Genomic DNA, 72,089 nt, shown 5'->3' with positions numbered 1-72,089 from the left:
TCATGTGCATCTACTCTTTCATTTATTTTTGCATTGGACCCAATAACCTGCTGCATCATTGCTTCAAGTCTAGTGAACCCATCTTCTTGCCTTCCACCATCTGTTGCTGAGGTGGGGGATACCCTTACTGTTGATTGTTGTACCCCTGTGGCCTTGGATAAGGTGCCATATTGTTGGGAGGTCTCATACCTCCCATGTTTCCAGCATTGTACTGTGGCTGAGGTGGTCTGTATGGTTGCTGAGTTTGCTGACCCCAGTTCTGATTGCCCCGTCTCTGGCCTCCATAGTTTGACACATAGTTCATGTCTTCAGGGTGCTGATGATGATGATCATGTTCTGCATTCTAAGGATTACCAACTGGTTGACTAATGCAAGATGTGCACAAGCCCCCATTGGTAGTATCTACAATGTGCACTTGTTGTTTCTGGCCTGATTCCTCCACCTTTTTGGTGAGTATGCTCATCTGTGTCAAGAGGGTCGCCACATTTTCAGCCATGGAATTTGATGGGTCAAAAGGCACTGAGTGCACCACTGGAGTGATAGGTGCATTCCTCACCGTCCACCCCGAATTCTGAGCCATTTTGTCAAGCAGACTCTGACCTTCTCTCCAAGTTTTGCTCAAAAATGCCCCACCAGCTGAGGCATCTACAATGTTCTTCATGCTATCTGACAGTCCCATGTAAAATCGTTGTCCCAACATCTGATCTGGAATACCATGGTGTGGACATATAACCAACATTCCTTTAAACCGGTTCCATGTCTCATGCAGTGTCTCCATTGGTTTCTGTTTAAAGCTCACGATCTCATCAATTTGTTGAGCTGTTTTGTTGGGCGGGTGGAACCTGATGTGAAATTGCTTGACTAACTCATCCCAAGTTTCTATAGAGTTTATGGGGAGTGAGTTTAGCCAGACCTGAGCAGCTCTTGTCACCGAGAATAGAAATAATAACAGCCTGATTGCTTCCGGAGTTACATTGGGTTGCCTTTGTGTTTTGCAAATCGACAGAAAGTTCTTCAAGTGCTACTGAGGATCTTCGGATGGTGTCCCAGAAAATAGTCCCTTGTTTTGTAGCAAGTGCAACATGTTGTTCGTGATCTGGAACGATTCAGCTTGTATTGCAGGCACAACAATGGCAGTGTCCAGATTGTCAGCTGTGGGTTGTGCCCAGTCATATAGTGCAGCCTCAGGCACAGGAGGTGCCATATCTCTGACGTTTCCGTTGACGTTGTCTACGTTACCCATGTCAATTTCGAGTTTGTGTGTTGATGAGGTTGTTGAAGTCTTTTGTTGGCACGGTTCAATACCCGGAATGTTTTCTCGGGGTCTGAGAGTCCTTCAAGTAGTTCTCCAGTCCTCGTAGAGTTTCTAGGCATACACCTGTGCAACCACATCAACAACCTTCAAAATTTTCAATCAAAAATTTGGTGTAGAGAAAACTGACTGCAGTAAGAATTTTTGTATTTCTATCAATGGTAATTGATAATTCCGTTAATTCCCCAGCAACGGCGCCAATATTTGATCACGCCCAACTATGCCTTATAAAAAGGACAATGCGGACGTTGCAAATATAACCTGAGTATTCTGCCTAGAGTCGAATCCACAGAGAGTTAACCTATCAATCACTATCTTTAGACCCACTAAACTCTTGAGAACCAATTTCCCCAAATGTTTGAATCACAGTTGATGGTGTCTTCAATAACTAAAATTGCAAGTAAATAAACAGCTGTAAACTAAGGATGCTAAGATTGTAAACAATAATGAGAAAACACTAACGTAATGACTTCCCCTATTGATGGAATCCCTTCTGTTTATGCTTCATACAAATTGACCAACACTTCTCTATCAATCATGAACGCTCATCTTACCGTAAATCTCCCCCGGGTAATCATAGTAATATACTCAATGCACTCTCCCGAGATACACTAGCTAGCTCTAATTAACACGGTTCACTTTAGATTGCACTCAAGGCTTCGTTATCCCTAATCCCGTCTTTAAACCCGCAGTTATAGATCCCTCTTATACTTTGGGAGTGGTGTTGTTCAATAATAACCTAAATATGTACTCTCTCCCGAGTTATGCACACTAAATAGGCACAGCTAATTGAGGATCCTGTCAATTAACTACAACATACACAAAGTTGAACAAATAAAGATTGAGACTAGCAATTTGTATTCACATAAACAAGAAGTTCATCCCCCAATAGGTTCCATCAAAACCTTAGACAAAGGATTTAGCTACTCATAACTATGGGTAAATAAACTAAAATAATATTCATCATAAAACTTGCAAGAAAAATAAAGAGAAGAAGAAACCAAGATGTTTTGGGTGATCTCTCACACTTGTTCTTCTTGCCAAAGTACTCTCCAAAAACATTACCTGCCTCTCTTGGGCGAAGTCTAGTGTTAAAAATAGGGTTTTGGGCTAAAAATCCCGTGTTTTGCACTTTAGTCCCTGAAGTTCTCCGCCTCCGCCACGGTTCTGCCGCGGTCTCGGCCAAACATGCTCTCTGATTCTCACTTTGTCTGCAGCCCACTTCTACCGCGGTTCTGCCGCGGTGGAACCGCGGCAGTCCTCTTTTAGTTCTAACTTGAGCTGTTTCGCGTGGTTTACTTGACGGAATTTTACGATCGGCCTCTTTTTCTCCATATTTGATCCCAAAAGTACTCCATAGTCTTCTCTGGTCATATATAACCTGCAAAGCATGAAAAACACTAATAAGAGCATTTTGTTATCACTTTTATCATCCAAACTATACAAGAAGGTGGTTATTTAATGCCTAATTATAGTTAAATTCACCTATTATCAGGCTCTTTGAACATTCTTAATTGTATTGGGTTTATGGAACCTATGAACTGAGTAGCATGAGGATATTGTTGTGCAATGTGAGGCAGAAATATGTGGACACGTGGTGCCGGGGAAAATATTATGTTTTTATTTAATGGCACGTGAGTTATCCGTATGATTGTGATATAAATATGGGCACGAGGTGTCGTGAAAATATGAAAGTGGGCGGAGACCTATATTATTTATGATTATGAAATGAGGCGTCACAAGGTGACCTTTACTCGAAAGAATTATATTCGAAAGATGCTTATTTGAAAGATATTTATTTAAAGGAAATATATTCATTGAAAAGCATATTATCTTAGAGATTTATATTTGAAGGACTTGATTAATTGATTGCACTTGTATCTTTTATTTGTTGAGAAACATTTACGGTGTTTTTGTTGCATGCTATCTATATCACTGGTTGATCATTGTTGTCATCATTGTTATCTGCTACGTATTATATTTGTACGCCATAACCCACAGGTTTATTTGGTAGTCTTGTTCTAGCCTCGTCACTACTTTGCCGAGGTTAGGCTAGACACTTACCTGCACATGGGTCGGTTGTGCTGATACTACACTCTGCACTGTGTGCAGATACTGATACCGGAGTACCTGGACCGCAGTGAGGGTGTTGTCTTCAGCCCACACATGCGACATGAGGTAGTCCTGCAGATGTCCGCGGGCCTTGGCGTCACCTCCTATCTTTTCCTTTATCCAGTTTCCTTTACTCATTTCAGAAACATTGTATATTTTATCTTTCAGACTTTGTATGTAGTATTCTTAGACCGTCGGTGAAACTGTGACACCAAATTCTGGGTAGAGTTGTATTTAGACTTCCACAATTTTGTATTAAGATAAATTGTTAGATTTTGTCTTCCGCTTAATTATTTTTCGCTATTTGCAGGATATCTACTCATCACTGACAATGGTTTAAAACTGGGAAAGATTAAGTAATTAGGACAATTTGGCTTGCCTAGCTTTCACCAGTAGGCACCATCACGGCTCTTGAGGGTGTGAAATTTGAGTCGTGACACTTTGTCTGAAATCTTCATTTATATATAAGAATAGATCGATCTCAACAATTGAAATAAATCAACTCATGGTCAAAAAGTAACCCAATAAAAAATCGAGCCAACGAACACAACACACATTTATTGATAGCCCAATAGAAGATCGACTTTTTGTCTGAAATCTTCATTTATAGGTGTGTTTGAAAACTAACAACAATGGGATTTCAATATGTTGTATATGCATAAAAGAAAAGAAGGATCTGACAACCTTACCTGACCTAATAATCGACAAGCCGACAACCATCTTCAAGGTCAGGAGTTACTTTTGGGACTATAGCCAATTGTCTACCTAAAAAACAAAGAAAATTTCGAGATTTTGAAAATTTTCTACGTTTTTTCATTCTTTAGCTTTTCTAGACTAAAGGAACCAAAAATACAATGACTATCATTAAAAAAATTATCACTCTACCATGCACGTTAAAATTGACATTAGGTTTGATAGCGACATTTCAATATGAATCAAGGTGTGACCGCCTATATACGCCTTTCCATAAGACTAAATTATTATGCTAACTGGATGGAGTTTTTCATTGTTTACATTCTCCAATAAGTCATCAGAAATAACATAAGAACTTTTTTGAATCATTTAAGAGCTATTTATATTATTAATGGTTGTTTAGGTCGTGTTAATCCTAATCACTCTTCAGTGCATAGAGAAGCCGAAATGACTTTTACCAACAATACCCTTATAAGAAAATTTGACAATGCCATTCACATTTAAAAAAAATAAATCAAATGGCTTATCCTTGGAAGAGGCGAAAAATTTAGTAACCACACTATTTGGTGGTAATTCTTTATAAAAATTTATGAATTGTTTTGTAGCACAATTACTTTATATTTATCACTAAATTAATTTCATAATTTTTATGTTAGTAACAACGAAATTACTTATCGGAGAAGGATGAAGTAGGAGAAGAGAGAGAATAGTTACAATTAAAGGTAAGTTAGAATTATATAAATTTTCATGAAAAATATTTCGTTTTTTGTACTATATAAATAAGATAATATAATTTATGCAATTTCAAATTTGAAGGGGAGTCTTGGTGTAACTGGTAAAGTTGTTGTCATGTGACCAGGAGGTCACGAGTTCAAGTCATGAAAATAGCCTCTTGCAGAAATACAGGATAAGGCTGCGTACAATAGACCCTTGTGGTTCGGCCCTTCCCCGGACCCCGCGCATAGTGGAAGCTTAGTGCACCATAATGCCCTTTTTTTTAGTAAATTTTAAAATTACGTTATAGGGAGATTTTGCTAAAAATCTCATGTATCTAATTGAATATTGATTGTTTATCTTAGTAGGATCACATGATCCAATCATTTTGACCTAGACAAACAAACTATTGTACGATAATTTACATTGATCATTAACATATATTCTTTATTTTGTCATGTATAATTATTTACTCGAATATTTTCTTTAATAATATTGATATTATTTTACAAAATTGTGTATTATATGACTCGGACATGCACGTGCAACGCAGAGATACTAGTTACTATAAAAGTGAAAACCCAAAAGTTAAAAGTTAAATTACCCAAATGCCCTTCTGAATAACCTAAATTTTTTAATTTTAAATAAGTACTATTATTTATTAATAATTTTTAAATGATATTAATATTGAAATTTGATTTGTCTTTCCAGAAAAGTTGTGACTTGTGACCCTCCAAGTCATTTCTTTTGGTTTCATGTTTCAAATAAGATCACTTCTGAAATATTTACGGTGTTTGGTTTCAAAACCAAATAAATTGGTATCATATTTGTTCTTATTTCCTTTTGTTATCATCTGTATTTCAATTAATTTACCTTGCTCTTTTTTTTTTTTCCTATTCTATTCTATTTTTATTATAATGACATTTTAATTTTGGTTCCAAGTTTCAAACAAAGATTAATTAAATTCCAAAACTATATTTTGTGGTGCTTGGTTTCAGAACCAACAAAACTATTATTGCATTTGATTTTTTTCCTTTTGTCATCCTTTGTATTTCAACTTATTTCTTGCTCTTTTTCTCATTCTATTCCATTGATATGGTGAAATTACCGATTCTTATACATTTACTTAGTTAATTTAATCATTCAATGATATTTTTTTATAGTCATCATTTCCAAATTTATAACTCAAGAACTCAATCACGAAAATAATATTATGTTTATAAAATATCTTCACTTTAAATGAGTAACGATATAAAAAGTGTGAACTCCTAAATTAAAAAATACATTAATTAAATGAAATCTAACTATCCTGCAAATAAGAGATATTAAATAATAAAAATATCAAATTTATTTGAAGTGATGTTGCCCCTCAGATAACTCACCAATGTCAAGAATATGTCCTATCTACCATTGCTATTTTTTAAGGGACATGAAGCGAAATTTGTAAACAAAAGAAAATAAGGGGGTTTGAGATAAGCATATACTAGAGCTTAGTTTCATAGTGTAACGATCTGACCGGTCGTTTTGCACTTTTGCACTTTGATCGTCAGTTCCCGGGCATGACTTGCCTCGTGTAACGTATTATGACTGATGTAGATCGTTGGTTTTGGTTTTCAGGAAAAATCATAATGAATTTGAAAGAACAGTCTCAGTTGAAAGCTTTGAATTTGAAAGGTTTGACTAAGAATTGACTTATTTGTATATGAGCTCGGATCGAAAATTTTATGATTTGGATAGCTTCGTTGGGTGATTTATGACTTAGGAGCACGATCGGAATGCATTTTGGAAGTCCGTGGAAGGATTTGGCTTGAATTGGCAAAGTTAATATTTTGGCGGATTCCGGTTGATAGGTGAGATTTTGATCCGAGGGTCGGAATGGAATTCCGAGAGTTGATGTAGCTTCGTTATGTTATTTGTGATGCGTGTGCAAAATTTCAGGTCATTTGGACGTCGTTTGGTCGACTTTTTGATCGAATTCGGATTTCGGAAGTTTTGGAATTCTTAGGCTTGAATCCGAGAGTAATTCGATGTTTTAATGTTGTTTTCATCGTTCCGAAGGTTGGAACAAGTTTGAGTAATGTCATGGGGTGTGTTAGCATGTTTGGTCGGGGTCCCATGAGGCTCGGATATGTTTTGGAAGAGTTTTTGAAATATTTTGCCGTTTTGAGCATAAGCATGTAATGATCCAAATGTCCATTTTTAGTTCTAGAGATTGAAATTTGATTTCTAGACTTCCGGAATTTTTATAGGACTGATCTGGAAAGTTTGGTCTAATTTCATTAAGTCGCGATTGGGTTTCTGACACGAAACATGAGTTAATTGTTTAACGAGCGAAATCGGTATTGAACTGAGCAAATGAGCTCCGAATTGAGTTTTGACTGAAGGTCTATGTTCGTATTATTATTTGTGACTCATAGGAATAAGAATCATTGAATTCCGAGTTCGTATGATGGAGTTAGAGCCTTTTTAGTGAAAAGAAAAGTTGCTGCAATTTTCTTGGCAGTTTCTGCTTTTTTCGCATGTGTGAACAGTAATCGCACCTGCGTGAACAGTATCTGTGTACAGTACCATGTACAGTAAACATAAACAGTATCCGTGTACAGTACATATAGATAGTACCCCGTATACAGTGCCGTGAACAGTACCCATGAACAGTAAAATGCGTGAACAGTAACCACGGAAATTCTGGATAAAATGTTGAGTTCTGAAAATGGTACTTCGCCCCGATTTCCATTTTTACCAAATTGGAGCTCGGGGAGAGGCGATTTTCGGGAGATTTTCAGAGAAAACAATGGGGTAAGTGTTCTTAACTTAATTTTGGTTATATTACCCGAATCTATTACTGTTTTGGCATTTAATTGGTGATTTTAGTTGGGAAAATCTTGAAAACCCTCTTGGTTTAATTTGAAGATTTGAGGGTCGGGTTGATGTCGGATTTTAGTAAAATTGGTATGGTTGGACTCGTGGTTGGATGAGGTTTCATATTCCGTAATTTTTGTCGGGTTCTGAGATGTGGGCCCCACTGGCGAATTTTGAGTGCAATTTTGGATTTTTAATGGAAAATGTAGAATTTCATATGGAATTAATTCCTATAATTTTTATTAGCTGAATCGAATTATTGTGGCTAGATTCGAGACATTCGGAGGTCGATTTGAGAGACAAAGAAATTTCTGGTGTGTTGAGTCCTCGGGTGAGTTTTGGATAGGCCACGGAGTGAAATTTGGACTTAGAAATTTCTGGTGTGTTGAAGGCTTCGCAATTGCGAAGCCTGTCTCGCAAATGCGAGTAATGTGTCGCAAATGCAAATAGTAGCTTGGGCTGCCTTGGTCGCAAATGCGATGTAATTGTCGCAAATACGACATCGCAAATGCGAAGGCAATATCGCAAATGCGAAGAGGACTGGTTTCCTCAGGGTTCGCAAATGCGAAGTTAGCAGTCTGAGAGGTTCACAATTGCGAACCCTGGTCGTAATTGCGACACCTGCAACCTGCAAAATCATAACTTAGACGCATTTAAACCATTTTTCAAACCCTTTCAAAATCAAAACACTCTTGGGTGATTTTTCAAAGACAAGTACTCTTCCAAATCGATTGTAAGTCATTTCTAACTCATTTTTGTCAATCTTTAACATCTTTTCTTATGATTTAAACTCAAATCAAAGGTTTTCATGGGGGAAAATTGGGTGTTTTGGGTAGAACCTAAGTTTCTTAAATTATGGGGATTTGGACCTCGATTTGAGGTCCGATTTCAAAATAAGTTATATATTTGGGTTCGTGGGGAAATGGATAATGGGGTTTTGGTTCGAACCTCGGATTTTGACCATGTGGGCCCGGGGGCGATTTTTGCCTTTTTGGGAAAAACTTTAGAAAACCTATTTTCATGCATTAGAATTGATTCATTTAGCATTTATTGATATAGTTAAGTAACTTGTGGCTAGATACGAGCGAACTGGTAGCTGAATCAAGAGGTAAAATGATAGTTGAGACTTAAATTTTTTTCATGGTATAGAGGTAAGTGTTTGGTCTAACCTTAGCTTGAGGGATTAGTAGTTGTGTCCTATTTGCTATGTGCTATTTGTTAAGTATGACGTATAGTCATGGTGACGAGTATCTATACGTTGGCGTCAAGCATGCCCGTGAGTCTTATATTATGATTATTATGACTCCGTTTGTATTGTTCATGCCTTTTGTGATGATTTCTATTGTTGAGTAAAGTTGTGGAAGTAACATTGGTATTTGAGTATAGAAGAGCGTTGGCTCAAGTTGTATAATGAATTGTGGAAGTATAATTGGCAATTGAACCTTATAGAGCATTGACTCAAGTTGTGAAGTGAGTTGTGAAGTAAGTGTGAAAAAGAGAAGAGGATTATTACATTGTCTTCCTTGCCGGGATGTTGTTTCTTTCAATGCTATCTCCCTTGTTGGGATGTTGATGTTTTTGATATTGTTCCCTTGCCGGGATTTGATTGTTGTACTATCATTCCCTTGCTGGGATTTTTTTGTGATTTCATTTATTTCCTTGCCCCTATTGCTTCTGATTGTTGTTTGGACAAGGAAGAGTGTTAAAGCACGAAGGGTGATGCCGTGCATTGTTTTGGTGAGAGAGTGTTAAAGCACGAAGTGTAATGACGTGTATGATTTTGTGAGGAAGAGTGTAAAAGCACGAAGGGTGATGCCGTGCCACACAATGTACAATTTCGTGCCGATTATATTGATTTATGGTGAGAACGAGAGTAAAAGCACGAAGGGTGGTGCCGTGCAGTTTATATTGATTCGTATCGTGAGGACGAGAGTAAAAACACAAAGGGTGATATCGTGCACTTGTTTGATTTCTGATTCTTGTTGATAATTGAGATATGGTGTTCCTCGTATTTACTTGTTGCCTTTCTATATTTATTTGATTTTTCCCCGCAGCATGTTTCCCCCTCCCATTCCTAAATGTACATTCCTGCTTTTATTTTCCGCCGTATATGATTTAACTGCACAGGTTTATTTGGTAGTCTGGTCCTAGCCTCGTCACTACTTCGCCGAGGTTAGGCTAGGCACTTACCAGCACATGGGGTCGGTTGTGCTGATACTACACTCTGCACTGTGTGCAGATCCTAGTGCAGCAACTTTTGGACCTTAACTTGGGGTGGCTGCCTTCAGTCCATACGGAGATCCAAGGTAGTCCTACAAGCGTCCGTAGGCCCTTGTGTCTCCCTCTATCCTTTCATCCTGTTTCATTTATGTATTTCAGAAACAGAGTCGCATTCATTTTTCGGACCTTGTTTGTAGTATTCCTAGACCGTCTGTGAAGTTGTGACACCTGTTGTGGGTAGTTTTTGTTTAAGAAGTTGTATTGGAAATATTTAAATGGTTTTATTTGTTTCTTCCGCTTGTTTAAATTCCGATATTATAAAATTTGGTTCCTAATTGATTAAGGATTAAAAATGGGAAAAAGTAAATTATTCAAACGGTTGGCTGGCCTAGCTTTCACTAGTAGGCGTCATCATGACTCCCGAGGGTGGAAAAATCCGGGTCGTGACAAGTTGGTATCAAAGCTCTAGGCTACATAAGTCTCACAATTTAAGGACAAGCTTAGTAGAGTTTGAGGGATCGGTACAGAGACGTTTGTATTTATGCCCGAGAGGCTACAAAGTTAGGAAAAACTTCACATCTATTCTTTCCTGTTGTGCGGTTTGGTTTCTCAATGATAATTGTATTTCTACTCTGTTCTTTTGCAGATGGCGAGAACATGTGCTTTCTCATCCACTGATCAGCAGCCCGAGCCCTCAGCAGCAGTTCCCACTAGGGGCAGAGGGCGAGGCCGAGGCCGTGCTAGAGGCAAGGTAGGGGCAGAGCTCAACCCAGAGCAGCAGCACTAGCGGCAGAGCCTTAGGTTGAGTTTGATGATGATGTTCCGACCTAGCAGTTTCGGTGGGCCCAGCTCAGATCCCAGAGATGTTCATTGCTACCCTAGTACTCCAGGATGATCTAGTCCGTCTAGTGGGCCTTATGAAGAGTGTCACCCGGGCAGGCTTGCTTCCTGTAGCACCAGCTATCTCTCAGGCTGGAGGAGGAGCCCACACTCCTGCTACTCACACTCCAGAGTAGATGGCTCCCTAGTTTCAAACTCCAACAACTCAGCCAGTTGGAGCAGTTCAGCCGGGTGTGGTAGCTCAGACCGATGATGGAGCAGCTATGTCTGCCAATGCTTTGTGGAGATTGGATAGGTTCACCAAGCTCTTCACTACCACTTTCAGTGGTGCATCTTCTGAGGATCCCCGGGATTATTTAGAAAGCTATTATGAGGTTCTCAGGAACATGGGGATAGTGGAGACCAATGGGGTCGACTTTGGTACTTTTCGCTTATCTGGATCCGCCAAGACTTGGTGGAGGGTTTATTGTTTGGCTAGACCAGTTGGGTCACCATCTTTGACTTGGGAGCAGTTTTCTCAGCTATTTCTAGAGAAGTTTCTTCCTGTCACTCAGAGAGAGATCTATCAGAGGTAGTTTGAGCGTCTCTAGCAGGGTTCTATGACTGTTACTTAGTACGAGACCAGGTTTATCGATTTGGCCCATCATGCTCTACTTATACTCCCCACTGAGAGAGAGAGAGAGAGAGAGAGAGAGAGGAGGTTCATTAAGGGGTTCATCCAGCCTATTCGACTTCAGATGGATAAGGAGATGGGGAGTGAGATTTCTTTTCATGAGGCCGCCAATGTGGCCAGGAGAGTTGAGATGGTTCTATCGCAGGAAGGTGGTTAGGGGTCTGACAAGAGGCCTCGTCATTCAGGTAGATTCAGTGGTACCTCATCTAGAGGCAGGGATTCGTATGGTAGAGGCCATCCTCCTAGGCTTTTTCAGTCAGCACTTCAGGTTCCTCATGGCGCTTCAAGTGGCCGTGGTTCTCATATGCAGTATTCTGATCAGCAGTCCTACAGTGCACTACCAGCTCCTATCAGTGCACCGCCGCTCCAGAGTTTTCGCGGTGGTCATTCAGGTCATCAAGGTTAGCAGTCTCAGCAGCCGAGGGCTTGTTATACTTGTGGTGATATGGGTCACATTGCTAGGTTTTGCCCTCTAGCATCGAGCAACTCTCAACATTAGGGTTCCTATGCCATGGTTCAGGAACCGAGTGTTCCACAACCCGCTCAGCCAGCTAGAGGTGGAGGTAGAGGGGATAGAGGTGGAAGTAGAGGTATTAGAGGTAGAGATCAGGCCGCTAGAGGTGGAGGCCAGCCAGCAGCAGGCCGTCCCAGAGATGTAGTTCAAAGTGGTGGGGCCCAGCCCCGATGTTATGCCCTTCCAGCCAGGCCTGAGGCTGAGGCTTCCGATGCAGTTATCACAGGTATTGTTCTAGTTTGTAGTAGAGATGCTTCAGTTCTATTTGATCCAGGGTCTACATACTCATATGTGTCATCTTATTTTGCACCGTATCTGGTCATGCCTAGTAAATCTTTGAGTGCTTCTGTATATGTGTCTACACCGGTGGGTGATTTTATTGTGGTAGATTGAGTCCATAATTCATGTATAGTTGTGATCGGGGGTCTTGAGACTCATGTAGATTTTTTACTTCTGGACATGGTTGATTTCGATATCATATTGGGGATGGACTGGTTATCACCTTACCACGCTATCTTGGACTGTCATGCCAAGACTGTGACCTTAGCCTTGCTAGGTGTACCTCGTTTAGAGTGAAGAGGGACTCCTGGTCATTCTACCTATAGTGTTATCTCATATATGAAGGCTCGGCGTATGGTCGAGAAATGGTGTTTGGCCTATTTGGCATATGTTCGTGATTCTAGTGTCGAGGTTCCTTCTATTGATTCTGTGTCTGTTGTTTGTGGGTTTCCTGAGGTATTTCCTTCAGACCTGCCGGGTATGCCACCCGACAGGGATATTGACTTCTGCATTGATTTGGCTTCGGTCACTCAACCCATTTCTATTCCGCCGTATTGTATGGCCCCACCTGAGTTAAAAGAAATAAAGGAGCAGTTGCAAGACCTGCTTGAAAAAGGTTTCGTTAGACCTAGTGCTTTGCCTTGGGGTGCGCGGGTGTTGTTTGTCAAGAAGAAGGACGGATAGATGAGGATGTGTATAGATTACTGGTAGGTGAACAAGGTCACAATCAAGAATAAGTATCCATTGTCGAGGATTGATGATTTGTTTAATCAGCTTCAGGGTGCCAAAGTATTTTCTAAGATTGATTTGAGATCTGGCTACCATCAGTTGAGGATTAGGGCATCCGATGTCCCTAAAATGGCTTTCCGCACTCAGTACGGGCATTATGAGTCCTTGGTGATGTCATTCGGGTTGACAAAGGCCCCAACAACTTTTATGGATTTGATGAATCGAGTGTTTAGGGCTTACTTGGATTCATTCATGATAGTCTTCATTGACGATATTTTAATTTATTCCAACTGTGATGTAATTGTCGCAAATGCGACATCGCAAATGCGAAGGGAGTATCGCAAATGCGAAGAGGACTGGTTTCCTCAGGGTTCACAAATGCGAACCCTTGTTCGCTAATGCGAAGTTATCCGTCTGAGGGGTTCGCAATTGCGATAACTGCAACCTGCAAAATCATAACTTAGATGCATTTCAACCATTTTCCAAACCCTTTCAAAACCAAAACACTCTTGGGCGATTTTTCAAAGACAAGTACTCTTCCAAATCGATTGTAAGTTATTTCTAACTCGTTTTCTTCAATCTTTAACCTCTTTTCTTATGATTTCAACTCAAATCAAAGATTTTCATGGGGGAAAATTGGGTGTGTTGGGTAGAACCTAGGTTTTTCAAATTTTGCGGATTTGGACCTCGATTTGAGGTCTGATTTAAAAACAAATTATATATTTGGATTTGTGGGGAAATGGGTAATCGGGTTTTGACCATGTGGCCCCTGGGGCGATTTTTGACTTTTTGGGAAAGACTTTAGAAAACCTATTTTCATGCATTGGAATTAATTCATTTAGCATTTATTGATATAGTTAGGTAACTTGTGGCTAGATATGAGCGAATTGATGGTGGAATTAAGAGGTAAAAATGATAGTTGAGACTTGAATTGTGTTCGTGGCGTAGAGGTAAGTGTTTAGTCTAACCTTAGCTTAAGGGATTAGGAGTTGTGTCCTATTTGCTATGTGTTATTTATTGAGTACGACGTATAGGCATGGTGACAAGTATCTATACGTTGGTGTCAAGCATGCCTGTGAGTTTTATATTATGATTATTATGACTCCGTTTGTGTTGTTCATGCCTTTTGTGATAACTCTATTGTTGAGTAAAGTTTGTGGAAGTAACAGTGGTATTTGAGTATTGAAGAGCGTTGGCTCAAGTTGTATAATGAATTGTGGAAGTATAATTGGCAATTGAACCTTATAGAGCATGGGCTCAAGTTGTGAAGTGAGTTGTGAAGTAAATATGAAAAAGAAAAGAGGATTATTATATTGTCTCCCTTAGCGGGATGTTGTTGCTTTCAATGCTATCTCCCTTGCCAGGATGTTGACGTTTTTGATATTGTTCCCTTGCCGGGATTTGATTGTTGTACTATCGTTCCCTTACCAAGATTTTATTGTGATTTCATTTATTTCCTTGCCCTTATTGCTTGTGATTGTTGTTTGGGCGAGGAAGAGTGTTAAAGCACGAAGGGTGATGCCGTGCATTGTTTTGGTGAGAGAGTGTTAAAGCACGAACGATAATGACGTATATGATTTTGTGAGGAAGAGTGTAAAAGCACGAAGGGTGATGCCGTGCCACACAATATACAATTCCGTGCCGATTATATTAATTTTATGGTAAGGATGAGAGTAAAAGCACGAAGGGTGATGCCATGCAATTTATATTGATTCATATGGTGAGGACGAGAGTAAAAGCACGAAGGGTGATGTCGTGCACTTGTTTGATTTCTGATTCTTGTTGATAATTGAGATATGGTGTTCCTCGTATTTACTTGCTGTCTTTCTATTGTTAATTGATGTTTCCCCGCAGCATGTTTCCCCCTCCCATTCCTAACTGTACATTCCTGCTTTTATTTTCCGCCTTATATGATTTAAATGCACAGGTTTATTTGGTAGTCTGGTCCTAGCCTCCTCACTACTTTGCCGAGGTTAGGCTAGACTCCCAAGGGTGGGAAAATCCGGGTCGTGACATACCCGCAATGGACCAAAGATCATGGCAAAAATTTCGGAATGGATTGGTCTTAGCGGTTAGACAACTATCAAATATGATTTCCTACTGTAATTAGAAGTATACCTTATTTAGGACTCCCCTGTTATATAAAGGGGGATCCCATTCATTTGTAACCTACTGTTAACTGATAAGAATATATATGCACATTATTCTCTAGCTATTTTACTTATTGTTCTTCAGAGTTGTTTTGTCATCATCATACCTCGAGGTTGTAACAGGTCGAGGCTGATATATAGTTTACTGTCATGACCCAAAACTAAACCCGATCGTGATGGCGCCTATCATGGAACTAGGCAAGCCGATACACTCCCAAAACAATTCGATATTTCATTAAAAGATAGGTGAAAGCCTTTTTCATGCTGAAATTTCATAAAAGAGTTAAACTCGAAAACAAAATGCGGAAATAAATGGCCCAACATCATGATGTCACTAAGTCATGAGCAATTACTTAAACCTGTTCTGAAAGATAGCAAGACTAACATAGACGGAGAGTAACCAAAATACACTAAAGAGAAGATAAAGAAGGAGAAAAGAAGGACTGCAATCGCCAGGCAGCTACCTCGCTATCTATGATGAAAGTCTACAACTAGAATAGTGAACAACCTCTACCATGACCAGAGATACCTGGATCTGCACACAAGGTGCAAGAGATAACAAGAGTACACCAACTCAGTAAGTAACAAGTCCAAACTATGGACTGATAAGTAGTGACGAACTTAACCTCAACAGGTAAATAGAAATAAATTGTACAGAAAAGTAGGCATGCTTTCAGTTCAAGTATTCAGCTCAAGCAGAAAATAAATACAAAACTGGATAATGTGATGTATAAAGCACAACTAATCTCTACGTGCCAATACACAGAATGAATGAAAATGCACCATATACCTCCACTCTCAAGTGCTCAACCACTCGGTACTTTATATGGCCATCTGGCCCAGGGAAGATCCATCATAGAATATATACACATCACTGACAACAGTTAGTCAGTACCGAAGAAGGCCATTTCAGCCCTATGGAGAAGATCCATCTCCAGGTATAAATACTTCGGAGAAGATCCATCTCCAGGTATAAATACTTCGGAGAAGATCCATGTCCAGGGAAGATCTATCCCTTAATAATATCAACTGCGCTCACTTGGGGTGTGTTAGAGACTCCGGAGGGGCTCCTATAGCCCAAGCGTTATCACAATTATCAACATAACTGCTGCGGCGTGTAGCCCGATCCCATAATTGTCACTCATAATCAGGCTCTTGGCCTCGCTCAGTCATCACTCTCCAGTCTCACATACGGGCTCACAATGCCATGAAACTAGCCTGAAACAATAATATGATGTGACAAACAATAACAACTGAGACTGAGACATGATATGAAACGCATGAATAAGAATGAGTATAGAATATCAATGAAACTAATGAGATGACAACAATAAACAACCACTCAAGTCCCAACAGTATCAGCGTGAAGCCATAACATGATATCTAGTATGATTTACAGCTCATTTACTTAATCATAAGATAGAAATACGAATATCATCAAGAAAGAGTCACTAAATGGTGTCATGGAATGAACCAGGAACCGATTCTCACAGTGCACGCCCGCACGCCCCGTCACTTAGCATGTGCGTCACTTCAATACTAATCACATAACACATCATTCGAGGTTTCAAACCCTCATAACCAAGTTTGGAAGCATTACTTAGCTCAAACCAAGCCGAAATCCTACTCTACAATGCTCTTGCCTCTCACACCGACCTCCAAACATCCCGAATCTAGCCAAAAGCAGTACAATGCAATCAATATAGGCCAAGGATCCAATTCCACACGAAAAAATTACTTAATTGGACACAAATCCCGAAATTCACCCAAACCCGTCCCCAGGTCCACATCTCGGAATCTGATAAAAATCACAAAACTAGAAAGTCCATTCACTCACGAGACCATACATACAAAATTCATCAAAATCCAACACCATTTGGCCCATCAAATCCTCAAATCAGACTCTCCAAAATCCCAAGCTCTGACCCCTCATTTTCACCCCTAATCTTCACTAATTAGATGATTAAACAATGGAAAATCACCGCATATACGAGTATTAGGTCTCAAGCAACTTACCTCACCGATAATCCCTTGAATCCCTCTTCAAAATCTCTCCCAAAAGCTTCAAAACCGACTGAAAATGGTGAAGAATGGACCAAAATTCGCGAAGTCCACAATTTATACTTTCTTCCCAGAGATACCGTATCTGCGGTAAAAATGTCGCTTTTACGACTCCACACCTGCAGAAAATCCATCGCAGGTGCGGTTCCCACTTATTCCCTCAGAATTCGCTTCTACGGTCACAATATCGCACATGCGGTCTCGCAGGTGCGCTCCAAATCTCGCACCTGCGCTTCCAGCCAACCTCAACCTTGGCCGCATCTGCGGCTCCTTCTCCACTTCTTCGGGCTCACACCTGCGGTTCCCACTCTGCAGGTGCGGTTATGACAGCAGAGTTCAACTTCAGCATTCCTCAAATTCCAATCTTGTTCCATCAATCACCTGAAATCGTCCTAAGCCCCTTGGGAACTCAACCAAACATACCAATATATCAACATACGAACTTAGTCGAACCTTCGAGACACTCAAAACAACATCAAAACACCAATTTACCCTCAGATTCAAGCCTAAGAAATTCTAAACTTCTAAATTACGCAAACGACGCCGGAACCTATCAAATCACCTCCGAATGACCTGAAATTGTGAACACACGTCAAAAATGACTCCACGAACCTACTCCATTTTCCAGAATCCCATTACGACCCCGATATCTAATTTTCCACTACCGACCAAATTCGCCAAATTTCCAACTTTCGCTAGTTCATGCTTAATTCTACCACGGACCTCCAAATCACATTCCGAACGCGCTTCTAAGTCCAAAATCACCTAACGGAGCTAACAAAACCATCAGAATTCACATCCGAGATCGTTTACACATAAGTCGATACCTAGCCAATTTTCCAAACTTAAGCCTTCACAAAATAGACTAAGTGTCTCAAATCCTCTCCGAAACCACCAGACCCGAACCAACTAACCCAACATATTGTAATATAGCTGAAGAACACAAAAAGAAGAATAAATAGGGAAACGGGGCTATAACTCTCAAAACAACCGGCCGGGTCATTACACCTTCCCCCTCTTAAACAAATGTTCGTCATCGAATGGGTCTAGAAACATACCTGAAGCCTCAAATAGGTGTGCATATCTACTTCACATCTCCCGCTCAGTCTCCCAAGTAGCCTCCTCCACAGACTAACCTCTCCACTACACTTTCACTGAAGCTATATCCTTTGATCTCAACTTTCGGACCTGCCGCTCCAAGATAGCCACTGGCTCTACATCATAAGTCAAATCACCATCTAGCTGAACCGTGCTGAAATCCCAGACATGAGACAGATCGTCGATATACTTTCGAAGCATAGAAATATGAAATACTGGATGCACGTCCAACAAGATAGGTGGCAAAGCAAGCTCATAAGCCAACTCCCAAATCCTCCGAAGCACCTCAAAAGGCCCAATGAACCGAGGGCTCAACTTGCCCTTCTTCCCAAATTTCATAACACCCTTCATGGGTGAAACCTTTAGTAGAACCTTAGCCCCAACCATATAAGACACATCATGAACCTTTCTATCAGCATTAACTCTTTTTCCTTGACTGCGCTATACGAAGCCGCTCCTGAATTACTTTCACCTTGTCCAAATCATCCTGCACCAAGTCTGTACCCAAAAACCTAGCCTCGCCCGACTCAAACCAACCTACTGGAGATCTACACCACCTCCCATATAAAGCCTCATACAAAGCCATCTGAATACTCGACCGATAACTGTTATTATAAGCAAACTCTGCAAGTGGTAGAAACTGGTCCCATGAACCCCCAAAATCAATGACACAGCCGCACAACATGTCCTCTAACATCTTAATAGTGGGCTTGGACTGCCCGTTCGTCTGAAGGTGAAATGACATGCTCAACTCCACCTAAGTACCCAACTATCGTTGTATGGCCCTCCAAAACTGCAATGTAAACTGAGTACCTCAATCTGAAATGATGGAAACTGGGATACCATGCATGCGAACAATCTCTTGGATATAAATCTCAACCAACCGCTCTGAAGAATAGGTAGTACACATAGGAATGAAGTGCGCAAACTTGGTCAGCCGATCCACAATCACTTAAATAGCATTGGACTTCCTTAAAGTCCGTGGGAGTCAAACTATAAAATCCATGGTGACATGCTCCAACTTTCACTCTGAAATCTCTATCTGCTGAAGCAAGCCACCCGGTCTTTGATGCTCATATTTCACCGGCTGACAATTGAGGCACCAAGCTACAAACCCAACTATATCTTTCTTCATCCTCCTCCACCAATAGTGCTGCCTCAAATCCTGATAAATCTTTGCGACTCCCAAATGGATAGAATACTGCGAGCTGTGGGCCTCCTCTAAAATCAAATCCCAAAGCCCATCCACATTGGGCACACATATCCGGCCCTGCATCCTCAATACCTCGTCATCACTAATAGTCACATCTCTGGCATCATCATGCAGATCCTTGTCCTTGAGGACAAGCAAATGAGGATCATCATACTGGCGCTCTCTGATGCGATAGAATAAGGACGACCGAGATCCACATAGGCTAGGACCCGACTGGGCTCGGAAATATCCAATCTCACAAACCAATTGGCCAAGGCCTGAACATCAACTTCAAGAGATCTCTCACCAACAGGAAGGAACACAAGACTACCCATACTCATTGCCTTTCTACTCAAGGCATTAGCCACCACATTGGCCTTTCCCGGATGATACAAAATAGTAATATCATAGTTCTTTAGCAGCTCCAACCATCTATGCTACCTCAAATTAAGATCCTTCTGTTTGAAAAAGTGCTGGAGGCTACGATGATCAGTAAACACCTTACAAGACACACCATAGAGATAGTACCTCCAAAATTTTAACGTGTGAACAATGGCAACCAACTCCAAATCACGGACATGATAGTTCTTATCATGGGGCTTCAACTGACGAGAAGCATAAGCAATCACTCTACCCTCCTACATCAACACACACCTAATGCCGACCCAAGATGCATCACAATATACTATATAAGAACTTGAAGCTGATGGCAGAACTAACACTAGAGCTATGGTCAAGGCGGTCTTGAGCTTCTAAAAGCTCATCTCATACTCATCTGACCACCTGAAAGGGGCACCCTTTTGGGTTAATTTGGTCAAGTATGATGCAATAGATGAAAATCCCTGAAAAACCGATGGTAATAACCCACCAAACCAAGAATGCTACGAATCTCAGTGGCCGAGGACAATCTGGGCCAACTCTAGACCGCCTCTATCTTCTTTGGATCAACCTGAATACCCTCACTGGACACCACATTCCCCAAGAACGCCACTGAACTGAGACAACACTCACACTTAGAGAACTTAGCATAAAGCTTCTCCTCCCTCAACCGCTACAATACAACTCTCAAATGCTCGGCATGCTCCTCCTGGCTACGAGAATATACCAGGATATCATCAATGAATAACAAACGAGTCGAGGTAAGGCCGAAACATGTTGTTCTTCAAATGCATGAACACTGCTGGGACATTGGTCAGCCCAAACGACATAACAAGGAACTCATAATGACTATATCGGGTCCTGAAAGATGTCTTAAGAATGTCCGAGTACCTAATATTCAACTGGTGATACCCTGACATGAGATCAATCTTGGATAACACCCTCGCTCCCTGAAGATGGTCAAATAAATCATCAATATAAGGCAATGGATACTTGTTCTTAATTGTGACTTTGTTCAACTGGCTGTAGTAAATGCACATTCTCATAGTGCCATCTTTCTTCTTCACAAATACAACAGGTGCACCCCAAGGTGACACACTAGGCCGAATGAACCCCTTATCAAGGAGTTTATGAAGCTGCTCCTTCAATTCCTTTAACTCTACTGGACCCATACTATACGGTGGAATAGAAATGGGCTGAGTGCCTAGAACCAAATCAATGCCGAAGTCAATATACCTATCCGACGACATGCCCGGTAGGTCTACAGGAAACACATCCGAAAAATCCCTCACCACAAGAACTGAATCAATAGTAGGAGTCTTTGCACTGACATCCCTCACAAAGGCCAAATAAGAAAGAAAAACCTTCCTATACCACCCATTAGGCCTTCAAGTATGAAATCACTCTACTGGGAACATAATCCGATGAACCTCGCCACTCAATCCGTAGCACCCCCAGCATAGCCAACATCACCGTCTTAGCGTGAAAATCCAGGATAACATGACATGGAGACAACCAATACATGCCTAATATCACATTAAAATCAACCATACTAAGCAGCAAAAAGTCTAATCGGGTCTATAAACTCCCAATAGCCACCACACAAGACCGATATACGCTATTTAGAATAATAGTATTGCCCACAGGAATGGATACATGAACAAATAAAACAAGAGACTCGCGAGGCGTATCCAAATAAAGAGCAAAATATGACGACACATATGAAAAAGTGGAACAAGGATCAAATAATACGGAGGCATCCCAGTGGAAAGCTGAGATAATACATGTGATCACAGCATCTGAAGAAATAACATCCAGTCTGGTAGGGAGTGCACAGAAATGAGCCTGACCGCCGCCTGATCGGCCTCCCCCTATAGGGAGACCCCTAGTTGACTAACCTCTACCGCAAGCAGGCTGGGCAGGTTGGGAAATAACTTGTGCTGAAGCCGAAAGTTGACTCCTTTGCTGGGATGAACCTCTTATAATGTGGCATAGAATCTCTTGATATGACCCAAATCTCCACACTCAAAGCAACTTTTCTCGGCAAATGGCAGTAGGGACTGAAGGGAGCCACGAGCACCGGGATACCACTAGCAGAACTAGGAATAGATGAACCCTGAGCTGATAGTGTATGAGTCAAACTCTAAGCTGGAAGGGCACTAAGAGATGAGTGGCCCTGATGAGAACTGTGAGAGCCATGGCCCGATAATGCACCACGGTGAACTAGGCGAGCTAACTGAGCATGTCTAAATGGATGACCTCTGCTGTGCTGAAACTAACCTCCAGAAAGAGCACCACCAAAACTACTAGATCCCCGAGGCCTCTTGGCCTCCCTCTCTACTCGCTCCTGGTGATGAACCGACTCTATATCTCGAGCAATGTCAACCATGTCCTCAAAAGAAGCACCAAACACCCTCTCTCTCCTAATAATAATCTGTAACTGATATGCGAGGCCATCCACGAACCTCTTGATCCTCTCCCTATTTATAGGTACCAACTAAATAGCATGGTGGGCTAACTTAGAAAACCTCATCTATTACTGCATCACTGTCATATCATCCTGACGCAACTGCTTGAAATGCCTACTCAGCTCCTCTCTATGGGACTGTGGCACATACTTCTCTAGAAAGAGAACGGAGAACTGTTTCCAAGTAAGGGGCACTGCACCAACAAGACTACGCCTCTCATAAGCCTCCCACCAAGTAAAGGCAGCTCCAGAGAACTGAAAGGTAGTGAACAAGACCCTACTGGTCTCCAGAATATCCGCTGTACGGAGAATCCTCTAACACTTATCCAAGAAACCCTAGGCATCCTCACCATCTGTACTACTAAAATTTGGAGGCTAAAGTCTACCAAATCTCTCCAATCTACGCTGCTCGTCATCAGGCATGACTGGTACCACATAATCCTGAGAAGGTGCAATCGGCTAGGATGGTGGTGCCCCGGATATCTGAAGTCCCTGAACAACCTGCTCGAGTGTACGACCAACAGGAGTTTGAGTGCCTCTCCCGGCCTAGGAAGTAGTTGTTGTAGTAGAAATAGTGACTGCCTGAGCAAGACTGGTGCACACGGTCATAATTTGAGCTAAGGTCTCCTAAAGACCTGTGATAACAATAGGCACAGTCGGTGCCTGAGCTGGTCCTGCTGGAGCATCCACAACTGGGACCTAATCATGAACTAGGGCAGCTGGTGGATCTGTAGGTGCTGCCCTAGCTACTATGTGGGCTACACCCCTTCTCCTACCACGGCCTCAACTGCGACCTCGGCCTCTCGCAGCCCCAATTGGTGGTACTGGTGGTCATCCATCAGGACCAGTAGCACGTGTCATCACCATCTGTGAGAGAGTAAAATATCAGAAGTTTAGTTACCAGAATCAATATATTCGCACGACAAGAATTTAGGAATGTCAAGTTTTCCTAAAGGTTCTGCAGCCTCTCGAAGATAAGTACAGACATCTCCATGCCAATCCACAAGACTCTACTAAACCCGCTTATGACTCGTGAGACCTATGTAACCTAGGCTCTGATACCAACTTGTCACAACCCAAAACTAAACCCGATCGTGATGGCGCCTATCATGAAACTAAGCAAGCCGACACACTCCCAAAACAATTCGATATTTCATTAAAAGATAGGTAAAAGCCTTTTTCATGCTGAAATTTCATTAAAGAGTTCAACTCGAAAACAAAATGCGGAAATAAATAGGCCGACATCGGGGTGTGACTAAGATATGAGAAATTACTACAAACTGTTCTGAAAGATAGCAAGACTAACATAGTCTGAGAGTAACCAAAATACACTAAAGGGAAGACAAAGAATAAGAAATATAGAACTGTGATCGCCAGGTAGCTACCTCGCTATCTCTGATGAAAGTCTACAACTAGAATAGTCAACACCCGCTACCGTGGCCAGAGAAACTTGGATCTGCACACAAGGCGCAGGGGGTTACGTAAGTAAACTAACTCAGTAAGTAATAACTCCAAACTGTGGACTGATAGGTAGTGACGAACTTAACCTCAACAGGTAAAGAGAAATAAACTATGTAGAAAAGTAGGCATGCTTTCAGTTCAAGTATTCAGCTCAAACAGAAAAGTAAATACAAATCTGGACAATGTGATGTATAAAGCTCAGCTAATCTCTACGTGCCAATGTACAGAATGTATGAAAATGCACCATGTACCTCCAATCTCAAGTGCTCAACCACTCGGTACTGTATATGGCCATCCGGCCCATGGAAAATCCATCCCAGAATATATTCACACCATTGACAACAATCACTCAGCACCGAGGAAGGCCATTCCATAATTTTCGTGTAACTCGATCAACATAACCGCTGCGGCGTGCAACTCGATCCTATAATTGTCACTCATAATTAGGCTCTCGGCCTCGCTCAGTCATCACTCTCCAATCTTACACGCGGGCTCACAATGCCATGAAACTATCCCGGAACAATGATATGATGTGCCAAACAATAAACACTGAGATTGATATATGATATGAAATGCATGAATAAGACTGAGTACAGAATATAAATGAAACTAATGAGATGAAAGCAAGAAACGACCACTCGGGTCCCAACAGTATTGGCGTGAAGCCCTAACATGATATCTAGTATGATTTGTAGCTCATTTACTTAATCACATGATAGAATTATGGATATCAGCAAGAAAGAGTCACTAAACGGTGCCATGGAATGAACCAAGTCCCGATTCGCACAGTGCACGCCCATACGCCCGTCACTTGGCATGTGTGTCACCTCCATACTAATCACATAACACATCATTTGGGTTTTCGAACCCTCAGAACCAAGCTTGGAAGCATTACTTACCTCAAACCAAGCCAAAATCCTACTCTACGATGCTCTTGCCTCTCGAACCAACATCCAAACGTCTCGAATATAGTCAAAAGCAATACAATGCAATCAATATAGGCCAAAGAACCAATGCCACACGAAAATTTACTTAATTGGACACAAATCCTGAAATTCATCCAAACTCGGGCCCCGAGCCCACATCTTGGAATCCGACAAAAATCAAAATACTAGAAAGCCCATTCTCTCATGAGTTCATACATACGAAATTCATCAAAATCCGACTCCATTTGGCCCCTCAAATCCTCAAATCAGACTCTCCAAAATCTCAAGCCCTAACCCCATATTTTCACCCCTAATCTTCACAAATTACATGATTAAATAATGGGAAACCACCACATATACCAGTATTAGGTCTCAAGCAAATTACCTCACTGATAATCCCTTGAATGCCTCTTCAAAATCACTCCCAAAAGCTTCAAAACTGACTGAAAATTGTGAAGAATGGACCAAAATTTGCGAAGTCCAAAATTTATACTTTCTGCTCAGAGATATTGCATCTGCGGTCAAAATGTCACTTCTGCGACTCCGCACCTGTGAAAAATCCATTGCAGGTGCGGTTCCCACTTATTCCCTCAGAATTTGCTTCTGCGGTCATACTATCGCACCTGCAGTCTCGCAGATGCGATCTAAATCTCGCACCTGCACTTCCAGCCAACATCAACCTTGGCCGCATTTGCGGCTCCTTCTCCGCTTCTGCGGGCTCGCACCTGCGGTATCCGCAGGTGCGGTTATGACAACTGAGTTCAACTTCAGCATTCCTCAAATTCCAAACTTGTTCCATCAATCACCCGAAATCGTCCCGAGCCCCTCAGGACATTAACCAAATATACCAACGAGCCATATATCAACATACAAACTTAGTCGAACCTTCAAGACACTCAAAATAACATCAAAATACCAATTTACCCTCAGATTCAAGCCTAAGAACTTCTAAACTTTCAAATTCCACAAACGATGCCGGAACCTTTCAAATCACCTCTGAATGACTTGAAATTTTGCACACACGTCAAAAATGACTCCATGAACCTACTCCAACTTCCGGAATCCCATTCCGACCCCAATATCTAATTTTCCACTACTAACCAAAATCACCAAATTTTCAACTTTCGCCAATTCATGCCTAATTCTACCACGTACCTCCAAATCACATTCCGGACGTGCTCCTAAGTCTAAAATCACCTAAAGGAGTTAACAAAACCATCAGAATTCACATCCAAGATCATTTACACATTAGTCGACACACAGTTAATTTTCCAAACTTAAGCCTTCACAAAAGAGACAAAAGAGTCTAAGTGTCTCAAATCCTCTCCGAAACCACTTCAGACCCGAACCAACTGACCCAACATATTATAATATAGCTGAAGAATACAAAAAGAAGCAGAAATAGGGAAACGAGGCTATAACTCTCGAAATGACCGGCCGGGCCGTTACACTTACACACTGGTTTGATCTACTCTTTAACTTATCTATTTAATTCCTTATTTATCAATTGGTATTGGATTAAATCACATATCCTTAAACCCACAATATAAGTTTATTTGTTACTCATATTTTAGAGTAAACAGTTTGGCGCCCACCATGGGGTTAAGGATAATAGTGATTGTCTTAGTGCTGATTCTGATAACACGAGTTATTTTTATACTTGTTCTTGTGAAGTATTTTTGCTCTCAGGTTAAACCTTGTAGAACTCACAAAACTCACCCATACATGGTGATGATGGCCTTGGATTTCAAAGGGAAAACGATAATGTAATTGCTCCAGGAGCCGGGGTACCACCGGCTAATCTCGGGGGAGTACCGACCGTCGATCTAGTTGATATTAGTTCACACATTTATTTGAATGCGGATTTAGGCACGAGCCTTGAAGGGAGTGTGCGCAGAGAAGGCCGATCTGGTGGCCAAGGAACATAGAGCATAGGAGACGGGGGAGTTAGTCTCCAGGTAATATTCGAGATGCTACAGGCTCAACAGGACGCTATTTCTCAACTTCAAAGTCAGCATAGAACTCCGAGTGTGGTTGAGCCAGAAATCACTCACCGTACCGAGCTAGTGACAAAAAGTTCGAATGGTAATGGATCCGGGACTGATCCTACAATTATGAAAATGCTTGAGGAGATCACCAAAAGAATTGAGTCAGGACAGAAGAAAATTGAAGATAATGATAAAAAAGTGGAAACATACAACTCCCAGGTTGATCAGATACCGGGGGCACCCCCAATTTTAAAGGGTTTGGATTCAAAAAAGATCGTGTAAAAGCCTCTTCCTCAGAGTGCAACTCTAAAGCCTATTCCTACGAAGTTTGTATGCTAGATATACCTAAATACAATGGGACCACCGATCCTAATGAACACATCACTTCGTACACATGCGGAATAAAGGAAAATGACTTGGAAGACGATGAGATCGAGTCCGTTTTGCTGAAAACATTTAGGGAAACCCTATCAAAGGGAGAAATGATTTGGTATCACAACCTTCCACCAAATTCCATCGACTCATTCACCATGTTAGTAGATTCTTTCGTAAAGGCACATGTTGGGTCCATAAAGGTCACAACAAGAAAATAGGACGTTTTCAAGATACGAAAAAGGGATAACGAAATGCTGAGGGAGTTCGTATCTCGATTTCAAATGGAACGCATGGAGTTGCCACCAGTCACAGATGATTGGGCCATTCAAGCTTTCACTTAAGGGCTGAACGAGCGGAGTTACATAGCATCACGACAGTTGAAGCAAAATTTGGTCGAGTGCCCAGCTATAACTTGGGAAGATGTGCACAATCGATATCAATCGAAGATCAGGGTCGAGGACGACCAATTAGGAGCCCCTTTTGGTTCAGTACATCCAAATAGGTTGGCACTTAAAACATCAAGGGACATCGACAGGGACCAAGGTCGAACAGAGAACGATATCAATCATACACCGCAGATCGAAAAATGGTTCGGGATGCAATCCCTCCCGGAATGATTGAAGAAACGACCGAGGACAAAGTTCTCGGGGACTTATGAGCAAAGGTGGTTTTGATAAGCAAGACAATCCCATAGAGGCACCTTGGTTATCAAAATATAACTTTAACTTCGACGCATCAGGCATTGTATCGGCAATCGGAAGGATCAAAGATACTAGATGGCCCAGACCCATATAAACCGATCCTTCCCAAAGAAACCCAAATTTGATGTGCAAGTATCATGGCACGCATGGTCACAAGACCGAGGATTGTAGGAAATTAAGGGAGGAGGTAGCCCGACTATTCAACGAGGGCCACCTTCGAGAGTTCCTCAGCGATCGAGCCAAGAATCCTTTCAGAGACAGAGGCGCCAACAGGAAAATTGAACAAGAGGAACCTCAACATGTCATTCATATGATCGTCGGCATGGTCAATATTCCACAACGGCCCGTATTCAAATGCACTAAGGTATTGATTACCAGGGACAAACGAACCCGGGATTATGTGCCCGAGGGCTCCTTATCATTCAACGACGAAGAAGCAGAAGGCATTTCTTAACCACACAACGACGCTCTATCTTATTGTTCAAGTTAAGCGTGTTTTAGTGGATCCAGGTAGCTTGAAGAATATCATCCGATCGAGGGTCGTGGAGCAGCTCAGACTACAAGATTAAATTGTGCTCGCAACTCGGGTCTTAAACGGCTTCAGCATGGCCAGCGAAACAACTAAAAAGGAGACTACTCTACTAGTAAACATGGCTGGAACCATGCAAGATACCAAGTTCTACGTGATCGAGGGCGACATGACATACAATGCCCTTCTCGGAAGGCCCTGGATTCACAACATGAGGGCGGTTTCTTCGACTCTCCACCAAATGATGAAATTCCTGACATCGGATGGTGTGAAAACAGTGGATGGGGAGTAGCATGCGGCAAAGGAAATGTTTGCAGTTGATGAGGTAATATTGTATCGACATTATCAACTTCGAAAAGGTCGAGAATCTAAGGTAAACAGGAAATCAAATAGCAATCACAGCCACCAGCCTCGAACGAATCGGGAAAGCAGGAGATAGAAGAAGAAGAGGAGGATTTTTTGACCCCTCGAACCTTTATTGTTCCTGAAGACTCCGATGCCACCAAATCAATGGTCGAAGAGCTGGAACAGGTTATTTTGATCAAGTACCTGCCCGAGCGAAAGGTATACCTGGGAACGGGGTTAACCCCCGAACTTAGGAAAAAGCTTGTTCAATTTCTTATCGATAACATGGATTGTTTTCTTGGTCCCATTTAGACATGACAGGGATCCCACCGGAGATAACAACGCATCGGCTAAGCCTTGACCGTAGGTTCAAACCGGTGAAACAAAAGAGAAGGCTCCAGTACGAAGTAAGGCACACATTCATAATAGACAAGGTAACTAAACTTCTCAAAATAGGGTCCGTTAGGGAGGTGAAATACCCCGAATAGTTAGCCAATGTAGTCGTAGTCCCTAAAAAGGGGAACAAACTTAGAATGTGTGCAGACTACAAGGATTTAAGCAAATCATGCCCTAAAGATTCTTTTCCGCTGCCTAACATCGATCGCATGATCGATGCCACCGCCGACCACAAGATCCTTACCTTTCTCAACGCCTATTCCAGGTACAATCAAATTCAGATGAACCCGGAAGACTAGGAAAAGACCTCATTTATCACCAAGTATGGAACATATTGTTATAATGTAATGCCCTTTGGGCTAAAAAATGCAGGAGCTACTTACCAACGCTTAGTAAATAAGATGTTCGAAGAACAAATAGGTAAGTCAATGAAATTTTATATTGATGAAATGATAGTTAAGTCCCTGCGCATAATGGACCATTTGGCTCATTTGCAGGAAACGTTCGAGATTTTGAGGAAATATAACATGAAACTCAACCCCGAGAAATGTGCTTTTGGGGTCGGTTCGGGAAAATTCTTGGGCTTCATGGAGTCGAATCGGGGGATTGAGATCATTCCCGATAAAATCAAGGCCATCGAAGACATCACCGTCGTGGATAGTGTAAAAGCCGTGTAGAGGATTACTGGACGGATAGTTGCTTTAGGCCAATTTATCTCGAGGTCATCGGATCGAAGCCACAGATTTATCTCTTTACTAAAAAAGAAGAACGATTTCACATGGACCCCGGAGTGCTAATAAGCATTAGAGGAATTAAAGCGATACCTGTCGAGCCCACCACTGCTTCACATTAAAAAGGCAGATGGGAAGCTTTACTTGTGCTTGGTAGTATCGGAAATCACGGTAAGTGGTGTCCTTGTTCGAGAAGAGAAAGGTATGCAATTTCCTGTTTATTATGTAAGTCGAACCCTAGGAGAAGCAGAAACTAGATATCCACACTTAGAGAAATTGGCACTTGCATTGATAAGCACTTCTAGAAAGTTAAAACCATATTTTCAATGTCACCCCATATGTGTGTTAACCACTTACCCACTTTGTAATATTTTGCATAAGCCCGAACTTTCGGGCCAATTGGCCAAATGGGCCGTTGAACTCAATGAGTATGATATAGAGTATCAACCCCAAATGGCCATCAAGTCTCAAATTTTAGCAGACTTCGTGGCCGATTTCATGCCATCCCTCATCCCCGAAGTTGAAAAGGAACTCTTGCTAAAATCGGGCACATCATCAGGGGTATGGACCCTTTTCACAGATGGTGCTTCTAATGTGAAGGGATCCAGGCTAGGCATAGTTTTGAAACCACCCACAGGTAGCACTATTAGACAGTCTATCAAAACTTCTAGGTTGACAAACAATGAGGCCGAGTATGAGGCCATGATTGTAGGTCTCGAGTTAACTAAAAGCTTGGGGGAAGAAGTCATTGAGGCCAAATGTGACTCTTTATTGGTAGTTAACCAAGTAAACAAAAGCTTCAAAGTTCAAGAGGATAGAATGCAAAGATATTTGGACAAGCTGCAGGTAACTTTGCACTGCTTCAAGGAGTGGACCTCAGATCATGTACCTCGAGAATAAAACAGTGAGGCCGACAAACTTGAAAATTTGGGGTCATAAGTCAAGGAAGACGAGATCAACTTGGGGACTGTCATCCAACTATCGAGATCTGTGATCGAGGAGGGTCATGCCGAGATAAACTCTACAAGCTTGACCTGGGATTAGAGGAATAAATATATTGAATATTTGAAGAACGGAAAGCTCCTATTGGACCTTAAAGAGTCGAGGGCCGTATGAACCAAAGCTGCACGATTCACATTGGATGTGTGAGCACGTGATTTTTGCCCAAATAAAAATATTCCTGCAAATGTCACAAATGGATTTTGCTTTTGACTGTTTATTATTTTAGGAATTTATAGTAATTGTTTGGTAATTGTTTACATTTAGTTACATTTTGGTGCATATTTAATATTTTGAAAAATCATGAGAAATACTTTAAAAATGTCCAAATTTCATGCATTGCATTTTTAGGTTTAAATTGTTAATTAATTGCATTATTAAATATAAAATCAAAATATTGGCTATTGTTACATTTTTTAGCTTTTAGTTCTAAAATTAGTAATTTCCTTGCATTAACTTTAAGTTAATTAATTATTTTTATGTTTTAAATAAATAATTAATATGATTTTACAAATTAGGTTTTAGTCTAGGATTTTTAATTAAATTTAGTAGGTTAAAAATCAAGAAAAGAACAAAATAAGAGGGTAGCTTTGTTAAATCCCAAAATTGGTCTAAGACCAAATCTTTGAGTCCAATTTAATCCCCAAATCCGCCTAACCCTTCACCCCTAGCCCACGCCTCAACTCACCCAGTCAGTCAGTTTGACCGCCCCACTCCCCCAAATATAAGCCTAATATCAGAAACAAAAGACGTAACCCTAATCTTACTCCCAAACGGTGTTGCCCTATTCCTACCATACCTCTGCCACTTTTTAACCCACCAAACTCGTCAAACCCAAGCGAGTTCACTCGCACACCCCTCCATCTCACCACGTCATCAAGATGCTAACGGTCTATGACATATTCTCTCATTCTCACTTCTCTTCTCACGTGTTGGAAGCCTCTAGAAGGCATATGCTAGATGAATGGGGAGTGTTGGATCGATTTCAATTGATCCCAGCCCTTCATTCATTAGGTTTTTGCCTAATAATTAGAGGAATTTTAGAAGAGGAAGGCTAGAGACAGATTTTCGGAGAAATTTTTAGAGGTAAAAGTTCTAGGTCTAGGTCGAGTTTTAGATTTTCCTTTTGATTTTCTGGTCTTCTCTTAAAAATATAGAAATCTCTTCAGTTTTTCTTTTATTTGGGATACCAAAAAAAGGGCCTGTTTCCTCTGTTTCAATTTCGAAATTTTGGTTGTTAAAATGGAGTTTGATTGAAGTTCAAATTCGAGTTTGTGTTTGGGTTCAGAATTCTGGTGCAGATTCGAGACCCGCTCGTGAATTTCGGTCGCGTTGCCTTATTCGAAGTTATTTCTGTTTTCTCACTCGGATTCCAGATTTGACGTTTTGTAGCCGAATTTATTACATTCTGTAATTAAGAAGAGATTTACATTTCTCATGTTCATCTTTCCTCTGTGTTGTTTATTTGTTGTTACTACTGTGAATCTAAGCATTGGAATAGCTATTTTGAGATAGGGATTTGAATTACATATGCTATAAATAGGTGTGGTTGTCTCGTTTGGTGCATTTAGATGCTGATAGTGTTATGGATTAGACTCGTTGGGTTCATGCTTGGATATTTTACAAAGTGTTATAGTTTATTTTAATTGGTTTGGTTTAGTTGTGTTCACGTTCTTGACTTTAATGTTTCGATCCATATTTCTATCATGAATTTCAGTTGATTGCTAAGTATCAGTAGATGGAACAATGGTGTTTGCCTTTATTAACTTGTTTCAAGCGGGGGATGTATATAGGAGATTTTCACTTATCACTGTTGGAACCCATATTTATGTGCTTTGGAATATATTTTGATCTTATTTGAACTAAGTTGTTTTTTATTTTTTTTCTCTTTTATTAGTTTCTTCTTTTAACACTAGAATGGTGTCAAAGTGATCATTTTTATGTTTTGAACGTCAGTAGTTCCCTTTTGTTGTTAAACTTTATAGTTGAACCAAAAGCATAATATTCCTAATGATTGAAATTTGGAGGGCCAGTGCATTATACCTGGTGTAGAGCAATCTTCTTCAATTTTTGAAACTATTATTTGGAGCAGAAATGATGTGAGTCTTCACATGCATTTTACATATTTGCTTACATTATTTAATATTCCCATGTGCTTAATCTCATTTATGTGTTCTTGATGAGTTTTTGGGTCTTGATCTACTGGAGTCATTTGGCAAGTGGTTAAACAGAAAATAGGTTCTGTAGTTCTACTTTTAACCAATTTGAATCAGCTTGGGTAACTTAATTGGTTTTCTAAAAAGTGTAATTTTAGTTTGGGTTGGTAAGTTTCAAGAATTTGGCACCGATGAAGGGTAACAAAGAACTGAGGGATTAGACATCCTTTAATAGCTCTTTCAATGGCTTAATTTCACTTTATTTTCATTAGTTTTTAGTTCTTCTTTGATCTTTGTCTCTTTAAGGGATTTGGGATGCCTATCTGCTTGCTTCTTGTCTTGCTTTGTGTTAGATCTATGTTATCCACATGCTGAACGAATTGAACCATGGGAATTAGGAAGGCCAGCTCAATAGTGATTATTGTATTCATATGGTTTAGGTTTGGTCTGGGCCACATACATGAAATAAAATAAAAGTTAAAGAAGGAATGAACATGGAATTAATCTTTATTTCCTTTAGTTTTATTTTACTTTTATTACCATGCCCGTTAGGAGAATTCTTAGGCCGTTAAAATTCGTGAATATTCATAGTTTTCTTTAGGCTCGCTTATAGTAAATCATCATAGCTACGGGTACGATTCCCGTGACGTAGTTGTGATAAGTAATTTTCAAATCCAAGTGTACATTTCATGTGACCCAACTTCAATTTCTAATAATGTTAAATAAATTAAACATGTCGCGAACCGCGGGTGCATTTCATGTAGCGTGGTTTACTATTTGTTTTCAAAAACAAACAAGTGTATGACGATTATGAATTTCCTTAAGAAAATTAAAAACGGTTAGAAAGTTAAAAATGCACGTAGGTTTAAAATATGTAATTGACCAGATAATTAGGCCAATAATAATAATTGAGTGACTATGCTAAAACCACGAAATTCGGAAATGCCAAACACCTTCTCCTGGGTTAACATAATTCCTTCCCCGAATTTCTGTGTTTCACGGACTGTAAAACAGAGTCAAACTTTCCTCGATTCGGAATTTTAAACCGATGACTTGGGACACCATAAATTATCCCAAGTAGTGACTCTGAATTTGAATAAATAATCTCGTTTCTATTATTCTCATTTTAATTGAAAAAACTTCCCTATACCCTTTTCGGGGTAGAAAAAGGAGGTGTGACAACTCTGGCGACTCTGCTGGGGACTGGACCCAGAATCTCTGGTTCAGGGTTCAGAATTCGAGCTTAGAATATCTGTTGTTGTTGGCTTTATTTATTATCTGATTTTTACGTGTTTGAGCCTAATGTGCTAAATGTCATTTTTTACCGCTTTGATATTGTTTGAACAGTGTATAAATTGTTACGAAACCCCTTCTCTCTGAGTCTTCTAAATCATCTGGGAAGTGTGCACTTTGTGTGACTTCTCTTCTGTTAGAGTCATATCCCAATTTTAGAATGAGATTTGGACAAGTTACAAAGCCGGTGAAGCTTCTGTATTCCCGGTACGCTCCCCCCGGCTCGAGCTATCCGCTCGGGTAAGCCAGGTCTAGAACAAGTACACCCAGGTTTTTAAACCTAGAATAACATTGCCTCATGCCGGATCCCTAATAGGAACGCTTGTTTGCATCACGTGCATTTGACTTTGGAGACTCAACACAGGAGTTTGGTCCGTCTAGGACAAGTGTACCCAAAATGAAAGACCATCCTGATACATTCTACGTGCTACTTGTACATTTATTTGATTCAGATTGCATGTTGACCGACTTCTAGAATAGGGAAGAAAAATTTTAAAAAGGTAGGAGAGAGGAAATTACCCACCTTTGAAAAACTTGATGTCCAAAATATCCCGAAACTCTGCCGATAGGATTCGATCAAAACCATAAAATAAAAAAGAAAAAAGAGAGACCATAAAAAGAAAAGGAATTGAGTGGAGATAACGAATGGCAAAATGATGGGACAAAAGCGAGTGCAAAAAAAAGGGAGCAACAAGAACCGAGTGGGAAATCAATGGTGACGGAAAAGGGCAATAGTGAAAAAAGAGAAAAAAAAGAGAGAAGAGAAAGTCCAAAGTGAAAAGAGTTGGTTAAGGCCGGAATGAAATATGCAACCGTTCAAATACATAGTAGAAACTTTTAATTTTTTAGGCGCATTGCATCCAAAATGTGTAGTTGCCTATTTGTTAAAATCTTAAACACTAACAAGTTTGCTATTGTCATTAAGAGCAAGAAGATGGTTAGTTTGTTTGGAATTTTGGCAACCCACCCATACAATACCAGGTCTAAACACAAGCTGATCATGGCTGGCAAAGAATTGGACGCTAGTGATATTGACCCGCCGAGAGAGGAGGAGGAATCTGAGCCTAGTTTGAAATAGGAGTTACATAAGCTGAAGCACCAAATGGCCGAAATGTACCAGGCATGGATGAAAGGGCATCCTCCACCATCATACCCCGCCAAACCTGCTTTCATCCCACCACTAGCTCAATCTCAAGAGCCCCCCGTTATTGATCTATTCCCACAACACGCACCAAGCTTCACCCTTTACCACCCCTATCATGGCACCACTTCCCAAACCATCCAAGCTCCACTAGCCAAAGCAACCACATACCCCCCTCCGCCAGCTAGCCCTGTCTTCATAGCACCTCCACCAGCTATACTCTATCGATCTTCTAGTGAGCTGGTATTCAAAGCCTAAGATAACTAGTACTATGCCCCAAAGCCCACCTTCAAAATCCCAGATCACTACTCCTACACTCCCCCACTTCGAACTTCCTGTCAAAACTGAGAGGCCACCCAAAAATACGGAGCAAGAGGATATATTTAGGAAGGTAAAGATCTTGGATCAGTCACTAAGAAATATGCAAGGGTTAGGAGGCCAAGTGAGCGTGGATTATAAGGATCTATGCTTGTTTCCTAATGTCCAACTACTTGTCAGATTCAAAATGCCTATGTTTGACTTGTATGACGGGCATGGAGACCCCGTGACCCACTTGAGAGGATTTTGCAGCAAAATGAGGGGAGCAAGTAGGAACGATGAACTGTTGATGGCGTATTTTAGCCAAAGTCTGAGTGGTGCAACATTGGAGTGGTATACCCGCCTGGACAACAACAGGTGGTACACTTGGGATTATCTGGCCCAGGATTTTGCTCGACATTTCCAGTACAATGTAGAGATTGTCCCAGACCGCTTGTCTTTGACTAAGATAGAGAAAAAGCCCAATGAGAGTTTCAGGGAGTATGGTTTCCGTTGGAGAGAACAGGCAGCACGAGTCAACCCTCCAATGGAGGAAGATGAAATAGTAGAGTATTTTCTTCAGGCCTTGGAGCCTACTTATTTTGGTCATCTGATCTCGGCCATTAGTAAGTCTTTCAATGAAGTGGTAAAAATTGGAGAAATGGTAGGGGACAAACTCAAATCAAGCAAGATCATGAGTCATTCTGCCATCAAAGCAACTACACAAGCAATCTAGAATGACACCGGGGGCGTGTTAGGGAAAAAGAAGAAAAAAGATGTTGCTATGGTCATCTCAGGATCGTGGCATGGCCCAAGGGGCTCCACTCACCACTACAACTAGCCTTGACCCCACCCTCAAACCTACACCCAAACTCCATATAATCCACCCCAACACTACTTCCCACCACTAGAGCCTTAGTATTCAGTCAGGACACCCTAATACCATGTCCATCATGCACAGTCATATGTCCAACCCCCTCCTTACTCGCAATGGCGTGCCCCAACTCCACAAAACGCTTACCCACTTCCACAAACATACCGAAACCCTAATGGTCCAAGATTTCGATCCAGGTTAGAGTATAGAAATGAAAGGCTATAGCGAAAGAAAACATTCACCCCGCTTGGGGAGTCTTATACAAGCTTATTTCAAAGGTTGAGGCAGTTGGATGCCTACGACTAATTGAGTCAAAATTACCAAACCCCCCTCCAAAAAACCTGGATTATTCCCTCAAATGTACATATTGTTCCGATGCTTCGGGGCATGACACATAATAGTGTTGGCATTTGAAAAACGCAATCTAGGAGCTTATTGATACAAACCAAATCGTGGTCTAGAGCCCAGAAGCACCTAATATCAATCAAAATTTGTTGCCAGCCCATGCTGAAACACACATAATTGATATAATACATAAGAATGGGGAGCCCAAGAAGCCCTCAATGTCTGTTATGATGATCCGTGTCGTTGAAAGTAAGCCAGTCAAAGCTCCAGTTGTTACAAAGGTGACATCTTCGATAACTGAAGGACTAATAGACTAGCCAAGCACGCCCAATAATAAGTTGCATGTGGTAGTCTCGAAGAGGTTCCCAGACAATGTTGAAACAACGCAAGGAAAGCCAAAAGTGGTTGTGCCAGGGATAGCAAGTAAGCCTATCATTATCGTGGAAGGGGCTGGCATTGCCCCTGTTATTATTAAACCTGTGACCCAGTTGCTGATAGATAACACCAAGGCTGTTCCAAGAGAGTGATAGTAACTTATAAAGGGAAAGAAGTGGAAGAGAAAGTTAATGAAACCTAGGGTTTGACACGTTTGGGGAGATGCTTTACCCTAGAGGAATTAAGGAAAGCTAAGCCGCTGAAAGATAGTCCAATTCTAGTGAAGAAACCAGTCACTGAAGATGAGGTAGAAGAATTTTTGAGAAAAATGAAGGTGTGGATTACTCCATAGTAGAACAATTGAGAAAGACCCCCGCTCAGATTTCTCTTCTATCATTATCATTGTTGATACATTTAGACGAGCACCGTCGGGCCCTTATGAAGATTCTGAATGAAGCTCATGTCACTGACAAGATCACAGTGAACCATTTGGAGAAAATTGCCTAAGATATTTGAGTCAAATAGGATCACTTTCTCGGATGATGAGTTGCCTTTGGAGGGTACGGAACACAATCGGGCTCTTTATCTCACAGTGAAATGCGAAGATTCTATGGTCACAAGGGTGTTAGTTGACAATGAGTCCAGTGCAAACATTGCCCTCTCTCCACTCTGCACAAGTTGAAAATTGTGTTGAGCGGATCCACATGAAAAATGTATGTGTCTGAGGTTTTGACGAAAGGGGGAAAAGATTCTATTGGCGATATCGTGCTCGAACTAACAATAGGACCAGTTGAATTTACCATGGAGTTCAAGGTACTGGATGTGGCCGTCTCTTACAATTTGCTGTTGGGTAGGCCCTGGATACATGTTGCCAAAGCAGTCTCGTCTTCTTTGCACCAGATGGTAAAGTTTGAGTGGGACAGACATGAAATCGTTGTGCATGGTGATAAGAACTTATGTTCTTACAATGATACACCCGTCCCATTTATTGAGGCTGATGATGATAATGGGCCTTGGGTGTATCAAGTTTCCGAAACAATATCAATTGAGAAGGTTCTGGAAGGGGAATATATTCCAGGTCCAAAGCTAGCTTCTGCGACCGTTATGGTAGCAAATGAAATGTTGAAGAATGGTTTTGTGTAGGGTTAGGGTCTGGGCGCATCTTTGCAAGGTATCGTGCAACCAGCGTCTCTACATGAAAATCTGGGTACATTTTATCTGGGGTTCAAGCCTACAGGGGATGATGTGAATAAGGCTAAAAAGTTGAAAAGGAAGGCATGGTCGCCTCTCCAGGTCTTTTGTCAAGTCAGGGGTAGTGAAGCGCCCGGTGTCAGCAGTTCCAAAGCCTGTGGTTGACTTTGATGAAGAGTTGATTGAAAGGTTCCAGAGTCTATTTGATGTGGTGAACATGGTAGAAATTGGGGAAGGTTCCAGCAAAGCAAACGTGTAGTTTATTGGGCCAAAAGTGAAGCTTAACAATTGGAATGCTACACCTCTCCCTACTCGGAAGGAGTTTTGGTAGTTTGCTTTGTCTTCCTTTCTGTTATCTGGATTATTCCAGGGTTGTAATCCAGATTTTTATTTTTTGCTTGTTTTGATGTACAAACCCTCTTATACTTTATTTTCAATGAAATGCAATTTCCTTTTTTCCATTACTCCTGAAAGTGTCATTTTTTTCTTTCTTTGTATAGTTCTTTTTATGCTGGTTTCAATGACATGACATGCATGAGGAATCTTCGGCCAAGTCTTAAAAGTCAATCTAACTCTGAAATAATAATCCAAGAAGTAGAGTGTGATGATGAAATAGAATATGATGAAGATGAGGTATTTGAGGAAATTAGTAAAGAACTAAATCATTTTGAAGAGAAACCCAAGCCTAATTTGAATGAAACTGAAGCAATCAATTTAGGAGATCCAAATAATATCAGGGAAACAAAGATAAGTGTACACATGGAGCCACAAATCAAGGAAGAAATAATCAAAGCATTGTTTGAATATAAAGACATTTTTGCATGGTCCTATGACAACATGCCAGGTTTGACTACTGACTTGGTAGTTCACAAATTGCCAACTGATCCGGCATTCCCTCCCGTCAAGCAGAAGTTAAGGAAGTTCAAGACTGACATGAGTGTGAAGATCAAGGAATAAATCACAAAACAGTTGGATGCAAAGGTCATTCGAGTCACGCGATACGCCACTTGGTTAGCTAATGTTGTGCCTATACCAAAGAAGGATGGTAAGACCAGGGTGTGCGTTGATTACCGCGATCTCAACAAAGCAAGTCCAAAGGATAATTTTCCATTACAAAATATCCACATTTTGATTGATAATTGTGCCAAGCATGAGATCGGGTCTTTTGTGGATTGTTATGCAGGATATCACCAGATCTTGATGGATGAGGAAGAAGCAGAAAAGATAACATTCATGATGCCATGGGGGACATATTGTTATAGGGTAATGCCATTTGGTTTGAAAAATGTTGGGGCAACTTACAAGAGGGCAATGACTACCGTGCTTCATGACATGATACACAAGTAAATTGAGGTGTATGTGGATGATATGATCATCAAGTCAAGAAAGCAATCCGACCACGTCGGAGACTTGAGAAAGGTTTTCCAGAGGCTCCGCAGGTACAATCTTAAGCTCAACACTACAAAGTGTGCATTTGGTGTTCTATCTAGGAAACTGTTGGGGTTTATAGTCAATCGGAAAGGCATTGAGTTGGATCCGTCAAAGATCAAAGCTATCCAAGAATTGTCACCCCCAAGGAATAAGACTGAAGTGATAAGTTTGCTCGGGCGTTTAAACTACATCGGCAGGTTTATTGCTCAACTTACGAAAACTTGCGAGCCCATCTTTAAGTTGCTGAAGAAGGATGTTGCGGTCAGATAGACTGACGAGTGCCAGGAGGTATTTGATAAGACCAAGGGATACCGGTCAAATACACCTGTGTTGGTCTTGCCGGAACCTGGGAGACCTTTAATTCTCTATTTGACAGTCCTGGATAATTCATTCGATTGTGTGTTGGGTCAACGAGACATTACGGGCAGGAAGGATCAAGTCATCTATTATCTCAGCAAGAAGTTTACATATTATGAGGTTAAGTATACTCCCATTGAAAGGACATGTTGTGCCCTGACTTGGGTAGCACAAAAGTTAAAGCATTATTTGTCCTCCTACACTACTTACCTTATTTCTCATCTGGATCCTCTAAAGTATATCTTTCAGAAGCCTATGCCCACAGGAAGACTTGCAAAGTGGCAGATTTTGCTCACAGAGTTTGACATCATCTATGTGACTCGAACCAAGATGAAAGCCCAAGCATTGGCCAATCATTTGGCCGAGAACCCGGTGGATAAAAAGTATGAGCCATTGAGAACTTATTTTCCTAATGAAGAGGTGATGCATATTGACAAGGTGGAGCAGGATGAAAAGCTAGGCTGAAAAATTTTCTTTGATGGAGCCGCTAACATGAAAGGTGTCGGAATAGGGGTTGTGCTCATTTCTAAAATAGGGCATCACTACCCTGTTACGACCCAACTTCGTTTCTATTGTACCAACAACATGGCTGAGTACGAGGCATGCATTTTGAGTTTGAGGTTAGCTATAGACATGGGAGTCTAGGAAGTCTTGGTCTTAAGAGATTCGGATCTTTTGGTGCACCAGATTTAGGGAAAATGAGAGACTCGGGATTTAAAGCTCATACCGTATCGACAATGTTTGCATGCTCTTTGTCAACGGTTCAAATCAGTAGAATTCAGCCATATTCCGAGGATCTATAATGAGGTTGTCGATGCCTTGGCTACCTTGGTATCAATGTTACATCATACAGACAAAGCTTATGTTGAACCTTTGCATATTCAAGTTCTTGATCAGCATGCCTACTGTAATGTGGTTGAGGAGGAACTTGATGGTGAACCACGGTTCCATGATATCCGGGAATACATCAAGATGGGGGTATATCCGGTACATGCCATAGGTGATCAAAAGAGAACAATTCGATGTTTGTCTAGTTGGTTTTTCTTGAGCGAGGAAATATTGTACAGGAGAACTCCAGATCTTGGGTTGTTGAGGTGCATAGATGCTAAACAGGCCACGTTTATCATGGCCGAAGTGCATGCTGGAGTTTGCGGTCCGCATATGAGTGGGTATGTTTTGGCAAAGAAAATTCTTCGAGCAAGGTATTATTGGCTCACCATGGAACAAAATTGCATTAGCTTTGTGCGCAAGTGTCATCAATGCCAGGTACACGGTGATTTGATTCATTCTCCACCATGTGAGTTGCATACAATGTCTGCACCTTGGCCTTTTGTTGCTTGGGCATGGATGTCATTGGACCAATTGAGCCAACGGGATGAAATGGGCATAGGTTTATTCAGGTGGCCATCGATTATTTCACTAAGTAGGTTGAAGCTATGACTTTCAAATCTGTGACCAAGAAGGTAGTGGTCGATGTTGTTCATTCAGACTTCATTTGCCGGTTTGGAATCCCCAAGGTAATCATCACAGACAATGGTGCTAATCTTAATAGCCATTTGATGAAAGAAGTATGCCAACAGTTCAAGATTAAGAATCGAAATTCCACCCCATATCGTCCCAAGGCAAATGGAGTTGTTGAGGCGGCTAACAAGAACATAAAAAAGATACTTCGAAAGATGGTGCAAGGTTCTAGGCAATGGCATGAAAAGTTGACTTTTGCTTTGCTGGGTTACCATACCACTATTTGCATTTCAGTAGGTGCATCGCCTTATTTGTTGGTATATGGGACTGAAGTAGTTATACCTGCGGAAGTCAAAATTCCATTCTTCCGAATTGTTGCTGAAGCTGAAATTGATGATGATGAGTGGGTCAAGACCCGATTGGAGAAATTAATTCTGATTGACGAGAAAAGTCTGGCGGTAGTATGTCATGGTCAGTTGTATCAAAAGAGAATGACAAGTGCATACAACAAGAAGGTGTGTCCCCGAAAATTTGAAGTGGGTTAGCAAGTATTGAAACACATCCTTCCACATCAGGCTGAAGCTAAAGGCAAGTTTGCCCCAAATTGGCAGGGGTCGTTCATTGTAACAAGAGTGTTGTCCAATGGTACTTTGTATTTAACAGATATAGAAGGCAAATGTGTAGATATGACTATCAATTCTGATGCAGTCAAAAGATATTATGTATGATTTCTTTGGTTTGTCTAATTGTCTTGTTTGTACTTGGCATGTTTTGAAGATTGGAATGACGAAGGCATTTTATTCTGCTATCTAAATACTTTATCCTTTATTAACCCTATTGAGCCTTATTTATTTTCTTTCATACCCCTCTTTTGGAATCAGAAGCGGAATTTAGAAATACAGATAAATAAAAAAAGAGAAAAGAGGAAAAAGAGAATAAAAAAAGAGAAAGAGAAAAAATGAAGAAAAAGTAAAGCCAAAGAAAGAAAATAAAAAGAAAAGAAAAGAAAAGAAAAAGAAAAAAAGAGAGAGAAAAGTAACCAAAACAAAGCAATTCCTATGTCTTGAACTACGTTCGACCTGATTCCTTTTAAGGATGCGTAGGCAGCCTCATGTTTCGGTCTCATCAAAATAAAAATTCAAAAATGCCCCAGGCAAGAAACTGGGGCAAAAGTTGTGGTTTTTGTAAGAAATCTGATTCCAAAAGTTGTAATTCTGAGCCCTTTTAAGCTGTTTTGATCTTGTATGATATCCTTTCTTTCTAACCATATCTAAAAGCCTACATTACGGTTCAAAGAAAGACCTTCCAATCAATCTTTGAGAATGCCAAATCGAGCAAGAAAGAGGTATGATTCATCAAAGGCAACACTCCATTCTACACAAGGAAAAATGAATAAATGAGAGAGTCTTATTGGTGAAAACTCTCATGGGCACTATAAGTCGATGGGAAGCTGAGAGAAAAATAAAATGAGAGAGTCTTATTGGTGAAAACCCTCGCGGGCACCGTAAGGAGACAGTGAGTCAAGAGACAAACAAATGAGAGAGTTTTGTTAGTAAAAACCCGTCAGGGCACTGCAAGCTGAATGAGGCTCGCAACTTTGCAGAAAGATTGGATTATAGAAAATCCCAGTTTTGAAGTATAAAAACGAGGCACAAAATGAAATAGGAGTAGGTGAATGGTCTGGGCTGATTAATCCGAAATGCATGTCATGATCATTGGTGCCAGCTGCTTTGCTCAGATAAGTCTCTTTTCCTTTTCTTCCTCAAATAGTCATCCTGTTTCAAATTTTCTTCTTTATTCCTAACTCTCGAAGTCACTGTGTTTCATTTTTTTTGGGTCTACTTCTCTAAGACTTTTCTAATGTTAGCCTTGTTAAGCAAGCAAGAAAGGATTTAAAGCTTTTTACCAACTTTCAAATTGCACAAAGCAAAGTGCGGCCAAAGCATACGAGAAATAGCATGATGCAAAATGAAAAATAAGGTGTTAGTGGAAGTTCAAGTGGTCGAGTGGTTTCGTGAACTTTGGGGAAATACAGAGGTTCAAATTGGAAGGACAGAAATGTAAAACAGCAGGATGAATGTGGGGCACTCAGGTCATTCAGGGTCCTGTGGTTGAGGTTCTATCAGAAGGTCAAACAATTATTTGCCATTCCGAGGTAGCTAATCGGAACAAAGCATGGCAATGGAAAGGCTACCTTCATCAAGAAAACTAGCCACCACATTTTAAAACTAATAAGATTTTCTTTGATTGAAACAGGGGCAGGAAATTTCATTTGTTCCGGAGGAACCCTCCGTGAGGAAAGCATATGACAGACAGGTTCGACCGTAAATTTTCAGGACCCTCCTGGATAATGAGATTTAATTTAAAATTTTAAGGGCCCTCCTGGATAGTAGGATTTAATTTAGAAAGTTCTCAGGACCCTCATGGATAATGAGATTTAGTTAAATTTTAAGACTCTCATAGATAACAAGATTTAGCGTAAGCTATACCTTTAGAAAATATAATTTAGCTTTGAAGTTTTCACTCTTAAGATTAGATTTAATTTTTAATTTTCAGGGCCCTCCTGGATAATAGGATTTAGCTTTTAAATTCTTAGAGCTCTTTTGGGTAACATGATTCGATTAACACTCACAGATGTTCCCAGTATCAAACTAGGGCAGAAAAGTTTATTTTGTTTTGTCTGTTTTATTGTAATGGCAGGCGCCCACCTAGATAACAATGGAATTCAGTTAAAGTTTTGGAATCAGGCGCCCACCTGGAAAATAAGGGAAAATGTTTCAAGTTTCGGCAGGACCCCACCTAGATAACACGGGAATACATTTCAAGTTTTGGAATCAGGTGACCACCTGGAAAACAAGGGAATACAGTTCAAGTTTTGACATTAGGCGCCCACCTGGAAAACAAGGGAATACATTTTAAGATTTGGCATCAGGCACCCACTTGGAAAACAAGGGAATATATTTCAAGTTTTGGCATCAGGCGCCCACCTAGAAAGCAAAGGAATACATTTCAAGTTTTGGCATCAGGCGCCCACCTAGAAAACAAGGGAATACAGTTCAAGTTTTGGCATCAGGCGCCCACCTGGAAAATAAGGGAATATATTTTTCAAGTTTTGGCATCAGGCGCCCACCAGGAAAACAAGGGAATACATTTTTCAAGTTTTAGCAATCAAGCGCCCACCTGAAAAACAAGGGAATACATTTCCACTTTTGGCATCAGGCGCCCATCTGGAAAACAAGGGAACATGTTTCAAGTTCAAGTTGCAGGCGCCACCTGGAAAACAAGGGAATTTATTTCAAGTCTAAGCATCAGGCGCCCACCTGGACAACAAGGTAATTTATTTCTAATTTTAAGTCAGTGCAGGCGCCCACCTGGAGAATAAGGGAATTTATTTCAAGTTTTGGCATTAGGCACACACTTGGAGAATAAGGGAATTCATTTCAAGTGTTAGCATAAGGCGCCTACCTGAAAAACAAGGGAATTTATGTCAAGTTTAAGCATCAGGCGCCCACTTGAAGAACAAGGGAATTTATTTTAAATTTTAAGTCGACATCAGGCACCCACCTAGAGAACATTGGAATTCATTTAAGTTTAAGTTGCAGGCACCTGCCTAAAAAACAAGGGAATTTATTTCAAGTTCAAGTTGCAGGCGCCCACCTGGAAAACAAGGAAATTTATTTCAAGTTCAAGTTGCAGGCGCCCACCTGGAAAATAAAGGAATTTATTTCAAGTTCAAGTTGCAAGCGCCTACCTGAAAAACAAGGAAATTTATTTCAAGTTTAAGTTGCAGGCGCCCACCTGAAAAACAAGGGAATCTATTTCAAATTTTGAGTCAGCATCAGGCGCCCACCTTGAGAAACAAGGGAATTCATTTCAAGTTTAAGTTGCAGGCGCCCACCTGGAAAACAAGGGAAGTTATTACAAGTTTAAGTTGCATGTGCCTACCTGAAAAACAAGGGAATCTATTTCAAATTTTGAGTCAGCATCAGGAGCCCACCTTGAGAAACAAGGGAATTCATTTCAAGTTTAAGTTGCAGGCGCCCACCTTGAAAACAAGGGAATTTATTTCAAGTTCAAGTTGCAGGCGCCCATCTGGAGAAACAAGGGAATTCATTTTAAGTTTAAGTTGCAAGCGCCCACCTGGAAAGCAATGGAATTTATTTCAAGTTCAAGTTGTAGGCGCCCACCTAGAAAATAAGGAATTTTATTTCAAGTTTAAGTTATAAGCGCCCACCTGGAAAATAAGGGAATCTATTTCAAATCTTGAGTCAGCATCAGGCGCCCACCTGGATAAACAAGGGAATTCATTTTAAGTTTAAGTTGCAGGCGTCCACATGGAGAATAAGGGAATTTATTTCAAATTTTAAGTCAGCAACAGACGCCCACCTGGAAAACAAGGGAATTCATTTTAAGTTTAAGTTGCAGGCACCCACTTGGAGAACAAGGGAATTTATTTCAAATTTTAAGTCAACATCAGGCGCCCACCTGGAAAACAAGGGAATACACTTCAAGTATCAAGTCAAGTAGCAGGAACCCTCCTAGGGAGCGAGGGAATACATATCAGAGTTAAGCCCAAGAAAACAATAGGAACCCGCCGGAAGAATGGGGTCAATTCAAGTTAGGAATAACATAAGCTCGCCCCGAGAATGTGAGCCAACAGTTCAAGATGCACAACAGTGCTGTAGAAGATTCAAGATCATGTTTTGAAGACATATAGATAGGAATTTTGTAACTCATAGCTGATAGGCTTAGTTGGTCTTTTTAATCTTGATTTTTATATAATAACAGGACCGCAGACCAGAACCTCAACAGAATGGCACCTCACTCGACTCTCCAACTCATCCTTCCATCATTTTCCAGAACTACACTGACCTGATTCCTTTATAGCCAAGGATATGTAGGCAGCCTCAGAAGCAATGTTCGGTCAAACTTTTCAAAATGCTTTCCATGGAGTATCCAAACGGGCAAAAATCGCTCATATTTGCTCACTTTATCTTTGCCCGGAAACTTTTCGTGTTCCCAAGCAAAGAGGGGCATCAGTGAGCACGTGATTTTTACTCGAATAATAATATTCCTACAAAAGTCACAAATGGATTTTGCTTTTGAGTGTTTATTATTTTAGGAATTTATAGTAATTGTTTGTATTTAGTTACATTTTGGTGCATATTTAATATTTTAAAAAATTATGGGAAATACTTTAAAAAATGTCCAAATTTCATGCATTTCATTTTTAGGTTTAAGTTGTTAATTAATTGCATTATTAAATATAAAATCAAAATATTGGCTATTGTTACATTTTTAGCTTTTAGTTCAAAAATTAGTAATTTCTTTGCATTAGCTTTAACTTAATTAATCATTTTTATGGTTTAAATAAATAATTAATATGATTTTACAAATTAGGTTTTAGTCTAGGATTTTTAATTAAATTTAGTAGGTTAAAAATCAAGAAAAGAATAAAATAAGAGGGTAGCTTTGTTAAATCCCAAAATTGCGCCAAGACCAAATCTTTGAGCCCAATTTAATCCCCAGATCCGCCCAGCTAGTCGGTTTGACCCGCCCCACACCCTTAAATATAAACCTAATATCAAAAACAAAAGACCTAACCCTAATCTTACTCCCAAACGGCGCAACCCTATTCCCACCAAACTCGCCAAACTCATGCGAGTTCACTCGCACCCCCCCCCATCTCACCATGTCATCAAGATGCTAACGGTCTCTGACAGATTCCCTCATCCTCAACTCTCTTTTCACGTGTTGGAAGCATCTAGAAGGCATATGCTGGATGAATGGGGAGCGTGGGATAGATTTCAATGGATCCCAGCCCTTCATTCATTAGGTTTTTGCATGATAATTAGAGGAATTTTGGAAGAGGAAGGCTAGAGACAGATTTTCGGAGAAAAGTTTGAGAGGTAAAAGTTCTACGGCTAGGTCGAGTTTCAGATTTTCCATCTGATTTTCTGGTCTTCTCTTAAAAATATAGAAATCTCTTCAATTTTTCTTTTATTTGGGATATCAGAAAAAATAAAAAAAATAAAAAAGGGGGTTTGTTTCCTCTGTTTCAATTTTTAAATTTTGGTTGTTAAAATGGAGTTTGATTGAAGTTCAAATTCGAGTTTGTGTTTGGGTTCGGAATTCCGTTGCTGATTCGAGGTCTGCTCGTGAATTTCGGTTGCGTTTCCTTGTTCGAAGTTATTTCTGTTTCTCACTCGGATTCCAAATTCGAGTTCTTATAGTCGAATTTCTTACTTATGTTATTAAGAAAAGATTTACGTTTCTCAGGTTCATCTCTCCTCTCTTTTGTTTATTTGTTGTTACTACTGTGAATCTAAGCATTGAAATAGCTATTTTGAGATAGGGATTTGAATTACATATGCTTTAAACGGGCGTGGTTGTCTCGTTTGGTTAATTTAGATGTTGATAGTGTTATGGATTAGACTCGTTGGGTTCATGATTGGATATTTTACAAAGTGCTATAGTTTATTTTAATTGGTTTGGTCTAGTTGTGTTCACGTTCTTGACTTTAATGTTTCGACCCAAGTTTCTGTCGTGAATTTTAGTTGATTGCTAAGTATCAGTAGATGGAACAATGGTGTTTGCTTTTATTAACTTGTTTCAAGTGGGGAATGTATATAGGAGATTTTCACTTATCACTGTTGGAACCCATATTTACGTGCTTTGGAATATATTTTGAGCCTGTTTGAACTAGGTTGATTTTTATTTTTTTTCCTCATTTATTAGTTACTTCTTTTAACGCTAGAATGTTGTCAAAGTGATCATTTTTATGTTTTGAACGTCAGTAGTTCCCTTTTGTTGTTAAACTTTATAGTATTCTTAAAGATTGAGATTTGGAGGGCCAGTGCATTATACCTGGTGTAGAGCAATCTTCTTCAATTTTTTGAAACTATTTTTTGGAGCATAAATGGTGCGAGTCTTCACATGCATGTTATATATTTGGTTACATTATTTAATATTCCCATGTGCTTAATCTCATTTATGTGTTCTTGATGAGTTTTTGGGTCTTGATCTGCTGGATCAATTTGGCAAGTGGTTAAACAGAAAATAGGTTCTATAGTTCTACTTTTAACCAATTTGAATCATCTTGGGTAACTTAATTGGTTTTCTAAAAAGTGTAATTTTAGTTTGGGTTGGTAAGTTTCAAGAATTTGGCACCGATGAGGGGTCACAAAGAACTGAGGGATTAGACATCCTTTAATATCTCTTTCAATGGCTTAGTTTCACTTTATTTTCATTAGCTTTTAATTCTTCTTTGATCTTTGTCTCTTTAAGGGATTTGAGACGCCTATCTTCTTGCTTCTTGTCTTGCTTTGTGTTGGATCTATGCTTTCCACATGCTGAACAAATTTAACCATGGGAATTGGGAAGGCCAGCTCATTAGTGATTATTGTATTCATATATTTTAGGTTTGGTCTGGGCCACGTACATGAAAAAAGCAAAAGTTAAAGAAGGAATGAATATGGAATTAATCTTTATTTTCTTTAGTTTTATTTTACTTTTATTACCATGCCCGTTAGGAGCATGCTTAGGCCGTTAATATTCATGAATATTTGTAGTTTGCTTTAGGCGCACTTATATTAAATCATCATAGCTACATGTATGATTCCCGTGACGTAGTTGTGATAAATAATTTCCAAATCCGGGTGTACATTTCATGTGATCCGACTTCAATTTATAATAATGTTAAATAAATTAAGCATGTCGCGAACCGCGGGTGCATTTCATGTAGCGTGGTTTATGATTTATTTTAAAAAACAAACAAGTGTATGACGATTATGGATTTCCTTAAAAACATTAAAAGCAGTTAGAAAGTAAAAAATGCATGTAGGTTTAAAATATGTAATTGACCAGTTAATTAGGCCAATAATAATAGTTGAGCGACCGTGCTAAAACCACGGAACCTGGAATATCTAACACCTTCTCCGTGCTAACAAAATTCCTTACCCGGATTTCTGTGTTTTGCGGACTGTAAAATTGAGTCAAACTTTCCTCGATTCGGGATTTTAAACCTGTGATTTGGAACACTATAAATTATCCCAAGTGGCGAATCTGAATTTGAATAAATAATCATGTTTCGATTATTGTCACTTTAATTGGAAAAACTCCTTTATACCCTTTTCGGGGTAGAAAAAGGAGGTGTGACAGCTCAACTTCAAAGCTAAATTCTATTTCCTAAAGGTAAAACTTACGCTAAATCTTATAATCTATGAAGGTCTAAAAAAACTTAAAACTAAATCCCATTATCCAGGAGCGTCCTGAGAAGTTTAAATTAAATTTCATTATCCAGGAGGGTCCTGAAAACCTGAATCTAAATCCCATTATCCAGGAGGGTCTTGAAAACTTGAACTTAGATCTCATTATCCAGGAAGGCCCTAAAAATTTGAAAATAAATGTCATTATCCAGGAGGGTCCTGAAAACTTACGGTCGAACCTATTTGGCACATACTTTCCTCACGAAGGGTTCCTCCGGAACAAACGAAACTTCCTGCCCTCGTTTCAATCATAGAAAATTTTTATTAGTTTGAAAATGTGGTGGTTAGTTTGCGGCATTCTTGCTGAAGGTGGCTTTTCCCTTGCCATGCTTTATTCCGATTAGCTGCCTTAGACTGGCAAAGAATTGTTTGACCTTCTGATTGAGTCTCAACCACAGGACCCTGAATGACCCGAGTGCCCCACACTCATCCTGTTGTTTTACATTTCTGTCCTTCCAGTTTGAACCTCTGTATTCCCCAAAGTTCACGAAACCACTCGACTACTTGAACTCCCACTAACACCTTATTTTCCATTTTACATCTCGCTATTTCTGGTATGCTTTGGCTACACTTTGCTTTGTGAAATTTGAAAGTTGGAAATAAGCTTTGAAATCCCTCCTTGCTTGCTTAACAAGGCTAACATTGGAAAAGACTTAGAGAAGTTAACCCGAAATAAAATGAAATGCAATGACTTTGAGAGGTAGAAGCAAAGAAGAAAATTCGAAACAGGATGACTGTTTGAGGAAGAAAAGGAAAAGAGACTTATCTGAGCGAAGAATTTGGTACCAATGATCATGACATGCATTTCGGACTAATCAGTCCAGACAGTTCACCTAATCATTATTCATTTTATGCCCCATCTTCATACTTCGAAACCGGGATTTTCTATAATCTAATCTTTCTGCAGAGTCACGAGCCTCATTCGGCTTGCGGTGCCCTGACGGGTTTTTACCAACAAACCTCTCTCATTTAATCATCTCTCGACTCACTGTCGCCTTACGATGCGTGCGAGGGTTTTCACCAATAAGCTTCTCTCATTTTAGTTTTCTCTCAGCTTTCCATCGCCTTACGGTGCCCGTGAGGGTTTACACCAATAAGACTCTCTCATTTATTCATTTTCCTTGTGTAGAACGGAGTGTTGCCCCTGATGAATCATACCTCTATCTCGCTCAATTGGCATTCTCAAAGATTGATCGGAAGGTCTTTCTTTGGACCGTAATGTAGACTTTTGGATAGGGTTAGAAAGAAAGAATATCATACAAGCTCAAAACAGCTTAAAAGGGCTCAGAATTACAACTTTTGGAATCAGATTTCTTACAAAAACCATAACTTCTATCCCAGTTTCTTTGCCTGGGGCATTTTTAAATTTTTATTTTTATGGGACCTAACCGTGAGGTTGCCTATGTATCCTGAAAAGGAATCAGTTGGAACGTAGTTCAAGACATAGGAATTGCTTTTGTTTGGTTACTTTTCTCTCTCTTTTTTCTTTTTCTTTTCTTTTCTTTTCTTTTTCTTTTCTTTCTTTGGATTTACTTTTTCTTTATTTTTTCTCTTTCTATTTTTTTTATTCTCTTTTTCCTCTTTTCTCTTTTTTTATTTATCTATATTTCTAAATTCTGTTTCTGATTCCAAAAGAGAGGTATGAAAGAAAATAAATAAGGCTCAAAAGGGGAAATAAATGATAAAGTGTTTAGATAGCAGAATAAAATGTCTTCGTCACTCCAATATTCAAAACATGCCAAGTACAAACAAGACAATTAGACAAACCAAAGAAATCATACATAATATCTTTTGACTGCATCAGAATTGATAGCCATATCTACACATTCGCCTTCTATATCTGTTAAATACAAAGCACCATTGGACAACACTCTTGTTACAATGAACGGTCCCTGCCAATTTGGGGCAAACTTGCCTTTAGCTTCAGCCTGATATGGAAGGATGTGTTTCAATACTTGCTGACTCACTTCAAATTTCCGGGGAAGCACCTTCTTGTTGTATTCTCTTGTCATTCTCTTTTGATACAACTGACCATGACATACTGTCGCCCGTCTTTTCTCGTCAATCAGACTTAATTGCTCCAATTGGGTCTTGCCTACTCATCATCATCAATTTTAGCTTCAGCAACAATTCAGAGGGATGGAATTTTGACTTCCGTGGGTATAACTACTTCAGTCCCATATACCAACAAATAAGGCGTTGCACCTGCTGAAATGCGAAGAGTAGTGCGGTAACCCGGCAAAGCAAAAGGCAACTTTTTATGCCATTGCTTAGAACCTTGCACCACCTTTCGAAGTATCTTCTTTATGTTCTTGTTAGCCACCTCAACAGCTCCATTTGCCTTGGGGCGATACGGGGTGGAATTTCTATGCATAATCGTGAACTGTTGACATACTTCTTTCATCAAATGGTTGTTATGATTAGCACCATTGTCCGTGATGATTACCTTGGGGATTCCAAACCGGCAAATGAGGTTCGAATGAACAAAATTGACCACTGCCTTCTTGGTCACAGATTTGTAAGTCATAGCTTCAACCCACTTAGTGAAATAATCGATGGCCACCAGAATAAACATGTGCCCATTTGATGCCGCTGGATCAATTGGTCCAATGACATCCATGCCCCAAGAAACAAAAGGCCAAGGTGCAGACATTGTATCTCAGATGGTGGAGAATGAATCAAATCACCGTGTACCTGGCATTGATGACACTTGCGCACAAAGCTAATGCAATCTCGTTCCATGGTGAGCCAATAATACCCTGTTCGAAGATTTTTTTTGCCAAAACATACCCACTCATATGCGGACCGCAAACTCCGGCATACACTTAGGCCATGATAGACGTGGCCTGTTTATCATCTATGCACCTCAACAGCGCAAGATCTGGAGTTATCTTGTACAAAATTCCCTCGCTCAAGAAAAACCCACTAGCCAAACGTCGAATTGTTCTCTTTTGATCACCTATGGCCTGTACCGGATACCCCCATCTTGATGTATTCCCAAGTATCATGGAACCATGATTCACCATCAAGTTCCTCCTCAACCACATTACAGTAGGCATGCCTATCACGAACTTGAATATGCAAAGGGTTAACATAAGCTTTGTCCAGATGATGTAACATTGATGCCAATGTAGCCAAGGCATCGACAACGTAATTATGGATCCTCGGAATATGGCTGAATTCTACTGATCTGAAACGTTGAAAAAGATCATGCAAACATTGTTGATACGGCATGAGCTTTAAATTCTGAGTCTCCCATTCTCCCTGAATCTAGTGCACCAAAAGATCCGAATCTCCCAAGACCAAGACTTCCTGGACTCCTATGTCTATAGCCAACCTCAAACCCAAAATGCATGCCTCGTACTCAACCATGTTGTTGGTAGAATAAAAACGAAGCTGGGCCGTAACAGGGTAGTGATGCCCTGTTTCAGAAATGAGCACAGCCCCGATTTCGACACCTTTCATGTTAGCGGCTCCATCAAAGAAAAGTTTCCAACTTGGATTTTCATCCTGCTCCACCTTGTCAATATGCATTGCCTCTCCATCAGGAAAATAAGTTCTCAATGGTTCATACTCTTTATCCTCTGGGTTCTCGGCCAAATGATCGGCCAATGCTTGGGCTTTCATCGCGGTTCCAGTCACATAGATGATGTCAAACTCTGTGAGCAAAATCTACCACTTTGCAAGTCTTTCTATAGGCATAGGCTTCTGAAAGATATACTTTAGAGGATCCAAACGAGAAATGAGGTAAGTAGTGTAGGACGACAGATAATGCTTCAACTTTTGTGTTACCCAAGTCAGGGTGCAACATGTCCTTTCTAGGGGGGTATACTTAACCTCATATGTAAACTTTTTGCTGAGATAATAGATGGCTTTCTCCTTCCTATCAATGATGTCATGTTGACCTAACACACAACAGAATGAATTATCCAAGACTATCAAATAGAGAATTAAAGGTCTCCCAGGTTCCGGCGGGACCAACACAGGTGGGTTTGATAGGTACCCCTTGATCTTATCAAATGCCTCCTGGAACTCGTCAGTCCATCTGATTGTAGCATCCTTCTTCAGCAACTTAAAAATGGGCTCGCAAGGGTTCGTAAGTTGAGCAATAAACCTGCTGATGTAGTTTACACGCCGGAGCAAACTCATCACCTCAGTCTTATTCCTTGGGGTGGCAATTCTTGGATAGCTTTGATTTTTGACGGATCCAACTCATGCCTTGCCGACTGACTATGAACACCAACAGTTTCCCATACGGAACACCAAATGCACATTTTGTAGGGTTGAGCTTAAGATTGTACCTGCGGAGCTTTGGAAGAACTTTCTTAAGTCCCCGACATGGTCGAACTGTTGCTTTGACTTTATGATCACATCATATACATAAACCTCAATCTCCTTGTGTATCATCTCATGAAATACAGTAGTCATTGCCCTTATATAGGTTGCCCAAGCATTTTTCAGACCAAATGGCATTACCCGGTAGAAATATGTCACCCATGGCATGATGAACACTATCTTTTCTGCATCTTCCTCATCCATCAAGATCTAGTGATATCCCACATAACAATCCACAAAAGACCCTATCTCATGCTTGGCATAGTTATCAATCAAAATGTGGATATTTGGCAATGGGATGTTATCCATTGGACTTGCTTTGTTGAGATCGCGGTAATCAACGCACACCCTGGTCTTACCATCCTTATTTGGTACTAGCACAACATTAGCTAACCAGGTGGGGTATCGTGTGACTTGAATGACCTTTGCATTCAACTGTTTTGTGATTTCTTCCTTGATCTTCACACTCATGTCAGTTTTAAACTTCCGTAACTTCTGCTTGACAGGATGGAATGTCAGATCGGTTGGCAATTTATGAACTACCAAGTCAGTACTCAAACCTGGCATGTCACCATATGACCACGCAAAAATGTCTTTATATTTAAACAGTGCTTTGATTATTTCTTTCATTGATTTGTGGTTCCAAGCGTACACTTATCTTGGTTTCCGTAATATTATCTTGATTGTTTCAATTCATTCAAATTAGGCTTGGGTTTCTCTTAAAATGGATTTAGTTCTTTACTAATTTCCTCAAATGCCTCATCTTCATCATATTCTATTTCATCATCACACTCTATGTTTTTTATTATTATTTCAGAGTTAGATTGACTTTTAAGACATGACCGAAGATTCCTCATGCATGTCATGTCTTGAAACCAACATAAAAAGAACTGTACAAAGAAAGAAAAAAAATAACACTATCAGGAGTAATGGAAAAGGGAAATTGCATTTCATTGAAAATAAAAGATAAGAGGGTTTGTACATCAAAACAAGTAAAAAATAAAAATCTGGATTACAACCCTACAATAATCCAGATAATAGTAAGGAAAACAAAGCAAACTACCAAGACTCCTTCCGAGTAGGGAGAGGAGTAGCATTCTAATTGTTAAGCTTCACTTTTAGCCCAATAAACTGCACGTCTGCTTTAATGGAACCATCCCCAATTTCTACCATGTTCACCTCATCAAATAGACTCTGGAACCTTTCAATCAACTCTTCATCAAAGTCAACCACATGCTTTGGAACTGCTTACACCGGACACTTCACAACCCCTAACTTGAACGAAAGACATGGAGAGGCGTGGGATAGGCTTAGGGAGCGACCATGCCTTCTTTTTCAACTTTTTAGCCTTTTTTACATCATCCTATGTAGGATTGAACCCCAGACCAAATGTGCCTAGATTTTCATGTAGAGACACTGGCTGCACGATACCATGCAAAGATGCGCCCAGACCCTTGCCCGGCACAAAACCATTCTTCAACATCTCATTTGCTACCATAATGGTTGCAAAGCTAGCTTTGGACCTGGAATATATTACCCTTTCGGAACCTTCTCAAAGATGCACCCAGACACTTTCCCAGCACAAAACCATTTACCATAACGGTCGCAGAAGCTAGCTTTGGACCTGGAATATATTTCCCTTCCGGAACCTTCTCAACAGACACTGTTTTGGAAACTTGGTACACCCAAGGCCCATTATCAGCTTCAGCCTTAATAAACGGGACAGATGTATTATTGTAAGCACATAAGTTCTCATCACCATGCACAGCAATTTCATGTTTGTCCCACTCAAACTTTACCATCTGGTGCAAAGAAGACGGGACTGCTTTGGCAACATATATCTAGGGCCTACCCAACAATAAATTGTAAGAGACGGCCACATACAGTACCAGGAACTCCATGGTAAATTCAACTGCTCCTATTGTTAGTTCGAGCACGATATTTCCAACAAAATCTTTTCCCCCTTCGTCAAAACCTAGGATACATACAGTGTTCTTGGGTATCCGCTCATCATCAATTTTCAACTTGTGCAGAGTGAAGAGAGGGCAAATATTTGCACTGGACCCATTGTCAACTAACACCCTTATGACCATAGAATCTTCGCATTTCACTATGAGATAAAGAGCCTGGTTGTGTTTCATACCCTCCAAAGGCAACTCATCATCCGAGAAGGTGATCCTGTTTGACTCAAATATCTTATTGGTAATTTTCTCCAAATGGTTCACTGTCATCTTGTCAGGGACATGAGCTTCATTCAAAATCTTCATGAAGGCCTGGCGGTGCTCATTTGAATGTATCAACAATGATAGAAGAGAAATCTGGGCGGGGGTCTTTCTCAATTGTTCTACTATGGAGTAATCCTGCACCTTCATTTTTCTCAAAAATTCTTCCGCCTCCTTTTCGGTAACTGGTTTCTTCACTAGAATTGGACTATCTTTCAGTGGCTTAGCTTTCCTTAATTCATCTAGGGCAAATAATCTCCCCGAACGAGTCAAACCCTGGGTTTCATTAACTTCTTCTTCCACTTCTTTCCCTTTATAAGTTACTATCACTCACTTGTAATTCTATGGAACAGCCTTGGTGTTATCTATCGGCAATTGGGTCACAGGTTTAATAATAACAATGTCAATGCGAGCCCCTTCCACAATAATGACAGGCTTACCTGCTACCCCCGGCACGACCACTTTTGTCTTTCCTTGCTTTGTTGCAACATCATCCGGGAACCCCTTCGAGACTACCACAGGCGACTTATCATTGGGCATGCTTGGCTTTTCTGTCAGCCATTCAGTTATCGTAGATGTTGCCTTTGTAACAACTGGAGCTTTGAATGGCTTACTTTCAATGGCACGGATCATCATAACAGACTTTGAAGTCTTCTTGGTCTCCCTATCCTTATGCATTATCTCAATCATGTGTGTTTCGGCATAGGCTGGCAACAGATTTTGATTGATATTGGGCGCTTCTGGGCTCTGGACCACAATTTGGTTTGTATCAATAAGCTCCTGGATGGCATTTTTCAAATTCCAACACTTTTTTGTGTCATGCTACGGAGCATCAGAACAATATGAACATCTGAGGGAATAATCCAGGTTCTTTGGACGGGGGTTTGGTAATTTTGACTCAATTGGCCTCAGAACATCCAACTGCCTCAACCTTAGAAATATGTTGGTATAAGACTCCCCAAGCGGGGTGAAAGTTTTCTTCCACTGAAGCCTTTCATTTCTATACTCTATCCTGGATCGAAAGCTTGGACTAGTAGGGTTTCGGTATGTTTGTGGAAGTAGATAAGAGTTTTATGGAGCTGGGGCATGCCATTACGGGTAAGGAGGGGGTTGGGCATATGACTGTGCATGATGGACATGGTATTGGGGTGGACTGACTGAATATTGCGGCTCTAGTGGTGGGAAGTAGTGTTGGGGTGGATTATACCGAGTTTGGGTGTAGGTTTGAGGCTGGGGTCGAGGCTAGTTGTAGTGATGAGGGAGCCCCTTAGGACATGCCACAATCCTGAGACGACCATAGCAACATCTTCTTTCTTATTTTCCCTAACACACCTCTGGTGCCATTCTGGATTGCTTGTGTAGTTACTTTGATGGCAGAGTAACTCATGATCTTGCTTGATTTGAGTCCTTCCTCTACCATTCCTCTCATTTTTACCACTTCATTGAAAGACTTACCTATGGTCGAGATCAGATGACCAAAGTAAGTAGGCTCCAAGGCCTAAAGAAAATACTCTACCATTTCATCTTCCTCCATTGGAGGGTTGACGCGTGCTGCCTGTTCTCTCCAACGGAAACCATACTCCCTGAAACTTTCACTGGGCTTTTTCTCTATCTCAGTCAAAGACAAATGATCTGGGACAATCTCTACATTACACTGGAAATGTCGAGCAAAAGCCTGGGCCAGATCATCCCAAGTGTACCACCTGATGTTGTTCTGGTGGGTATACCACTCCAATGCTGCACCACTCAGACTTTGGCTAAAATACGCCATCAACATTTATCTTTCCTACCGGCTCCCCTCATTTTGCTGCAAAATGCTCTCAAGTGGGCCATGGGGTCTCCATGCCTGTTATACAAGTCAAACATGGGCATTTTGAATCCGACAGGTAGCTGGACATCAGGAAATAAGCATTTATCCTTATAAGCCATGTTTACTTGGCTTCCTAACCCTTGCATATTTCTCAATGACTTCTCCAAGCTCTTTACCTTCCTAAATATCTCCTCTTGCTCAGTGTTTTTGGGTGGCCTCTCAGTTTTGACAGGAAGTTCAAAGTAGGGAGTGTATGAGTAGTGATCTGGGATTTTGAAGGTGGTGCGTGTTGTGGGGATAGATCAATAACGGGGGGCTTTTGAGATTGAGCTAGTGGTGGGATGAAAGCAGGGTTGGTAGGGTTTGATGGTGGAGGATGCCCTTTCATCCATGCTTGGTACATTTCGGCCATTTGGTGCGTTAGCTTATGTAACTCCTCTTTCAAACCAGACTCAGATTCCTCCTCCTCTCTCGGCGGGTCAATAACACTCGCATCCAATTCTTTTCCAGTCATGATCATCTTGTGTTTAGACCTGTATTGTATGGGTGGGTTACCAGAATGCCAAACAAACTAACCACCTTCCTGCTCTCAATGACGACATCAAACTCGTTAGTGTTTAAGATTTTAACAGATAGGCAACCGCACATTTGGGATGCAATGCGCCTATAGAATTAAAAGTTTCTACAATGTATTTGAACAGTTGCATATTTCATCCCGGCCTTAACCAACTCTTTTCACTTTGCACTTTCTCTTCTCCCTTTTTTCTCTTTTTTCACTATTGCCCTTTTCTGTCGCCATTGATTTTCCCACTCGGTTCTTGTCACTCCCTTTTTTTTAAATTTTTTGCACTCGCTTTTGTTCCCTCGTTTTTCCATTAGTTCTCTCCATTCAATTTCTTTTCTTTTTATTGTCTCTCATTTTTCTTTTTCATTTTATGGTTATGATTGAATACTATGGGGATTTCCTACGTATCATTACTCCACATGAATCAGATCATTACGTAGTTCAGGGATACGTGCAAAATAAAAGAAAGAAATCTTTTTGGGTTTTCAAATTTTCATAAAATAAAACATTTTGAGTTTCCTCTATTACAACGACTCCGTCCTACAGACCTAAACATAAAAACTAACAAACTCTAAAAGAAACTGCAATACAGACTCGAAAGTGGACTAACAGACTCTAAAAGAAACTGAAAATACAAACTCGAAAGTGGACTAACAGACTCCAAAAGAAATTGAAAATACAGACTCGAAAAATAAAATCAGAAATACATAAGTGCCTCAACTACTGCTCCAGGGGCCCGCGGGACATCGGTCGGTCTCGCTGCGAGCTTACGTGCCATATCTTCTTGGAGAAGATATAGGTCATCCATTATCTGATGGACAAAAATCATAACTGCAGCGAAGAACATGGACCTGGTCATGTCCTCGCATTCATTGCACTTCATCACAATATACTCAGCAATCCTTCTAACCCTCTCCCTGATGACGCCTTTCTCTTGTCGGAGATCCTCTTCTAGTTGTGACATCAAGGCGTAGAAGTGTTCTCTTTCCGCTTTGAAGTTCTTTGCTTGCTTGGACATTTCGCTCTCAAGGGTACTAATCTTTTTCTCCAACCCCATGATTCATTTGTCGTATTTTTCCTTCAACTGTTGAACGAAACGTGCCCATTCCTTCGCATTCCTGGCCAACTTTTCTCGGGCCTTTTCTAGTTCGCCCTCGGTCTTTTCCAAATCAAACCCATAGTCACATACATTCCGCCTAAGGTTGTTTATAAGTTTCTGATCCTTTTCACTTCTGGCAGGGTTCTCAGCTACTATTTTCATCTTCCGGATTTGGGTTCGGAGAGCTTCATTTTCTTACGCCAATCTTTTCTTTTCACCCTCATCCACAACGGCTTGCAAACCACTCTCAAATTGAAGATCTATGACTTGTTTTTCCAACTTGCTTATGGTGGCTCTTTACTTATTTTATTTGGTCAACCAGGCCCATTGTTCATGTACCTTATCAGTGAACTGTTGTACGTGGGGCCTTTTGGCAGGTCGTCCAGGCTCTCGATGGACTTGAACCCTTTTACCATACCAAGCCATCAAACTAGGCTCTACCTCACCCTTGAAAAAAATCCCATACTCGAGTGTGCGGCTCCAGGTACCTACACTAATGCCAAATATGGCGAACTTTTTCTTCCGGGAATGCAGCTTTTAGACTTAGTTCAATGACTTGTCGACTTAAATCTTCATAATGAGAGAGAGTTTGGTACCTGCCCAGCTGGCGTAGAACCTTGTGTGGAGCATACGGCTGAATACTCCGAAGACCCATTAATAATAGATAGCACACTCCGACCTCCATATAGATAAATTCGTTGATCAGGAGCCAACCAAGTGTTCACTCAATTTTGCTTGTAGTCAAAGAACCCAAATGTGCGAACCATGCCTCTGTACCTTTTGGAAATTCATGACCATCCACCCGGTATTCGTGTTCTTCAATGCAGCTAAGACTAGTCAGACCATAGTTCATGTACCCCAGACGATAGCAAAGGTGTTCTTCCATCCAGAGTTGTAGAAGCATGTTGCAACCCTCAAAATATTTTCCCCCTGCTCGACAAACAGTTAGTGCTCGATAAATCTCTGCTAAGATCATTGGTACAATAGTGCCATCGGCCCTTTAGATCATGAAGTCAGCTACTCTTGCGAGCCCCAACTCTATGTGTTTGTCACTCCTTGGGCAGATTAGAGTGCCTAAGAATGCCACAATGAAGGCCAATCCTCGACGTGCCTCCCATTTGTCTTTATTCCCACGATGACTTAAACCGGTATCCGGAGCCTCAAAATCGTGGGGGTTCCCATAACGGTGGTATAGGAAGTGGAATGTGCAGAATCCTTCAGCAAGTTCCCATCTTTGACTTCTAGGCTAATACTCAGGAGGTCCAAAAACTTGTGAGAGGTTACAGCTCTTGGTGCCACTGGATATCGGAACTTGAGATTTCCGTTAACACCAGCATAGTCTGCTATCTCCTCAAGTGTAGGGGTTAACTCAAAATCAGAGAAGTGGAATACATTGTGAGATGGGTCCCAAAACGATATCAAAGCTTCAACTATATCAATCCCTGGTTTAATTTTCAACAACCGGTGAGCCCACCTAAAACTTTTATCGCATCACCCTGCTGATCTCCTCCAGTCATTCCGCTACATATGGAGTCCTATCGAATTTTCTCTACAACTTTGAAAGGTTCATTTTCAATAGTGCTCATCCTGTACATTTATTTAAAGTGATTGGTAAAAAAACATTATTTATTTTGACCCAAAAGGAAAATTATTATTTTTTGCAAAATTGCAACTCAAACAAAAAGAACTTGCTCAAACAAAACACCTTTGCAAATACGACCCTTCAGCACTTCATGAAAGAATATTTTAGGGTTGTGTTCGCTAAATGGCCAAAAATTTGAAAAAAAAAATCATAGGTGACAATTCTTGCAAAAACAGCCTTTCGGCGCCTTGTCAGGACATTTATGGCTATTTAAACAAAAATGGCATCGCCTAACTTTATTTGTGACAAAAATGACAACATTTCATGTTTTTGGTCATTTTTGCAAAAAGCGGGGCTAGACCCGATGAGGGTTGCCTACGTATACCACATCCGGTGAGAATCAAACTCGCGTAGTTCGGTCAGTTTTGACGCAACAAAAAAATATAAACACTTCGAAATAACTTTTCCTCCTTTTTTCCTTTTTGTTTTTCAAATATTTCGGCAGAGTTTCGGGATATTTTGGACACCAGGTTTTTCAAAGGCGGGTAATTTCCTCTCTCCTACCTCAATTTGATTTTTCTCAATTTTTCTTCCCTATTCTAGAAGGTGGTCAACATGCAATCCGAATCAAATAAATGTACAAGTAGTACGTAGAATGCATCAGGATGGTCTTCCATTTAGAGTACACTTGTCCTAGACGGACCCAACCCCTATGTTGAGTCCCCAAAGTCAAATGCATGTGATGCAAACAAGCGTTCCTACTTGGGATCCGACATGAGGCTATGTTATTCTAGGTTTAAAAATCTGGGTGTATTTGTTCTAGACCTGGCTTACCCGAGCGGACAGCTCAAGCCGGGGGGGGGGGCAGCGTACCGGGAATACAGAAGCTTCACCGGCTTTGCCACTTGTCCGAACATCGTTCTAAAATTGGGATATGACTCTAACAGAAGAGAAGTCACACGAAGTGCACACTTCCCAGATGATTTAGAAGACTTAGAGAGAAGATAGTTTCATAATAATTTATATACGGTTCAAACAATATCAAAGCGGTAAAAAATAACATTTAGCACATTAGGCTCAAACACCTAAAAATTAGATAATAAATAAAGTCAACTATAACAGATATTCTAAGCTCGAATTCTGAACCTTAAACCAGAGATGCTAGGTTCGGTCCCCAGCAGAGTCACCAGAGCTGTAATACCTCTTTTTTCTACCTCGAAAAGGGTATAGGGGAATTTTTCTAATTAAAGTGACAATAATTGAAACGGGATTATTTATTCAAATTTAGAGTCGCCACTTGGGATTATTTATGGTGTCCCATGTCACCAATTTAAAAATCTGAATCGAGGAAAGTTTGACTATGTTTTACAGTCCGCGAAACACAGAAATCCGGTAAGAAATTCTATTAACCCGGGAGAAGGTGTTAGGCATTCTCGGGTTCCGTGTTTTAGCACGGTCTCTCATCTATTATTATTTTCCTAATTATCTGGTCAATTACATATTTTATACCTACGAGCATTTTTAACTTTCTAATCGCTTTTAATGTTTTTAAGGAAATTCATAATCGCCATACACTTGTTTGTTTTTGAAAATAAATCGTAAACCACGCTACATGAAATGCACCCGCGGTTCGCGACATGTTTAATTTATTTAACATTATTATAAATTAAAGTCGAGTCACATGAAATGTACACCCGGATTTGAAAATTACTTATCACAACTATAAGCTCGCCTAAAGCAAACTATGAATATTAACGAATAATAACGGTCTAAGTATGCTCCTAACGGGCATGGTAATAAAAGTAAAATAAAACTAAAGGAAATAAAGATTAATTCCATGTTCATTTCTTCTTTAACTTTTGTTTTTTTCATGTATGTGGCCCAGACTAAACCTAAAACATATGAATACAATAATCACTAATGAGCTAGCCTTCCCAATTCCCATGGTTCAATTCATTCAGCATGTTGAAATCATAGATCCAACACAAAGCAAGACAAGAAGCAAGCAGATAGGCGTCCCAAATCCCTTAAAGAGACAAAGATCAAAGAATAACTAAAAGCTAATGAAAATAAAGTGAAAGTAAGGCATTGAAAGAGCTATTAATGGATGTCTAATCCCTCAGTTCTTTGTTACCCTTCATCGGTGCCAAATTCTTGAAAATTACCAACCCAAAATAAAATTAGATATTTTAGAAAACCAATTAAGTTACCCAAGTTGATTCAAATTGGTTAAAAATGAACTACAGAACCTATTTTCTGTTTAACCACTTGCCAAATGACTAGTATATCAAGACCCAAAAACTCATAAAGAATACATAAATGAGATTAAGCACATGGGAATATTAAATAATGTAACCAAATATGTAACATGCATGTGAAGACTCGCACCATTTCTGCTCCAAACAATAGTTTCAAAAAATTGAAGACGATTGCTCTTCATCAGGTATAATGCACTGGCCCTCCAAATCCCAATCATTAATAATACTATACTTTTGGTTCAACTATAAAGTTTAACAACAAAAGGGAACTACTGACATTCAAACCATTATAGCATTAAAAGAAGAAACTAATAAAAGAGAAAAAAATAAAAATCAACCTAGTTCAAACAAGCTCAAAATATATTCCAAAGCACGTAAATATGGGTTCAAACAGTGATAAGTGAAAATCTCCTATATACATCCCACGCTTGAAACAAGTTAATAAAGGCAAATACCATTGTTCTATCTACTGATACTTAGCAATCAACTGAAATTCACGACAGAAACATGGATCAAAACATTAAAGTCAAGAACGTGAACACAACTAAGCCAAACCAATTAAAATAAACTATAACACTTTGTGAAATATCCAAGCATGAACCCAACAAGTCTAATCCATAACACTATCAGCATCTAAATGCACCAAATGAGACAACCACACCTGTTTATAGCATATGTAATTCAAATCCCAATCTCAAAATAGCTATTCCAATACTTAGATTCACAGTAGTAACAACGAATAAACAAAAGAGAGGAGAGATGAACCTGAGAAACGTAAATCTCTTCTTAATAACAGAATGTAGAAATTTGGCTACAAGACCTCGAATCTAGAATCCGAGTGAGAAAACAGAAATAACTTCGAACAAGGAAACGCGACCGAAATTCATGAGCGGACCTCGAATCGACACCGGAATTCCGAACCCAAACACAAACTAAAATTTGAACTTCAATCAAACTCCATTTAACAACCAAAATTTCGAAATTGAAACAGAGGAAACAAAACCTTTTTTTATTTTTATTTTATTTTTTCTGATATCCCAAATAAAAGAAAAACTGAAGAGATTTCTATATGTTTAAGAGAAGACCAGAAAATCAGAAGGAAAATCTAAAAATCGACCTAGCCCTAAAACTTTTACCTCTCAAAACTTTCTTTGAAAATCTGTCTCTAGTCGTCTTCTTCCAAAATTCCTCTAATTATCAGGCAAAAACCTGATGAATGAAGGGCTGGGATCAATTGAAATCTATCTCACGCTCCCCATTCATCCAGCATATGCCTTCTAGAGGCTTCCAACACGTGAGAGGAGAGGAGAGGATGAGAGAATCTGTCAGAGACCGTTAGCATCTTGATGACGTGGTGAGATGGGGGGTGTGTGCGAGTGAACTCGCTTGAGTTTGGCGAATTTGGTGGGTTGAAACACGGCAGAGGTATGGCAGGAATAGGGCAGTGCCGTTTGGGAGTAAGATTAGGGTTAGGTCTTTTGTTTCTTATATTAGGGGGAGTGGGGCGGGTCAAACCGACTGGCTGGGCGGGTTGAGGTGTGGGCTAGGGTGAATGGATGGGCGGATTTGGGGATTAAATTGGGCTCAAAGATTTGATCTTGACCCAATTTCAGGATTTAACAAAGCTACCCTCTTATTTTATTCTTTTCTTGATTTTTAACCTACTAAATTTAATTAAAAATCCTAGACTAAAACCTAATTTGGAAAATCATATTAATTATTTATTTAAAATATAAAAATAATTAATTAACTTAAATCTAATCAAAGAAATTACTAATTTTAGAACTAAAAGCTAAAAATATAACAATAGCCAATATTTTGATTTTATAATTAATAATTCAATTAATTAACTACTTAAACCTAAAAATGTAATGCATGAAATTTGCACATTTTTAAAGTATTTCCCATGATTTGTTAAAATATTAAATATGCACCAAAATGTAACTAAATGCAAATAATTACCAAACAATTACTATAAATTCCTAAAATAATAAACACTCAAAAGCAAAATCCATTTGCGACTTTTGTAGGAATATTATTATTCGGACAAAAATCATGTGCTCACAACTTCCCCTCTTTTCTTAGGACCACAAAGAGTTTTCGGGTAAAGATAAAGTGAGCAAATATGAGCAATTTTTGCCCATTTGGATACTCCATGGGAAACATTTTGAAAAGTTTGACTAAACCTTGCTTCTGAGGCTGCCTACATATCCTTGGCTATAAAGGAATCGGGTCAGTGTAGTTCTGAAAAATAATGGAAGGGTAAGTGGGAGAGTTGAGTGAGGTGCCGTTCCGTCAAGGTTCCGGTCCGCGGTCCTGTTATTACATCAAAATCAAGATAAAAAAGACTAACTAAGTCTATCAGCAATAAGTTACAAAATTTCTATCTATATGTCTTCAAAACTTGATCTTGAATCTTCTACAGCTCTGATGTGCATCTTGAACTGTTGGCTCGCATTCTCGAGGTGAGCTTATGTTATTCCTAACTTGAATGGACCTCATTCTTCAGGCGGGTTCCTGCTGTTGTCTTGGGCTTAACTCTGATATGTATTCCCTCACTTCCCAGGAGGGTTCCTGCTACTTGACTTGATACTTGATGTGTATTCCCTTGTTTTCCAGGTGGGCGCCTGATGCTAACTTAAAATTTGAAATAAATTCCCTTGTTCTCCAGGTGGGCACCTGCAACTTAAACTTAAAATCAATTCCCTTATTTTCCAGGTAGGCGCCTGATGCTGACTTAAAATTTGAAATAAATTCCCTTGTTCTCCAGGTGGACGCCTGCAACTTAAACTTAAAATGAATTCCCTTGTTTCTCCAAGTGGGCGTCTGATGTTGACTCAAAATTTGAAATAGATTCCCTTGTTTTCCAGGTGGGCGCCTGCAACTTAAACTTAAAATAAATTCCCTTGTTTTCCAAGTGGCCTCCTGCAACTTAAACTTAAAATGAATTTCCTTGTTTCTCGGGGTGGGTGCTTGCAACTTGAACTTGAAATAAATTTCTTTGTTTTCCAGGTGGGCGCCTGCAACTTATACTTGAAATGAATTCCCTTGTTTCTCCAGGTGGGCGCCTGATGCTGACTCAAAATTTGAAATAGATTCCCTTGTTTTCCAGGTGGGCGCCTGCAACTTAAACTTGAAATAAATTCCCTTATTTTCTAGATGGGCGCCTGCAACTTGAACTTGAAATAAATTCTCTTGTTTTCCAGGTGGGCGCCTGCAACTTAAACTTGAAATAAATTCCCTTATTTTTCAGGCGAAAACTTAAACTTGAAATGAATTCCCTTGTTCTCTAGGTGGGCGCCTGATGTCGACTTAAAATTTGAAATAAATTCCCTTGTTCTCCAGTGGGTGCCTGATGCTTAAACTTGACATAAATTCCCTTGTTTTTCAGGTGGGCGCATGATGCTAACCAGCCATTGAGAAGCTTACATGGTTAAAAATGAAGGTCGTAGGCCATTTCGCGGAATTCATTTAAAGTTTTGGCAATCAGGCACCCACCTGGAAGACGAGGAAATTCGTTTCAAGTTTTGGCATCAGGCGCCCACCTGGATCACAAGGGAATTCATTTTTAGTATCAGTATCACGCGCCCACCTAGAAAACAAGGGAATTCATTTCAAGTTTAAATAGCAGGCGCCGACCTGGAAAACAAGGGAATACATTTCAAAGTACTCGGCAGCAGGCGCCCACCTAGAAAACAAGGGAATTAGTTTCAAGTTTCAGCATCAGGCGCCCACCTGGATAACAAGGGAATTCATTTCAGGTCTAAGTTGCAGGCGCCCACCTGGAAAATAGGGGAATTCATTTCGAAGCATTCAGCATCAGGTGCCCTCCTGGAAAACAAGGGAATTCATTTCAAGACTCAACATCAGGCGCCCACCTGAAAAACAAGGAAATCCATCTCAACGTTTAAGCATCAGGTGCCCACCTGGTGAACAAGGGAAGTCATTTCAAGTTTAAGTTACACGTGCCTATCTGGAAAATAAGGGAATTCACTTCAAGTATCAAGTCAAGTAGCAGGAACCCACCCAGAGAACGAGGGAATACATATCAGAGTTAAGACCAAGACAACAGCATGAACCCACCTGAAGAATGGGGTCAATTCAAGTTAGGAATAACAGAAGCTCGCCTCGAGAATGCGAGCCAACGGTTCAATATGCACAACAGAGAAGATCACGTTTTGAAGACATATAGATAGGAATTTTGTAACTCATAGCTGATCTTAGTTAATTCTTTTAGATTTTGATTTTGATGTAATAGTAGGACCGCGGATTGGAACCTCGATGGAGTGGCACCTCACTCGACTCTCCAACTCAATATCTCCACCATTCTCCAGAACTACACTGATCTGATTATTTTATAGCCAAGGATATGTAGGCAGCCTCAAAAGCAAGGTTCGGTAAAAAATTTCAAAATTCTTCCCATGGAGTATCCAAACGGGCAAAAATCGCTCATATTTGCTCACTTTATCTTTGCCTGAAAACTCTTCGTGTTCCCGAGCAAAGAGGGGCAGCTGTGAGCACGTGATTTTTGCCCAAATAATAATATTCCTACAAAAGTCACAAATGGATTTTTCTTTATAGTATTTATTATTTTAGGAATTTATAGTAATTGTTTGGTAATTGTTTGCATTTAGTTACATTTTGGTGCATATTTAATATTTTAAAAAATCATGGGAATACCTTAAAAGTTGTCATGACCCGAATTTTCCAACCTCGGGAGTCGTGACAAGTTGGTATCAGAGCTGAGGGATTGGTATGGAGACGTCTATATTTATTTATCCCCCAGAGACTACAGAGTTAGGAAAACTTCATGTTTGTTCTTTCTTGTCGTGCGGTTCTGTTTCCCAATTTTGATTGAATTTCTACTATATTCTTTTGCATATGGCAAGAACACGCACTTCCTCATCTACTGCTCAGTAGCCCGAGCCCCCAGCAGCAGCTTCCACTAGTGGAAGAGGGCAAGATCGAGGCCGTGGTAGAGGCCGAGGTAGGGGCAGAGCTTAGCCCCAAGCAACAGCACCAGTGGCGGAGCCTCAGGTTGATTTTGAGGAGGAGGTTCCGACCCTAGCAGTTCCGATAGGCCTAGCTCAGGTCCCAGTGGGGTTCATTGCCATCCCAGTTCGTCAGGATGCTCTGGTCCGATTGGTCGGCCTCATGGAGAGTGTCACCCGAGCAGGTTTGCTTCTTGTAGCACCAGCCACTTCTCAGGCTGGAAGAGGGGCTCAGACTCTTGTTACTCGCACTGCGGAGCAGGTGGCTCCCTAGACTCAGATTCTAGCGGTTCAGCCAGCTGGAGCAGTTCAACTGGGTGTAGTAGCTCAGACCGGCAATGGAGCGGCTATGTCCGTCGATGCTTTGTGGAGGCTGGATAGGTTCACCAAGCTCTTCACTTCTACATCCAGCGGTGCATCTACTGAGGATCCCCAAGATTATCTGGATAGTTGTCACGAGGTTCTTCAGAACATGGGGATCGTTGAGACCAATGGAGTTGATTTTGCTACCTTTCGTCTGTCGGGATCCGCCAAGACTTGGTGGAGGGATTATTTCTTAACTAGGTAGGCCGGGTCACCATCTTTGACATGGGAGCAGTTTACAGTGTTGTTTTTGGAGAAGTTTCTCCCCGTTACTTAGAGAGAGGCCTATCGGAGGCAGTTTGAGCGCCTCTAGTAGGGTTTCATGACGGTCACTCAGTATGAGACCAGGTTCATCGTTCTAGCTCCCCATGATCTTGTCATACTTCCCACCGAGAGAGAGAAGGTGAGGAGGTTTATTGATGGTCTTATTCAGCCGATTCGTCTTCAGATGGCCAAAGAGGCCGAGAGTGAGATCACCTTTCAAGAGGCGGCCAATGTGGTCCGCAGAGTTGAGATGGTTCTGTCACAAGGAGGTGGTCATGGGTCGGATAAGAGGCCCTGTCATTCAGGTAGATTCAGTGGTACCTCGTTTGGAGGTAGAGACTCATATGGTAGAGGCCATCCTCCTAGGCCCTTTTAGTCAGCTCTCCAGGTCTCACATGGTACTTCAGGTGGTCGTGGCTCTTAGATGCATTATTCTGATCATTAGCGTTACAGTGCACCACCAGCTCTCATCAGTGCACCGCCGCTTCAGAGTTTCCGAGGTGGTCATTCAGGTCGACAGGGCCAGTAGTCCCAGCAGCCAAAGGCTTGTTACACTTGTGGTGATCTAGGTCACACTGCTAGGTTTTGCCCTCGAGCACCGGGTAGCTCTCAGCATCAGGGTTCTCGTGCTATGGTACAGGCACCAAGTGTTCCACAACCCGCCTAGCCAGTTAGAGGTGGGGGTAGAGGTGCTAAAGGTGGAGGTAGAGGTCCTAGAGGTAGAGCTCAGGCTGCCAGAGGTGGAGGCCAGCCAGCAGCAGGCCGTCCCAAAGAGGTAGTTCAGGGTGGTAGGGCCCAGCCCTGATGTTACATCCTTCCAGCTAGGCCCAAGGCTGAGGCTTCAGATGTAGTCATTACAGGTACCATTCTGGTTTGTGATAGAGATGCTTCAGTGCTATTTGATCCAGGGTCTACATATTTGTATGTGTCATCTTATTTTGCACCGTACTTGGTCATGCCTAGTGATTCATTGAGTATTTTTGTTTATGTGTCTACTCTAGTGGGTGATTCTATTGTGGTCAATCGAGTCCATCATTCTTGTATTGTGGTGATTGGGGGGTCTTGAGACTCGCGTGGATTTGTTGCTTCTAGACATGGTCAACTTTGATGTTATATTGGGGATGGACTGGTTATCCCCGTACCACGCTATCTTGGATTGCCATGCCAAGACTATGACCTGAGCCTTACTGAATTTTCCCCGTTTAGAGTGGAGAGGGACTCCTGGTCATTCTTCCCACAGTGTTATTTCGTATGTGAAGGCTCGGCGTATGGTCGAGAAGGGGTGTTTGGCCTATTTGGCTTATGTTCATGATTCCAGTGCTAAGGTTCCCTCTATTGATTCTGTGCCCGTGATTCGTGAGTTTCCTGAAGTTTTCCCTTCTGACTAGCCGGGTATGCCACCCGACAGGGATATTGATTTCTACATCGATTTGGCTTCGGGCACTCAGCCCATTTCTATTCTGCTATATCGCATGGCCCTGCCAGAGTTGAAAGAGTTGAAGGAGCAGTTGCAAGATTTGCTTGAGAAGGGTTTCATTAGGTCCAGCATTTCGCCTTAGGGTGCGCCGGTGCTGTTCGTTAAGAAAAAGGATGGTTCGATGAGAATGTGCATTGATTACAGGCAATTGAACAAGGTTACAATCAAGAATAAGTATCTACTGCCAAGGATTGATGATTTGTTCGATCAGCTCCAGGGTGCCAAGGTATTTTAAAAGATTGACTTGAGATCTGGCTACCATCAGTTGAGGATTAGGGCATCCAATGTCCCTAAGACAGCATTCCGTACTCAGTACGGGCATTATAAGTTCTTGGTTATGTCATTCGGGTTGACAAATGCCCCAACAGCTTTTATGGATTTGATGAACGGAGTGTTCAGGCCTTATTTGGACTTGTTCGTGATAGTCTTCATTGATGATATTCTGATATATTCCCGCAGCCAGGAGGAGCACGAGCAGCATCTCAGGGTGGTTCTTCAGACTCTGAAGGATAGTCAGCTATATGCGAAGTTTTCAAAGTGTGAGTTTTAGTTGAGTTCAGTTGCATTTCTGGGTCATGTCGTATCAGCCGAGGGTATTCAGGTTGACCCGAAGAAGATTGAGGCAGTCATGAAATGGCCTAGACCAACATCAACTATAGAGATTCAGAGTTTCTTGGGATTGGCTGGCCACTATCGTCGGTTCATGGAGGGGTTCTCATCTATCGCAACCCCAATTACCAGGTTAACCCAGTAGGGTGCCCAGTTCAGATTGTCGGACGAGTGTGAGGCGAGCTTTTAGAGGCTCAAAACAGCTCTGACTACAGCACCGGTGTTAGTTTTGCCCACAGGTTCATGGCCTTATACCGTTTATTGTGATACATCTCGCATTGGGCTTGGTGCAGTGTTGATGCAGGATGGCAAGGTCATTGCCTATGCATCGCAGCAATTGAAGATTCATGAGAAGAACTATCTGGTGCATGATTTAGAGTTGGCAGCCATTGTTCACGCACTGAAGATTTGAAGGCATTATCTGTATGGTGTGGCATGTGAGGTGTTCATTGATCACAAGAGTCTTCAGTATTTGTTCAAGCAAAAGGAGTTGAATTTGACGCAGAGGAGGTGGTTGGAATTGTTGAAGGATTATGATATCACTATCTTATATCATCCGGGAAAGGCCAATGTGATGGCCGATG

At 40.7% G+C, this 72,089-nt stretch overlaps 3 protein-coding genes across 3 annotated transcripts; 2 read left to right on the top strand and 1 right to left on the bottom strand.

Annotated features, from left to right (window-relative positions):
* Positions 1–35,603: 35,603 nt before the first annotated feature.
* LOC104211751 (uncharacterized) lies at positions 35,604–36,365 on the top strand. The gene has a single exon (XM_009760855.1). It carries the CDS (start codon positions 35,604–35,606, stop codon positions 36,363–36,365), a length of 762 nt encoding a protein of 253 aa, XP_009759157.1.
* Positions 36,366–39,173: 2,808 nt separating this feature from the next.
* Positions 39,174–44,375, top strand: LOC138871470 (uncharacterized). The gene is made up of 7 exons (XM_070149350.1): positions 39,174–39,351; positions 39,598–39,757; positions 39,905–40,011; positions 41,056–41,348; positions 41,630–42,178; positions 43,920–43,979; positions 44,364–44,375. Exons 1-7 carry the CDS (start codon positions 39,174–39,176, stop codon positions 44,373–44,375), a joined length of 1,359 nt encoding a protein of 452 aa, XP_070005451.1.
* Positions 44,376–52,885: 8,510 nt separating this feature from the next.
* On the bottom strand, positions 52,886–53,557 carry LOC138871469 (uncharacterized). Its single transcript, XM_070149349.1, has 2 exons — positions 53,268–53,557; positions 52,886–53,120 (listed from the first exon to the last, which is right to left on the bottom strand). The coding sequence occupies exons 1-2, from the start codon at positions 53,555–53,557 to the stop codon at positions 52,886–52,888; spliced, it is 525 nt and encodes a 174-aa protein (XP_070005450.1).
* Positions 53,558–72,089: the final 18,532 nt, after the last annotated feature.

Source organism: Nicotiana sylvestris, chromosome 6, assembly GCF_000393655.2.
Source record: "Nicotiana sylvestris chromosome 6, ASM39365v2, whole genome shotgun sequence".
In the NCBI taxonomy this organism is placed as follows: domain Eukaryota; kingdom Viridiplantae; phylum Streptophyta; class Magnoliopsida; order Solanales; family Solanaceae; genus Nicotiana; species Nicotiana sylvestris.
This window is presented reverse-complemented; position numbering and strand designations above follow the sequence as displayed.

What these genes read in the sequence shown, in the direction of transcription:
- LOC138871470 (XM_070149350.1), top strand. Translation starts at nt 39,174, where the DNA reads ATGGAGCCACAAATCAAGGAAGAAATAATCAAAGCATTGTTTGAATAT. An exon ending in CTTCATGACATGATACACAA is followed by an intron (nt 39,758 to 39,904) that starts GTAAATTGAGGT and finishes TGTTCTATCTAG; the next exon opens with GAAACTGTTGGGGTTTATAG. An exon ending in CAAGTGCATACAACAAGAAG is followed by an intron (nt 42,179 to 43,919) that starts GTGTGTCCCCGA and finishes TGATTGAAACAG; the next exon opens with GGGCAGGAAATTTCATTTGT.
- LOC138871469 (XM_070149349.1), bottom strand. Translation starts at nt 53,557, where the DNA reads ATGAAAGCCCAAGCATTGGCCGATCATTTGGCCGAGAACCCAGAGGAT. An exon ending in GCATGCATTTTGGGTTTGAG is followed by an intron (nt 53,121 to 53,267) that starts GTTGGCTATAGA and finishes TCAACGTTTCAG; the next exon opens with ATCAGTAGAATTCAGCCATA.
- LOC104211751 (XM_009760855.1), top strand. Translation starts at nt 35,604, where the DNA reads ATGCCCCAAAGCCCACCTTCAAAATCCCAGATCACTACTCCTACACTC.